This window comes from Hibiscus syriacus, unplaced genomic scaffold (assembly GCF_006381635.1).
Source record: "Hibiscus syriacus cultivar Baekdansim isolate YM2019G1 unplaced genomic scaffold, ASM638163v2 tig00111070_pilon, whole genome shotgun sequence".
Lineage (NCBI taxonomy): Eukaryota > Viridiplantae > Streptophyta > Magnoliopsida > Malvales > Malvaceae > Hibiscus > Hibiscus syriacus.
The window spans coordinates 663,626-735,714 of NW_024062971.1; the positions used below are offsets into that span (position 1 = coordinate 663,626).

Genomic DNA, 72,089 nt, shown 5'->3' on the forward strand with positions numbered 1-72,089 from the left:
TCCCTGCTATATATGGGCTCTCAAATTGGATTTAGATACACGATTTTACGTTCATGAATAGTTCCTCATGACGCTCAACTCTAATTTACAGTTCTCGGTGGTCTTTGATTGAGTTTTTAACATTTTCTATGTATGGTACTTATATAATCTAGAGTGACTAGTTTCAATATTATAAAAAAAATCAAATTATATATTTAGTTTACGAGGATAGTTGTAAACTCTTATAAAATCAAGATGCAATCGAATATAATTCTAAACAAAAAATCTAATTTGGAACCTCATAATATGATTTTAATTTTTTATTAGATTTGAATTAAATAAAAATTATTTAAATACAAAAACAAATTAGCTCTTTAATTACAACATTTGCCTATCACCGTCCCTAAACAAAGCAGAATCGCGCGATTAATTGAGATATACGTCCACCTTTTTTTTCAATTTCCAACGTTTATCCTACGTGGACTTTCCAATCTGAAACAGACTTTACAGTTTACACACACCCTACACGTTATGCATACACATCAATTATTTTTTAGAAAAATATTTAATTTAATTTAATTTAATTAATTAATAAAAAAATAAATATAAAAAAATTATATACCTATTCTTTTTAAATAGCGTATTAAAATTTTAGATTTTAATTTTTAATTTCTAAATCCGTCACTATATAATATAATAGTATTTTTAGTAATCCCGCCGAAAACACTCGTGAGATATTGGCACAATGGTGCGACAATCGAACGATGCAACGTCCGGGAGATTTCCAAATATGAAAGTAATTAATCAGTGTCTAGAAAATAAAAATTTCTGTGTATTTACACAGGAATGAGTATCTGAATCTTCACATGCATATATTATTCACGACCACGCAGAATATGTGTTGAATTCTGAGCTTGCAACTCCACCAAGTTCCCAATGACAGCTTCGGTTGCAGAATTCAAGAACCCCGACCAATCCCTGCATAAATGGAAAAACAAATAAGAAATAGAGACAAAATCAACTTTTAAAAAATTATAATGTTAAAATTAGTCCCCAACATTTTCCCAAATCAACATTTTGGCCCATTTAGTAGTTTCCGACGTTTCGATTTTCAGTCGAAATAATTCATATTTTATGAAAATCGTTGGTTTACTAAAAGTCAACACATGTTAGTGTAACATTTTCACATGCATTTAATTATTTCACCGACGATGCCTAGTTTAAAATTTTATTTGTACTTATCCTATTTAAAAATTTTATGTTGTTAACATGTGTTGCTCATCTTAAAAATATTTTTGGATCCGTCACTAAAGATGATAACGTGGCATGTTACACATCAATCAAAATGACGATATGACATGTGTCGTATAAACAATTAAGCACGTGTTAAACCAACATGGGTTGACCGTCAGTCAACCAACACTTTTCATTTAACAGGTACTATTTTGATAAAAAAATTAAAACGTTAGAGGTTAAAATGCTAAAAAAAAAAAGAGTTAAAATGACATTCTAACAAAGGTTGGGATTAATTTTAGAATTATGCCTTAAAAAACATTGTATTTCAGTATTTGATAGTTCATAGTCGATACCCTTTGTCGGTGTCGAATGCAAGTCCGACCGTGTGTTTAGCCTCCTCGAGAGCCCGATTAAACCTTTCCAATTGCTCCGCCGAACAAATCCCATAATCCATAACCTGAAGCTGAGAAGGCTTCACGTCGCAAAATATTGGGATGACCCTCTTTTTGTTCTCCATCAAAAGGGCAAGCTCTTGCAGACAAAAGCGCGAATCGCAGTAGTTGGGCGAAAATATCGCTACTCCTAGTTTACAGTTCCGGATAGCCGGATTTATTTTCCCGGACAACCGATCACCGGGCTTCATGCTCCGACTATCCAAGAAAGGCCTTAAACCCAGCCTGAACAAATGATCGTGAAGCAAACCGGCAATGGTTCGTTTCGTGTCGATCCCACGGTGGTTGATGAAGACGTCGCAAACGGGTCGGGTCATTGCGGTCGCCTTGTTTGGGGTTGGTGGTGGTTGAACTCGGACGAGTTTACGGCTCAGGTTCTTGACGGCTGATGAGCAAGTCAGCAGCATTGTTATGGAAGAAGGCGAAAAGCAAAGAGGAGCTGATAGCGATGATAGTATATCTGTTTATGGTTTTGGCGAGAGATTTGTGAGCGGGAGATGAGGGATTTATAGGTGTGATCTAAAACAAAAAACTTGATTGTCAAGGCAAAGAATAGTATGAATTCAAGTTGTTCGTTTATTTTGACATCATGGACTGAAAATGAAAGAAAAAGTGAAAACAAAAGTTTTTTTTTTTTGAATGGCTTGACGATCTCTCGACCATTTTTGTACCTTCAAACACGCTTTATATATATATATATATATGTAACTAATAAATTATTAGGGTAAAATACACAATGATCACTTACTATAGGGCAATGCTTTATTGAGTTTCCCGACTATTAAAGTTATAAAATGGTTCTCCGACTATAGGGCATTACTTTATTGAGTCTATCAACTATTAAAAGTTATAAAATGATCATCGGGCTATTCATATGTTCCAAACTCGACATTTTTCCAATAATAAACTGATTATAGTATAAGCTAGACGTTAACATGTTGACTGAGATATGATAAAATCTGAACCCAGAATCTCAAAACATTATCGTATCCCAATCAGAATGTTAACGTTCAGCTCAGACAGCCATTAACTTTTATAGCCGAAAAGGACGAGTTTGAAACATATGAATAGTCAGGTGGTCATTTTGTAACTTTTAATAGGCGAGGGACTCAACAAAGCAACGTCCTATAGTCGAGGGATCATTTTATAATTTGTAATATTCGAAAGACTCAACAAAACAACATCCTATAGCGGGACCATTTGTGAATTTTGCCCAAATTATTAATATTATACTATATAATATTATATTTAATAATATTTAATCCTTTAATTTATCTATCCACGTGTGATTTCTTTTTTAAAAAAAGAAAACTAGTTAAATCTTAATCCAACATTTAATTATGTCACACACCTGAATTTAGAAAACAATAAAAAATATTAACGGTTTAACATTAAGAGATTGATCGAGATCCCTTAAAACTTTTAAAAAATTTATATTTTACTTTTTTATATTTTTATAATTATTTTAGAATTTTTAAAATTTTTATTTCGTTATATTCTAAAAATTTATAAATTTATCTCTTAACATAAAATCTTAGGAGTGTTTGGTTCAAGTCATATTACATTACCGGGGGAATGGAATGTCATTCCCCCATTTGGTTGGCAAACATTCTCAATCCCCGTAATCCTTTATTCTTAATAGTGATATTTTTGAGGTATATTATCGGGAATGTAATTACCCTCATTCCCTTAGGTATTATTAGATTACCGACGTTTTAGACTAAAATGCCCTTAATTTTTTTTCAAAAATATCATTCTTTCTGTCGTTGAATAAAAAAAATTATACGAAAGTTAAATTACAAATTTATCCTTAAACTATTTTAGATTCACACAAAAAAGTCCATAATTAGAATTTTATATGAAGTTCATGAGTTAATATAAAATTTACCCTTTCATTAACCTATTTATCTTTTCAATTTTGTAAAAAAAAATTATATAAATTTTATGAATTTAAAATTTTTAAAGAAAATATTTAATTAATTAGTGAAATTATAATAGAATTCAACTTGTTAAAAAAACAAATATAAGGACAATTTGGTAAAATATACATTCTAATAATCTTTTATTCCTTTAACCAAACAATGTAATCTTACATTCCTACTAAACGAATTAAACACAAAAAACAACATTCTCATTAATCTTATTCCTGCCGATAATCATATTCTCACTAATAATCTTATATTTCGTGAACCAAACGCACCCTTAGTACCATCCATAATAACAACCATCCCAATGAAATTTTTGTTGTAAAAATGCAGTGTGAATTGGAAATTAATATTTACTTTAAAAATAATGAAATTAATATTCTTCAAATAAAATTAACTATTAATATTTGCTTTAATTTTTTTAAAATCAATTAATTTTATTTAAAATATTTATATTATAAAAATAATGTAAATATCACATATCAGGAAATTAATATTTTCAATAATACTAATTTATTAATACAAAAAAAATTGAATTAGATAACTCCTGGCTTAAATTATTGTTTTGATAATTAAACTTTTAAAAAAAATATGAAATGATCACTAAAAATTAGAATAAGGTGATCATAATTTATTTATTAAAGTAACATATGTTTGATTCAGTCATGGTTAATGGCAGGAACATAAAGTAAATTGTAGTGGTTTCGCTAACTTTTCTCTGGTCAGATGAACCGGGACATGTGGAAATCAAACCTAGACTCGGTTTCATATCAGCTTTTTTTTCCCGACTGGTCTGGCTTGGCTTCTGTAGGGTCCTCCACTACAAGCACTTAGAATTTGTCTTTAAGATGGAAATCGTATTTAAAGACATTGGATTTTACCGCCTTTTCATGTCTGAACGTGATTAATGTGGTTTTCTATTGTTTTTTTAAAAGTTTGATTATGAACCTAGACCACGAGTTTCTGAATCTTCACCACCCAAACCGCAATACTTTCAGACTGATGAAGTCATTGTTTATTATTATTATTATTAGGCAAAAAGGTTATAGATTCATGTATTTTTGAAAAAAAAATTAATACGATTCTCGTATTGTTTTCTTCAGTGTAACCTTCTAACTCAGAAAATAAATCTAATGTGGTCATTGACCAATGTTTTTTTGTCGTTAACTACTACGGTGCTGATGTGACAGTTCACGGTATTGACGTGACAATCTATGGTGACATATTAACATGACGGGTGACATATTAACATGACAGATGACATGACAGATTGATTAAATTTGTAACTCAAACATGGCATATAGACTATCATGTCAACACTGTGAACTGGCAAGCGATACTGTAACGGTCAACGACGAAAAATATTGATCAAAGGGACACATTAAATTTATTTTTTGAGTTAGAGAGCCACATTAAGAGAAAATAATACGAGGATCACATTAATTTTTTTTAAAAGTAAAGAGATTTTTAATATATTTTTATCTTATTAATGTATACTTTTCGAAAAAAAATTATTATTTTAATCAAATTTGACCCTTAAATTTTTTAAAAGAGTCGATTACTAAAATATTAAGACTTTGATTGGTTGAGTGGAAAATTGAAAGGATGGGAGGAATGAGTGAAACACCGGAAAGAAAACGAATTATGAGTGAGTTTGATAAGAAAAAGAAAAAGTGAGAGGACAGAAATTAGGAAGGATGATCGTTTTTCAGGATTCTGTATAAAAATTAGTGTCGAATTCAGAAATTTAAGAATAAGAGTTCAAAATTTTAATATTCATTTCTTAAAAATAACGGGTATGTAAATTTTTTTATTTTTTCTTATGATATTTAACTAAATGTCACAATTATTTTTCCTTAATTAATGGAATGCATTTTGCCTCCTAAGGGGTTTAGTGCATCCATCTCTACTAAAAATAAATAATTTCAACTCGAAAATAAAGGATCACAAATAGAGATGGGAATGAGACCCGAACTCGATGGGTTCTAACCTGACCCAATCGGGTCATTTTTTTTATAAAAAAATGGATTCGGATCGAGTTTATTTAAAGGTAATGTTCGAGTCAGGTTGGGTCTGGATTTAGGGTTAAAAATACCCGACCCGATCTGACCAAAAAAATATAATTTTGTTCTTATATATTTAGAGAAAATTACAATAATATTCCTCTATAAATAATTTTTTTCAATTAAATCTCTGTTTTTATTGAATAAACAATATTTTTATTATTATTTTGGATCGGGTCGGGTTTGGATCGAGCGGAGGGTGTATATTTTTTGGGTCGGGTCGAGTGGAGGGTATAAAATTTTCGAGTAGGGTCCGGTTAACCTAAACGCGATCCAAACCCGACTTATGCCCATCCTTATTCGTAAATGGGAGAGAGATATGAGTCAGTTTAAAATATGCATTTTTTTTGAATTAATCACTCCTATTCGATCTATTGATCGGTTAATCCAAATCGGGTATCCGGAATTGCAGAGGCGGGGTGACCCTCCAAATTCAGCTTGCTCCATTCGCAAACACCATGGTTCAAACTACTGACCTTACTTAAGGGATCTAATATCTCATCCTATTAGACCAACTGGTTGTTGGTAAAATATGCATGTTTTTAATTTTATTTTCTCTATTTTTTTTAACTCTATCAAGCAATGAATGAAAAATTAAGAGGATTGTTTTTTTCTTCGAATTGAAACCAGCCTGTCAATTAGACAAGATTACAGTTAGAATGTGTTTGGTTAGGGGAATGTGAGATTCCTATGGGAATGGAATCCACATTCTCCCGTTTGGTTGGTTGGGAGTGTCATTCCCGGTAATCTTACATTACCAATAGTGAATTTTTTGGGGTATATTACCGGGAATGTCATTACCTCCCATTCCTTAGGTATTGTTGGATTACCGACGTTTTGGACTAAAATGCCCTTAAATTTTTTTTCTTTCAAAAATATCCTTATTCTGTCATTGAATAATAAAAATTCTACAAACGTTAAATTATAAATTTATCCTTAAACTATTTTAGATTTATATAAAAAAATCTATAATTAAAATTTTATATGAAGTTCAGGGGTTAAAATAAAATTTTACCCTTTCATTAAACCTTTTTATTTTTCAATTTTGTAAAAAAAATTATATAAATTTTATGAATTTAAATTTTTTTAAAGAAAATATATAAATATTTTCAAACTTGTTAAAAAAACAAATATATAATAAGGACAATTTGGTCAAATATATATTCTAATAATCTTTTATTCCTTTAACCAAACACGGTAATCTTACATTCCTGCTAAACCAACAAAACACAAAATACAACATTCTCAGTAATCCTATTCTCTGGTAATCTTTTATTTCCACTTGTAATCTTATATTTCGTGAACCAAACGTACCCTTAAGTTAGGGAGACCCTGCAACATCCACAAGCTCCTGGATAGGGATGTAACATAACTCTCTACCTGAGACTATAATCTTGCCTAACTGTCACGATTTCAATTTGAAAAAAATATAAATTTTCCGATATTTTCATCATTCCTACTAAGCATATCAACGGAGATAAAATTTTAATTTTTAATATTTTCACTTTTCTACCCTTTCTAATTTTTCATTCTTGAAATTTTCTTTCTAAACTATCGAATAAAGTTTAAAATTCCAAGGCTTAAAGTAAAATAGGCCCTTAAATTATGGCCCTCTTTCATTTTCGGTCTCTAAATTATTTTTTATTCAAAATAAATGATAAACATAAATGATTTTGATATAAAATAATATATATTATTTTTTGTAAAATTAATTGTAAGTCCCTAAAAAATTTCAAATCTTTAAAATGAGTATTTTAAGTTTAAATTATGTCAAAAATATCATTCAAATACTTTAGAACAATTTTCAAAGTCTATATCTCAAAATGTCAACAACTATGTTTTTAAACAAGCTTTGACTAGGAGTTTCGAAACTTCCGAAGGAATTTCGAAACTTTCCAAAACAGTAGGCTTTAGAGTTTCAAAATTTTACAAAAGCTTCGAAACTTTGACAAGAGTTTCGAAACTTACCTTGCAGTTTTGATACTTTGGAGTCAAACGTAGGGCTGTAAATGAGACGAGACAGATCGCGAGCTACTCGAGATCGATTCGGTCAAGGCTCGATAAATACTCGGATCGAATGAACTTGACTCGAGTTCTTAACGAGCCGAAACGAACTACTCGATATTCGACTCGAAAAGCTCGTGAGCAGCTCGAAAAAATGTTATATTATAATTTTAGATTTTTTAAAATTACATTATTAAAAATATATTAAAAATACACTATTGATAATTATAAAATTTTAAAAATATATTAAAAATTCTATAATACAACTACCCTCAAAATTTAATTAATGTCCTTGCAATAAACTCTAAACCCTAAACAAAACTAAATCCTAAACTCTAAATCATAAACCCTAAATCATACTTATCTCATAAATCTGTACCAAGTCGATTAATTAATGTCTAAACCTTAAACTCTAAATCATAAACCCTAAAGACTTTGACAGGAACCCAAAGAACAGATCATTTGCCTTGATAGGAACACCAAAGATGTCCAATAATGGTCCCTTCAGGGAATTACCAAATAATATATAAGATTCACTAAAAGGCTTTAGAATTACATTGGATAAAGTATGAAAGTATAGAATTGGAACCAAATACAATTCATTACTCCTTCAACGAACCTTAGGCTCCACATTTCCCACTTCTATAGCTTCTCTGCACCCTTCAACAAGGGCACTGAAAAGCTCAATATGTGCATCAAGTGGAGCTGCTACAACAGCACCACCAACTTCCTCTGCTATCGAAGTGATTTGGTTCTCATTCCCAAATTTCAAAACCTGAATTTTGAAGCAATAAAGAAATTGTCAAAAATAAATACAGTATAAAGAAAGATGTAGGTGAGAACACATCTAAGAATTAATTTAACTTTCGAGAACTTCAATGCTGCATGGATTGAGAAAACGTGCTGCAGATTCTATTTAAGTACCAATATCCATTTACGGAAAGAAATGTGGAGGAATATACTCTTATATGCATATGACAAATTCCAGAAGACAAGAAACTATACCGCTCGAGAAAATCGCACTGCATCTCTCTTAGGAAGATTCCCATAAGACCATCCTCTCACTTGAGCAGTTGCTCCCTCAATCATTGGTGCCACAGGGGCAGAGTATTCTGCTTTACGACGCTTTTGACCTCTCTCCTGAAGCTCTTGAAGATCAGAACCCTTCTTCTTTCTTTTGCTACTCCTCTCAGGTTGACTTATTTCGACATAACTCTTGGTATTTCTTGCAGCACGAGGAGCTAGAGCATCCTAATGCAAAAAGAATAACTTAGGCAAATGGATCCAACTAATTGCCTAATAGAAACATAGACCCTAAAATGTACAAGCAACATTCAAGAAACTTTTGGTAGGAATGAGATTGACAGAAGACAGCAGTATCATACTTCAGCTTGACCAATGGCATCTGGTTTTATCCAGCGACTCCAGAATGTCCCATCATCTTCAGCACTACAGAAATTCGCAACCTGACCACAATGAATGTAACAGAAACCAATTTCATAAGACTTGAAAGAATATGTAAACCTAATAACAATACTTCATCACTATAACAACATATTAGCAGCTTGCCTTAAAAGCACTCAACAATTAATTCCCTAGTAGGAGTGTTTGGGTGGTGGGAAAATGTGTGAAATAGAAGGCTTTTTGACGGGAAAAAAACAGGGGAAGAAGGTGAGGAGAAAGTTCTAGAGTTGTGAATTGAAAATAATCCCACATCGGTAGTGAATAGAGAGAGAATCTTTGAGTCTATTATAAAAGGCAAGGGATACGCACGGTCAAAACAATCCTCGAGCTTGAATTGAGCTTGAATTGAGTTTGTATCGAGCTTCAATTCAGTTTTAATTGAGTTTGAAATTTGAGCTTTAATTGAGTTTTTGAATTTTTTTTGAGTCGAATTCAAAATCGAGTTCAAAATTGAGTTTTAATTGAGTTTGAGACTCGAGTTTTAGTTGAGCTCTTGAATTTATTTTTGAGTTTGAGTCTTTTTGAGTTGAGTTTCAATATTATTTTTGAGTTTGAGTTGAGATTAAAAATTTTAAGCTTGCAAGTTTTTGAGTCGAGTCGAGTTTACATATAAAGTTTTTAAGTTAAGTTGAGCTTGGCAATATTGCTTGATTCGCGTCGTTCACACCCCTAGTCAAACAGTCATATTTTTTAATTCCTCTTTCGAAGAGTTTTGAAACTTTCCCCAGGTTTCGAAACTTTGTGTGCAGGTAGCCTTAAATGTGCGAATTTAATGTTTCAAATGGCTCCAAAATTCTTCCAACAACGACAAACGACTAGAAATCATAAAGGGCATATAAAAAGGGTCTTCAAACAACCCAAGTGAGGACAAGAAAGCTATTCCAACAATCAAAGAGCAATTAGAGCCAAATTTCTATTCCATTGTGTCTTTTTTACATAGAATACTATTCCATTCATTGTATTTTCATTCTAGCGTTCTTGAGTGTGTGTGAGAGTTTCAATTTGCAAATAAATTATCTTTGTGATGATATTAAAAACTTTGCTCATTTGTAATTACTTCTTGGGAAGGGTTGAACACTTAAGACTTTGGGGTATAAGTCTTAGTGTTGTGTATGGTACACCTTGTCCTAAAGGGTTAGAACAAATTAGAGAATTTATTGAAATCCTTAATTGAGAAGCTAAGATAGTGGATGTAGACTTCATTAAGGAAGTTGAACCACTATAAATCTCTTGTGTCAATTTCTTAATTATTGGTTATGCTTCCAACAAATTTTTATTACCAATGTACCCCCCTCTTGTTCACTTTCCTTGATCATTTGACTCAATAATAAATCATTAAACTATTATATATAATCATTCTAAGTCCTATGATTTGTTCAATTAGAAATTTTTTTCAACCAATGAGATATTGACATATCACACAGAATTAGGTACTTGTTTTGACCAAAAAAAATTAGAGACTTAAAGTAAAATGGAACATAGTTTAAGGATTTATTTTGACCATAAAATACTTTTGGTGCTTAAAGTGGTTACATATAATAATTTAAAATTTTAATCAAAAAATATTTTAAGGACTTAAAGCAAAGAAAAATCTAATTCAAGGGCTTATTTTTTTGTTTAAGCCAAATTTTAACAATGATGGTATGGAAAACAAAACAAGTATCTAAACCCTTAAAATTTCTAAAGCAATCAATTAAGTTCCTTTGTAATTATGTACTATAGACCATCATATTAATATTGTGGGTTGTCATGTCATTATCATAAATTGTCATATCAACTATCAACTTTGTGGACCTTCATGTCAACAACATGAACGGCTATATTAGCATCATAAATATTGCATCAACACTATAAATTATCACACTAACATTGTAATGGTCAATATTAATTTTAGTATGATTATGATTTTTTTTTTTGAAATTTTTGGCACTAAAATGGACCAAAACAAAACTTTAGGTATAATTTGGAAAAAAAACTACAATGGACCATCATATACAATTTACCCATAAAAATGCAGCGTCGTTAAATTTTTAATAGCAAGGTACTAAAATGAAACAAAAACTAAACTTTAGGTATGATTTTGAAAAAAATGAAAAGTTTAGGTACTAAAATGGACCCAAAATAGATATTTAGATATTAAACTCGTAATTTACACAAATTCCTAAACTTTAGTTTTTGCTTCATTTTAGTATCCCACCGTTAAAAACTTAAGTTTTTGTTTCATTTTAGTACCGTATTCAAAATTTAATATTAAGTTTTGAAAAAAATCAAAAAGGTACTAAAACAGACAAAAAACTAATAGTAAGTGAAGATACTAATTTTTTACCCATATTATAAATATTATTATTATTATTATAATTATTATTATTATTACTATAATTATTATTATTATTATTATTATTATTATTATTATCATTATTATTATTATTATTAAATAGATTAAATACATATATAAATAATATTAAATTACAAGCCCAGTTAACCGGCCCAAAACCCAAACCGAAACCCTAAACATTTAGGGTTTCAGTTAGCGTTTCCTAACCCTAATCCCTAGCCGCCTCTGCCTCCACCGCTGCCACGTCCCAACCGAAGGCACCAGAAGGTCGGCCGTAGCCGCACACGTATTTCCCAAATGGTGAGTCACCACTGGAAGTCCGGTGACTCACCGAAACTCACTCTTCGGACCGGTCCGATGACCACACCAGTGGTGGCTATAAAAGCCACCACCCGAACCTGCAAGAAAAAAAAGGAGGGAGGACACAGAAACAACAGAGCCAGAGACAAAGAGAGACAGAAAATACACAGAAAGAAGAAAAACACAGAGAAATCAAATACTACCAACGATCTCAACAACAAACGCAGCAAAGAAACAGAAAAGAAAGAAAAAGGAAGAAGAGAAACTTACCGAGGAAGCCGACCATCGGATCTCACCAAAACCTTCGAAAAACCGAAGGTATATTTTTTAGATTTGCTCCGATCGGGAGCCGTTTAAAGGAAAAGATCATCGGAACCGTCATTAGGACGGTCCGATCTACGTTTCAATGTAAAAAAAAATTATTCCGGCCACCGAAGACGGTGGCCGGCGGCGGTGGTTGGCGGCGGACGAACACCGGCAGACGGAGGCCGGCCGTCTGGCTTCTCTCTATTTTAGAGAGAAGCGAGAGAAATTTTTTTTCTCTCAGAGAAGAGAGAGAAAGGAGAAGGAGAAATGAAGGCTGGCCCTTCGGGCCAGCCGTTTTGGACCTTATATAGTCCTTCCCGAACGACGTCGTTTCGGGAAGGACTATGCGTGTAATTAAAAAATAGTTAAATCCTTTCCGCAGTCCTCCGAACTTGTAAACTTTACATTTTAGTCATTAAATCGAATTCATAATACTTTTAATTTGATCTCGAAATTTTAATTTTATTTATTTTAGTCCTTTTTATTAAAATAATATATTTAGGATAAATAACAGAATTAATCCCTTAATTTTAATAAATAATATTTTAATCCCTAGTTTATATTTTTAATTTATTTTATTATAATATTCGAATTTTAGATAATTTTATTTTAGTCACTAAATAAATAAAATAAAGAAATAGCATGTTTAATCCCTAATATTTTGATTAATTATGAATTAGGTTTTTAATTTTATTTTTACTATAATTTAGTCATTTATTTTAAATGTTTTCATTTATTTTACTGATTTTAAATATATCGTTCTAGTTGTATTTTTATTGTTTTAATTTTATTTGTTTTATTTTTAAATATTTTTTATGTATTCATAAATATATATATAATAGTAATTAAAAATTTTTAATATTTATTTTTAATATCGAAGAAAAGGACAGTCTTAATACAACTGGATGTCCTATTCTGGTATGTTAAAATTAAACAATATTATTTAAATTAATATTTATCAATATCAAAGAAAAGAGCTGTCTTAAGGCACCTAGAAGTTCTTTTCCGATATTTTTAAATAAATAAATATTTTTTATATAATTTTGAAATAATAGGATTATAAATTAAATATATTTTTGAATTTTTAAAATTTTTAATAATAGAGACAATTTATAATTAAAAAGTACCAATTTTGGGCGTTGTAGGGGTGCTAATCCTTCCCTAAACGTAACCGACCACGAATCCCTTTTTATTATTAAAAAGAACGAATTTTTGGTTATAAACGCAGATCAGTTCATTTTTTAATTGATGTTTTCTTAAAACTCTTTTAAAAAAATAATTTTTAGGTATTCGACCTACCTGATCCAAAAGGCCGATGGCGACTCCCAAATTATTTTCAAAACTATTTATTCACATCAATTTTCCCGCCAAGTATAATATTTCGTGCCCGGACGAAAACCAGTTACGACAGTAAGTTTTTAAAGATGGGTACTAAAATGAAATGAAAACTAAACGTTAGGTATGATTTTGAAAAAATTGAAAGTTTAGATACTAAAACGGATTAAAACAGATAATTTAGATATTAAATACGAATTTTAACCCAAAATGTAACGAATAGAAAATAAATCACAGGTTTCCATTCCATGATTTATTGGATTACAAACCTCTCCAACTTCATCATTTCTAACTTCATCATACCTCAAACGATATCTGTTCATTTATTTAACCATAAAACTTCAAAACGATATTTGTTCATATGCTTAAACATAAATTTTTTTATAACATTAATTTTTATTTTTTCCAAAAATTAATTAAAAAATATCCGATCTATTAACCGAAATATATTAACCTACATTTTATAATATCAAGAAATTTGAAAAGTGGATATCCAAAAATAGAAAGGAATTCAAAGGTCAAAACCCAAGAATTGCAGGAGGTTGAGCAACTAACTTGTAAAAGCACACACAACAAAGCAGGAGTGTTAGGGATACCTTCAACAAAGAGAAGATGAGAGTACAGTCCATAATAAGCAAATTTATGTTATTGACGTGAAACGTTTTACAGGAAGTTGCTAACAATGTTCAAACAACATTTCGTCTTCGTCGTTTAGGGTTTTTTTTCTGTATTTCTTTTTCTTTTTGGGTTTGAGTTTCAGGCTACAAATCCAGGGATCGAATGCGCTGCACGAAATCAATCTTTATTTTGGCACCTGGGTTTCTTCTTCTTGATTGTTCTCGTTTGGATATTCTTATATTTCGTTTATTAAGATTATCCAACGTCGATCTATCATTGTTCCATTGACGCTTTTCTTTTTCTTTCTTCTTTATATTGAATTCTGATCGTCGTTTTAGGTGATCATGCGTGCGATATGCTGTGGTTTCACGCCAATGTTCTTTGGTTCCAAAACAGTCGAACTTGTCCCGGTAAATGTTTTCAGACTCTCTTGGATTTGTTTCTTTCTTTATCTTGTAGGAAACGTATATATATATATATATATATATATATATATATATACATACATATATTGTTGTCCACTCTGCAGAAATATAAAATCTGGCTTTAACCCACCATTGTTGGAAACGTGAAGAACATGTTTATTTGTTTAAAATGCCATTTTTTATGATTATTGTATGGTTAAATTTCTACAAAATTCGCATTTCAACACAAATTTTCTTTTTGTTGAATGATTGCGTGAGTCATGTTTGATAAAAGTCCTGATGTTGTATGTTGCTTTACAAGTCATGCAATGATGTTTCTCAGCAATCCTGATCAAAAGAAAATTTTGGTCTTACATGAATATATGCATACATATGCACAGAGAAGTACCTCTCTATCAAAGGTATGCAAGAGTCAGAAGAGAAGGAAGGGCTCCAATCGGGACAATTCACCCCCATTGCAATGCAGCTTCATTCTGATGAAGGAGCTTAGGAAGAAAATTATAACATTTAGAGACGTCATTGATCTACCACCTTGTAATACAGCTTTAGCAATAGATCAGGTATCATTTATTGCCTTCTTCTTCTCAGGCAACTCTCCATGATCAGCCTGAAATATATTACTCGGACTCGTCCCTGACGAGTTATTCGTTTTATTTGAGAATCTTCATGCATTTGAAGTGTCATTTAGTTAATCTTCCAGTATGTCTTAATCCTGCAGATGATAATAGGAACAATGAAAGATCTACATAAGTACTACCCTGAAAGCATACCTCAGTTCCATAGATCTAAACTAAAAAATTACCCCTTGATACGGTTTGCAACCTTTTCATAAAACTCTGTTATTCTGTTTAGATTCTAGCATAAGTTCAAGATTGATCTCATGCTAACAATCTACATGGATTTTCCTGTAAACAGCTACTGATCTACTTTTACAAGACATTGCAAGATCTAGCAGACGTATCGAATTTGAGCGGTGAAGGGATAGACAAATGCAAGCTTGTTATAAACAATGAAGAGCACAAAAGTGTTGAGAAACTTGGTATGAAGTAAATTTTCTCAGAGAATGTTACCTGTTGTTTTATGTATCTCTGTTTGAATCTGATAAACTGCAAAGAAAAATGAGATTGAAGGTTTTTGAAGAAAGGAAGCACTTGCAAGAAATTTTGGGTGCATTTTCGTTTGTGGTTTCCAGTATCCCTAACGAGTCTAGTTGCCTTGTGAATTAGCTTGTTCTTGATTGAAATTTATAATGGTTTTCACTTTCTTTTTCATCGTTTGGCAGTTGAAATTACTGTGGCAACACTGAACGGGTTGATTAAGATAGCAAGAGAGAAATCTGATATGGTTAATGAAGATGAAGAAGAGAATGAAGGGTTTATGTCAAAAGGTTAATCCTTGTAAAGAAAGCGACTATTGCTTCCCTTCACCGACTTTGGTGCTGCCTGAGTTGATGAACGGTCCATTAAAACCTCCTTATCCCTCGCCTGTTGCGTTGTCTTTCATTGTTCAAGCAGTGGGGAAACTGAGCCCCATGGATGTTAAGCAACTGAAATATATGCTTCCTGATTATGGAGATGAAGTTCCCAGTTTTTGAAGCAAAACAAGGTTATGATTGAGGAACAAGGTAAAGAAGGAAATGGTGAATCTGTTGATGAAACGAAGCAATCCAAGATTTTGACTGAGGAACAAGAAAAAGAATAAAATGGTGAATTTGTTGATGAAACCGGAGATCTGAACTCTCAGAACGAGACACTAGAGGATCCAGTTTCTGATTCAGACGCTGCATATGGTGATACAACGATAAATGGAAGCAATGCTCCACCTATAACACCACTGTTAACGCCGCGGCGGAGGTAACACCGCCTCCTGAGTTGTCGGGAGATGTATAAGCTGCTGAAGACAGATCAGCATCACCACCACCACCAGCAACGTCAGCAGAAGTTTTATTGAAGATTCCACCACCGCCACCCCAACCAATTTCAGAAGCAAAAGAACCAGAGTCGCCCTCACAGGGTTCAGCGTTGGAAGAAACAGCAGAAACTGGAGTACCATCGCCGCCAACTCCACCACCGCCGCCGCCAGCTCCATCAAAGCCAAGTATAGAGGGTAATAGCAGCAGCACCATCAGCGCCAACGGAGCCAAATATAGAGGGTTACGTCAGACAGAATAGTGATTATCCTGCAAGCGCTCCAACATATGATTCACAAGAGAAAATTCGCCCAAAAAAGTCCACAAGCCGGACTGTTATAGTCAAAAATCGTCTTTATTCGAATTTTGCCAAAAATAGCAAAATCCCGAAAATCACTTTATATTGAAATTCGAAATAAAATAAGCAATCTCCAAAAAATCGGACTTAAATCGGATTTAAATTGACTTCCTAATTGACAATCGAAATATTACCATAAATAGTAAAAAATATCTAAATCTAGTGATTAGGAGGGGAAAACGGTAGAATTTGAGGTTAAAAAAAAGGCCACATGGAGCATAGCTCATGTGGAGAGCGTGCGCGTCGAAAAGAGCTTTCCGGATTGGGGTCTTATGCGCGATTATGACACCTGTAGCCAAAGTTATGGCCAAAAGACTGAAATATATTCAAAACGACCCCAAAGAGGAACATGTCACAATCAATTCCCGCCTTTGCGCTGATCTGCTAATTCATGGTATCTCAGCGCCATCAAGATGCAATCTGATAGCTCAGTATCATCTGTCTCGGATTCCCTGCATCAGAGGGACAGCAGCCGCACCACCAACATCAACGCCAACAGAGCCAGATATAGAGGTAACAGCAGCACTCCCTCCACCAGCACTTCCAGTTACACCAATACCTCCTCCTCTTCCTAGATGTATATCAGCGCCAACGGAGTCAAATATAGAGGTAACAGCAGCACAATCACAACCACAACCACTACCAGCGCCAGCTATAGAAGTAACAGCAGCACTTCCTCCTCCAGCACCTCCTGTAGTGGCAAAAGAAGCATCAGTTAGACCAGCACCACCTCCTCTTCACAGAAGTATATCAGCACCAATTACAGAACCACTGCCACCTCCTCCTACTAGAACTGCATCAATACGACCCTCACCACCAGCACCATCCATGATGACTTCAAAAGGATCAGGACCAATGCCATCACCACAACCAGGAGCGTCACGGGAAAATGGAGGGCAAATGGAGCATCACCACCACCAATAAGCAGCTCTTCATATTTTTTTTTCTCACTTTGCTTTGGTCTCAGATCAACTTACTTCATACAAATCGAAGAAGATGCTAAGAAATATGAAAAATCAAAGAAATCAAAACTTCCATCAGTACATTCAAAACCAGTGACATGTCTGAGCTAATTAAGTTCCACAAATCTGTGGAATCCATTATCGAGAACTTAACAGATGAAAGTCAGGTTAATTTTCTCTTGTTTCTATATCTATCGTTCTATGTACGGATGAACCTATTGTCGCATGAATCGTTGGCCGACCTCCAAATGTTTGCAATTTGCAGGTTCTCGCAAGGTTTGAAGGCTTCCCTGGAAAAAAGCTGGAAGCAATAAGGAAAACAACGGCTCTTTATTTGAAGTTAGAATCAATGTTGACTGAGCTACAAAACATGAATATTGAGCTTCCTTTAACCCAGCTTTACGAGAAGGATGAACGTTACTTCGACAAGGTATCACTTGGTTCTTGAATTGACTTAACAGTTTGTAATGCAGTTCTCATCAATAGACATTAATACCGATTAATTCTTGAACAGATAAAAAAGGAAATAGACTCCCTGGAGCGAACCAAGGATGAAGAAGCCAAGAAATTGAAGACACAACATCGATTTCGATTTCCAAATCATTGTACGAATCAAAGAAGCAATGGTCGATGTTTCCTCCAACTGCATGGAGTTGATACTCAAGGTATCTCGAACCCACACTACAATGTCATTTATGTAACTCTGTGTCTCCATTCTCAACCAAATGTAAAGCCTGTTTTTTTCCTTAATTCAGGAGAGAAGAGAAGCAAACTTGGCAGGAAATGAAGTGTCCAAAGGTAAAGGTGAAGCAACAAAGAAAGTGTGCACTAAAATGCTGTGGAGGGCTTTCCAATTCACTTTCCGGGTCTATACATTCGCCGGCGGACACGATGATCGTTCCGATAGGCTGACCAGAGAACTGGCTCATGAAATCGAGACTGATCCTGAAAATCAGTGATTGTTACACCGATATATGTAAGGTATAGCATATAGTATTTATATAGCATGAGCAACTTGCGGAATCGAATTTCTTTGTAAATTAAATCTACTTTTGTTCCAGTTGTGGATTTGATTGACTGTGAAATCGAAAGTTGCTTCAGGAGTCTTATAAAAACAACAAAACTCCCCTGCTTGAGATTGTATAAAACTTGATTTTCCCCCCTAAATCGCTCTTATATTAGTATATGGTTAGACTAGAACTTGGCATGGTAATATATTTTAGGGTAAGGTACACAAATGGTCTTCAACTCTAGGGCATTGCTTTAATGAGTTCCCGAATATTAAAAGTTACAAAATGGTTTCTCGATTATAGGATATTATTTTGTTGAGTCCTTTGACTATTAAAAGTTACAAAATGGTTACCCAGCTATTCATTTGTTCCAAACTCGTCCTTTTCCGTTAAAAAATTATGGTCATTTAAGCTAGACGTTAACATGATTGGGATATGATAAAATCATATTTTATTGATGTCTACCTGAACGGTTCTAGGATTAGATTTTATCATATCTCAATCAACAGATTAATGACTGGCTCAAACGATTGTCAATTTTTAAATGAAAATGATGAGTTTGAAACATATTAATAGTCGGATGATAATTTGTAACTCTTAATAGTCAAGAGACTTAACAAAACAACACCCAATAGTTGATGGATCATTTTGTAACTTTTTTAATAGTTGATAGATTCAATAAAATAGTGCCCCAATAGTGGGGATAAGTAGTTCTATTTGAAAAAGGCTTGTACCATTTTGCTTTTAACTCCAAAGATAATTCAGTTAGTTTGGCCTGTTTGTCTCCAATCAAGGACTTTGTTGTACACTTTTACCTTCCTCTTAATCTTCTCTTTCAACCTAGTAACAAAACTAGAGAAAAACAGACTTCCTTTATATTTGGATTATGTTGGAGCATATAGTGCTTTAATTTTCAAATTTATCTTTCTTTTACTAAAGATTTTTTAACCAATTTATGAATTCCTTATAATGTGAGTGTAATTTTTATCACAAAATATATGGTATAGGTCTGCAGCAAATTCATGCCAAATTATCTTATGTATGACACCTTCAGCTCAATCTAGTCAAGAATCATATTGGCGATGTTACATTAACTGATCAGACCCCAATTTGATTATCAAATGATTATTTAGGCTAATTATGACTTTAAGGGACTAAAGTGTAAGAATCACATCAATTGAGCTCAAAACATAAACAATACAAAATGCATGGATTAAATGTCTAATTATAACCTTTTAAACAATCAATATCGATACTCTTCAACAGGTATCAAATTATATTCATACAATATCGGTACTAATAATTAAGGAGGGACTTTGAATCTCGTTATGGTACCGATACTTTATTTAAAGTATCGATACCCTTTATTAAGCATAAACATTCACATTCATCACTTGCTAAAACTTCATACAACATGTATTTAAATTCATACTTAACATTTAGCATATCAAACACATTTAGTACATAATATAACAAAATAATTACAGGTTTACATAGTTAAAATCAAAGATAACTTGTAACAGTCGAATGTAATGTCAAATTCAACTACAACGGTTTATATTTTGAAAATCATTAAATAAATAAACTAAGTTTATATAGCTTAATGAGATAGATTTAACTATAAACTCGATTGGAAAATTCATCTAGAATTATGGTCTTTGCTAACAATGAAAATGGAGTTAACAATAACATCAATAAGATCATTAGCAATAACTATGACATTTATAACAATGATCATAAATATATTAATGTGTCACCGAATTCTATTTGATGATACCAAGCAAATTGAGCCTTCATCGCCCTTAACATCCTTTGACTACAAAATCGTAAAGTTTATTAGGATTAAACAACAAGTTTTCTAAGATATTAACGTGAACCACTCCCTTATCTTCTCCACCAAACACTCTTCCTCACCTCTCTATTTTCTCTCTTCATTTTCCTTTCCTCCAAGTAAGGCTTAAAGGATTTCATCATTTCGTTGGGATAGCTAAGGTAAGAAAATTAGTTTTCCTTTTCAAGAGCTTCATTTTAAGACCCATATGTCAAGTTTTATGTTTTAAACCAAAAATAGGTTTTATTAGGGGTTTATGAAATATAAGAATTTCTATTTGTGTTTGGGGTAGGATGAACTCTAAGAAATGTTTTTGGACTCCCAATGATCTCACAAATAAGCTAGTAACATTATTTCTTTATGCATTAGTGAAAGAAGTTGGAGAAGGGTCTAAGACAATGGGAAAAGAGAAGTTGACCCTTGGGTGAATTTGGGAAGTTTTCTTCAGCCAAGCCATCAAGGTAACACCCTTATAACCTTCCTAGACCACTTGTAAGCCTTACCATGCATACATGTAGCTTACATTAGCTTTGAAGCATTTAAGAGCATGTTCATGGTAGATCTCAAGTTTATGTATTTTTATGCTATATGATGACTTTTTATAAGCCCTATAAGTTTGGGGCATTTAGGATGGTTTTAAATGGTTGAAGATACTCAAACAGGGCATTTTCGGGTGCCAATATCAATATTGTTCTTATTAAAGGCAAAAATACATAAGTTCTGGGTAGCAGTATCGATACTCGTGCATAGAGTATCGATACCATAAGCCCGGTCTCGATACCTGAATGAAGGGTCTCGATACTGAAATTCCAAAATAACATTTTGGTACTGATACTCATGGTAGTATCGATACCAAGGGTTGAGTATCGATACTCCCTATAGGGGTATCGATACTACCCCTTTTCTCAAGGTTGTCTTTAAGATGTTGGTATCAATACTTCAATGGGGGTATCAATACTCATGTGTCAGTATCGATACTGATAAGCCAGTATCTATATTATCTCTTTTTCAAAGAAATTATGGGGAAATTATAAACATGGTTGAAGGACCCAAACCACTTTAATCCTTCAATAATACATCAAGTGAAAGCAATATTAACAAGTTAATAATTCACTTAAAACCCTAAAATGTAAAAAAAAAACATAAGATTTACCTTGTGTGATGTTTGGGAAACAAAACAGACACCCGAATCACTCTAAAAAGGGGAATGTTTGTATGTTAAGATATGGTCAAACCTAAGATTGTGCATTAGGCACTTCTTTGCTAACTGGGCGTAGATGCCCCAAGGCTCGACGAAGCAAGTTAGCAGGTGACGCAATCTGATGTAGAATTTTGGATTTCCACCCTAGGTAGGATAAAGGAGTGCGTGAGCTCCGATATGCCCCTCAGCCGTACCATGATGTCTACCTTTGTATGTATTATTTATCTTAGCATACTCGTATGCTAGCAAGAATGATTTAAGTATGTTTAAATATGTTCATCAAAGGATTCATGTAGTGTAGTTGGTTATTAGTGTGACACTAAGCTTGTGAGCTCAACGTTCGAAATTTGTTTCCGTACGCAGGTTAGGAGCAAAAGCTTTTGGAGGTGCCTTTATCTAGACTGCCTAGCACCAGTCGCCAGCTTTGAGTATGTCTCGACTTCTGTACTAGTGGCATGTATTGTAAATGAACTTGTATAAGTCAAGTTAGAATTTTATATTCAAATATTTGCAAAACTAAATTTTAAGTTATTTTTAGGCTCCCAAATTTGCAAAACGAATATTATGATTTATGAATTTGCATATGTCAAATTATAGATTTATGCAAACGAATACGATATTTTTAAAGGAAAAATTTTGGTTAGCCACTCTAGTGGTCCATGTGACGTCATAATCCGTCGATCTTTGGGTCGTAGTGGATTAGAATGATACATGAATGTTACTTTAGGATAAAACTACCCTTGATTTTTTTATTAAATCATTTTGACTCTTATTTTTTTTTCTTGGACATTAGACATAAAACTTTTCAGTTTAAGGAGGAAAAAATTCATATTTTCAAGCATCAACGATTGTTAAGTAACAATTTTTACCTACAAAAGAACTTTTTTACTCCAAAATAAAATGTTAAAGATCAAAATATTTTAAAAGAATATAAAATAAAATGACTATTTAATCGAAACGCAAAGATTTTTTATTTATTGTAATGCCAAAATTTAAAAGTCTTGATATTGAGTTCCAAATAACACGGAGTAGAAACAGCACTGGAGTTGGGTTTGTTTCTGTGACAAAACTATCTTACATAGTACAAGTGTAGTACACTTTGTACTGATATTGTAATACCCATCAAGAATCCTTTAATTTATATAAATCTGAAAGTCATCACAATTCACAAGTTCAGATTTCATCATTCAATTCATTCTTTTGTTATTTGCATTCTCATCCTTGCACTTTTGTTAGTTGCATTTTAGTATATTATACTATATTATTGGTTCACTTTTACCACTTTTTTACGTGCAAAATCATAATATATTTTCGGTGATTTCCTTTTCAGATGAAGAGCTTTTAAAGGATGGAGCTGTGGGAAGCAAAGTCATGGGATTCTGTGGCTTTGCATGACACTACTTTGGATTAACATTGTTATGGACGATGATAATTAAAGTAGTGGTATGCAAATCCACAAACCCAACCATCCATGACCAAAACGAGTTTTTATGACTGAATTATTGAGTCGTTTCGGTGATTAAAGTAGTGGTATCCATGACCAAACCCATTTACATTAACCCATTCGACCCATATACAATTAAACCCACATGGTCCTTTACCAAACCCAACATTTGAGTTTTGTTACCTGGTAAGGGTTCTCTAGTAACTGCCGTCTCCTGGTCACAAGTCCACAACAGCAAGCAAGAAGCTCCCAACCGATGGTCCCAACGTTCCGGTGCTCCCACGTCAACACCCCAGCGGCCAAAAGGCTTTGTTTCAGATCGAGACTAGGCCTAATTTAGGGGTCGAACGGTGGTTGGAGTGAGCGATGGCCGATGGGGAGTTTGGGACTCCATGGTTTCGGCCAGTTCAAGAAAATAAGAGAGTGGAGTGTGTTTTTCTAAAAGGGAGTTTGCTTAAATCGGCTAGGGTTTCATTTAGCTAGAGAAGATTGGCTTTATAGGTGGAGTTTTGGGGTTATTGTGTTTAGGTCACCCAATTTTAACCGTATTTTTCCATTTCCGTCACTATGGGTTTCGTTTTTTATTTACTTCAATTTGGATACACTTCTTTGACTGTTTACATTTTAGTCACTTTTTTTACTGCTTTTATTTAATTCGAATTGCTTGCTGTTATTTTATTTTATTCTTCATTCCAGCCTCTAAATTACTAACATACTAATTACTAACTCCTAACTTACTAATTTTTTGTTTTCTCATTTGAATCGTGCTACGACCTTGTGGTGAGTTGCTCTGGGATAAGATCTGCATTATTTATGATCCGGAATAAATTATAAAAAATAACCTCTAACTTCTAACTCACTAACCACTAACTTTTTTTATTCAATTTACATTTCTGTTATTTACATTTATGCTCTTTATTTTTTCCATTATTTACATTTATGCCTTATTTATTTATTTCTATTCTTTAATTTTTGTCATTTATATTTATGCACTTTATTTTTCTGTTGTTTACATTTATGCACTCTTTTTCTGTTATTTATACTTCTGTCCTTTAATATCTGTCCTTTAAATTTCAGTATTTATATTTCAGTTTTTTTTTTTTAAATTCCAACATCTATTATTCTGCTTGTTTTAATTTGAGCTTCATTTTTTTCATTTTAGCCCTTCATGTTCTTTACAAGCTTTATTCCAATTCTAGTACATGTAGTTTTTCATTTGTATTTTGGTCCCTATACTTTATATTATTGTATCTTTTAATATGTAGTTTATTTAATGTACATTATTTATTAAAAATTAAGGTATTCTTTTTAAATGTATCATAATTTAAATATCACTTGAATTTACAATTTTCAAATATAAAGATGATGTTTAATCGTACCGATTTCGAGTGTTTTGGGGTGCTCATCCCATCCTTTCCTATGCGTAATCGACTGTCGAACCCTTTTCAAAATGAAGTTATGGTTAAACACAAGCTGGTTTTTGTCTTTTAATTTAATTTTTTTCTTAAAATTATTTTAAAATACATTTTTAGGTATTCCACCTACCTAACTCAAAAAATCGATGGCGACTCAAAATCATTTCTTTCTCAAACCTGATCTTTTCAAACTAAGTTGGTTCGGTCCCCATTATAGCTTCCACAAAATGTTTAAGGACTATTCCGACATACTGCAACCTATGTGACACCTCTAATATAAATCAAATGATTTTAATAGTACAAAATGCTATTTAAAAAAATGGATTCGAAGAGTTACATCAATAGAATATGTATATAATGTCAGATTAATAAAAATTCTAAACATCTTACATAATAGCTACCATTTATAACAATTCCTATAGGAGAGGAGAAAGAAAATTTCTCACTTCATAAGGGATTAGAATTTTGTATAGTCGCAAGCCATGAACGATCTTATTGTCTGCCATTTTATTAAAAATGTATGTCAGCAATGTTAATAAAGATGTAAACGAAGATGATCTCAAACTTTTCTCGACTCTGTCAAGAGCTAGAAATTTGAAAGCATTGTAAATTAAATATAAAATTATTACTTTGTCTGATGTTTCAACTATAATTTAAAAGTAGAGTTAAATATTACACTTTTTTTTAAACATTACCACATCATCGATTTAACACGATAATAATGAGGTACCCTTTTGTTATAAATCGAAAACGTTAGTGACCGTACTATGACTTCAACTTTAGTGGTAAAAAACAAACTTATCCAAACATCAGTGACCATTAAAGTATGTTACCCAAAACAAAATTCTGATTAACTCCCTCCGATTTATGGACTTCAGTCGATTCAACGATTTCCTCGAAAGGAAAATTAAAGATAAGAGTTTCCAACAAATTCATAGACAAGAATAGGCTTCATATGTATTTATCTCAAATTGTAAAAACAAAACCAAAACCCTTTTCTTTTCTTCTTTCTTTCTGCAGTTGCTCTCCCTCTTGGACTATAACCTTTGCCATTGACCTTGAGTACTCGTGTTATTAAGGTTTGAAAGGATTTTGGCTATTAGAAATAAGATCAGTCCGGATGATAGTGAAGATTTTCACCTCTGACTAGCAAGTATTTCAAATAAGGAAAAGAACAGCAGGCATTCCACACTCTGCTCTACTGATGCCCTTCAACAAGTTACAGGATCGGTTTCATTTCTGCCCGGAAAAGCTATACCTCGCCGAAACACGGTCGGGGCAAGTGGGGATTATGGTTGTCATCATGATTGGCTGTCAATCTTCATATATATTCATGTTATTACAAGCATATATGTTCACATGGGGAAACGAATTCAGCACATCATCTAACTAAGCACAAATGTTAAAAGGGCCTCGTTCTCTCAATTGACAAAAGCAAATCGGCTTCTCCTTCGCGGTCGGAATCTTTGGTCTACTTAGAATTTGAAATCCTTTTTCTTTGATTTCCCTTCTTTCTCATGCATCTTACGCTTCCTTTTCTTCTCATTCTGCATCAAAATACATGGAGTTAACAATCATACACATCCAACCACATAATCCATTAAAAAAATCAAGGTTTGACCCAAATCAACTCCAAATTATTAAACCATCTTTAAGAAATATAGGTATCTTCCATTTCATATAGTTTGTATGAAATACTGTTGAATACATTCCGCTAAATGCCTAATTTCGGTATCAAGCACATCAGCAGACCTAACTTCAGTTTAGGACTAACTAATCCAACATAGTCAAACATAAAGGCTGAACTTTTATTGTTCAGACTTGGTCGATAATCAGGAGGATAGTGAGTTTTTGCCAAAATCATGTGAAACAATGACATATTTGAAGCATTATTATTATTATTATTATTATTACTACTACGACATTTTTGGATAAATTTGGAAACACCCAAAATTTCATCCAAAAGACTCCAGTAAGCCTTACCTCAGCCACCATATCGCTGAAGTCCTCACGCTGACTTCGTTGCTTCTCCTCCTCTCTAGCTTCTTCATACCTGTGAAATCAGCCGAAGTGAGTAAACTAGATTAAACTTTGGGGAGTAGATATACTTAGATGGTAAAAGTCACAAGAGTCCAACTCACTTTGCAGGCAACACATTGTCCATTAGTTCCAACTCCTCTGGCTGTAGACTGACTTCCACCCTGTCAGATTTTTGGCCCTTAAGAAGATCAACCTGCAACAGGAGAAAATTTATTATCAAACGTCAAATTATGGCAACATAACCAATTTAGTCACAAAGATTTCAACTTCAGGCTAAAAAACATGTGATTTAGGCATTTAAAAACATTAGTTTGACCCAAGGGCTTGTGAGTTGAAACCCCCCTTATAACAGCTAGTTTATCAGAGTCGGTGGGTAAAGGAACTGCAAGATCAAAAAACGACTACTCTCTCTTACCCTTTTGGCAGTTGACTTGTCTTGGGTGCCAGTGTTAACCACATATCTGTATGTAAAAAACAAGTTTCGTGATGTCAGTCAAAGATTGAACTATAGAAACATAAATAAATAAATAAAAATCAGATTCCTACGTGTGAGTTGTGCCAAGTAAAGTCCCAGGAGCAATCCTCTCTTCTTTTTCTTCAAGCACCTTTAAAGAAACAAGACAAATGTGAGGCAGTCAGAAGGAATCTCAAGAATAACATATGGGAGATATAAATGACAACAATTGGAGACGGCATAGTTTCAAATATAATACTCACTTGGTAAAGAGGCCTCTCCGGCTCCTTTCTCTGCTGTTTACGAAGGTCAATGACATCAGGCGTCTCAACTCCAGTAGGAGTACTGTAGTGAAAAGGGGGAGGTCATCAATAAAATAGTTAATACTCCACATACAACATAGAAAAATCATGGCTATTAATCAGTAAAAATCAAACTGAAAGCATCTGCCCAGATAATTTTGGGCAGTAAAAAGATTAACACCCTAAACAGAAAGAAAATTGTAGAATATTATTACCTTGAAAGGCTATCGACAGATTGGATTCCATCCTCTAACTCCTCCTCCTCAATCTCCTCTTCTTCTTCCTCCTCCTCCTCTTCCTCCTCCTCCTCTTCTTCCTCCAAATCACCCCAATGCTTTGACTTATCAACAGGCTCGTCCTGGATTTTATCATTAGATACAAGGAAATAACATATTGCAAAATTGAAGCAGACTCAAAAAGTAAAAGTTTAACTCAAAATGTTGAAGCTATCAATGCTACTTTTCATTTTCAATATAAATGGCACCTGTAGCCAAGTACACAACCCACACCAAGAAAGGTTTTGCAGAATGTTTCTAATGGGATACTGCCAATAAAGTCGATTGCCTCGAAAAATTTGACAAAAGTTAAAAAAATTGCCATGGAGAACATAATACAATCTATTGAGGCTAGTATACATCTAGAGGGAGAAAATAATGTTGACGTACTTGTGTGGGTCAAGCATAATGTTAAGATGCTACTTCACCCTCACTAGTTCTTTTCTTATTTATTTAGTTGTATTTCCACGTTACTAATTTTGTTTCACGGGAAGACCAATACCAATAAAGGATCAAAACACCAGCTAAAAACCCAAGTGTCAGCATATTACTCCAGCTCTAAACTAGAATTATCCAAAATCAAAACTTCATTGGAAACTTGGAAGTTGGGACTTGGAAGTACCTCATAGTTTGGCTGATCTTGCTGCTGGACTCCAAATACATCTCCATACAGAGGCCGTCCATACTATTGAAAGTTGGAAAAAGCAAGAAAGTTAAGGAGTTGTATTAAAAAGATCACCTCGTCTATATATAGCTTTCAAACTTACTAGAACACACAGAATGCGGAAATTTTCTGAGAGGCTTACCTCATCTACCGGAGGTTTGCCCCAACCACCAGGGTGATAACCAAAGCTCGCTCCATGAGGAATGGGTGCATTTAGGCCAGGTATTTTCAAATGTGGGTATGATGGTGGAGGACCATACCTCTGCAAAAAAAAATACCAGTTAATAACACCAACAATACCGAGACATCAGATGCTGAGAACATTAACCAAATTAACCTGCATATTGATAAGCCATGGGGGTGGAGCACCCTCTGGCATACCAAGAGCTTCTTTTAACTCATGTGATAGAGAGCCTGGCTTCATCTCCCTCAACTTAAACTGTATTCCAAAGAAACAATATTAATTTAAGACAATGGGAAAAATATGAAAAGATATCTATAACCAGACATTAGTCATTCAAGATTAACTACAAAAGTGCCAATATCATTTCATTCGGGTATATCACAGTAGCCAGTAGCAGCTCAAATTTATCCAAAGGTTGAAAGTTTCCGCAAAACAACAAGCCAGCCTATCAACTAGATGGCCATTGAATTCACACACCAAAACGAAAATAGCAACAGAAGACTGCATACATGCAAAACTTATTCCACAAAATGTTCACTGCGAAAACCAGTTTCTGTAACCCAAAAGATTTTAAAGAACAAAATTTCTTAAATCACAGGTTTAACTTAAGCTAAACTTATATAAAAGTACTTGAAATTTTACAGGAACCAAAAAATCATCCTGTGCTTAGGGTCCACTGTATGATACTATCATTAGAAAAATTTAAGTATATGGTATTCGACAATGCCCCTAACTCCCTATAATCTTCAGAATTCCATGTACAGCCTTATGTTGTACAACTGCACATCAATTTTAAATTAATTGAAACATTCATTACATTGAAAAAGCATAGGAGGCAACCTATTATCCATGTAGAAATAGCAGAAGTGTACCTCAAATTCCTTCCCTTCATAATAGAGATCCCCGTGAGTTGTCAGCTTTGGCTTTGTCTGATATTTAAAGAATGCATCATGAAGAACCTAAAAACAGAAGCCAGAACATCATTAGCTATAACAGTATGACAATATAATTTCACAAAGGAAAAGATGATTAACCTTCCACGACAGTTAAAAATGGGTTGAATCAAAAATTCAAATCTCCAAAAATAAAAGAGAGAATCAATGAAGCAAGAAACTAAGGAACCTGATAGTCGATATCCATTTTCCCCATTTTTGGCTGCATACGCTCCCGTTGCTTTTGCTTCAGCTTCTTACTGTCCTCTTTTTCAATGTAAGCCTAAATGAGAAAAGGACAGGTAGAAAACATTTATTCGGTTAAAATAATGTCATTGTCCAATCAAAATCAATTTATCAGATTAAAGCACCATATAGATTTCCACAACATAAACCACAGGACACCACAAAACTGCTATTATAATGAACTAAATTTACCTGTCTAATTTTCTCTATTCCTGTTGCAGCAATGAAATCAGGAAGCTGAAAGGGTTGCTTCTCAATACCGCGCTTCCCCTACAGAGAATATCCACAAGGTGATGAGAAACAGAAGTTCAAATAATAATAATTATATCTAGGAAACTTTTGCATCAAAGTAGGGTCACTTAAAAAATTAAATTTTAGATGGATCTATCCCGGGCATTTAGCACAATGGAAAGGCATCTGAAAATCCAAAACAGATTAATTAGAGCCTTATCAATTAACAAATTATCCCCCAAAATCTAGCATGCAAGTTATGCTACTCTATAAATATATATATCCCAACCCAAAAGGCAGGCATATTAAAGAGAAATCATTCATGAGTCCTTTCAGCAAAACACCTATAAGTCCAGGCTCCAATGCTTTAACAGCTGTTCCCCTGCAAGAAGTACATATATACATATAAGAGATGCCTTATCGACTTGATCTTCCCTCACCGACTTCCCTAAATCACTCACAGAAGATTACAACTAACAACCATAATTGCATATCTGACCCATATTAATAGTGAGGGATGTAAGAATTTCTAACCTGCAAATATTTCCTTTTCTGCGACCAGTGCCTTGGCACAGGAACAGTATTTCGATATGCCTTCAAAAACACCAGCAACTTAGGATCTGCAGAAGTGGCATCCCAAACCTGACAACAAAATAATATTAACAACTGAATTATAAACGCAGGAGTAAACACTGTTCTCCATACGAGTTGCATCATCCCAACAGCATTGCATGAGATAATCCAAAGGAAACAATTGGAAAAAAGCATCCCTTAATAGCCGCAAAAAGGAAAAACCTTCATTTAAGGATAAATAAATAAAAATTTCATAGCAAATGTGCTCTGATTTGACATTGGGAGATAAAAAAAATTAACACTGGTTTAAAAAGTAATATAAACAAGACAGGTTATCAACTAACCATTAAAAGAAGAAAAATCAAATAAACAGCAAGAGGAAAATATACCTCTACAACATCAGGCCTTGAGCAAACTTGTTTCAGTTCAGCAATTTTCATCCGCCTTTGTAGCTGTCAGCAATACCAAAACAAGTATTTTCACTTTTCAGTATGATTCCATGAACTAATTAATATTATAATATAATCAATATAAGAACCACAACGAACGAGAAACCAAAAACCTTCTTCTTCTTATTTGATAGGCCGCCTTTCTCTTTCTGTTGATTATCCTGCTCCTCCTCGTCTGAATCAGAATCGGTCTTCTTCTTAGCATCTGCATCTTGAGCAGACTCATCCTTCTTATCCGTCTCCTGTATAAATAGAATTACAAGGGTTTTAGAGAACTAACAAGGAAATTCAAAAATTAACCATCATATATGAGTTTCATTTTACCTCAGAACTAGCAGCTTCCCAGAAGCTGAATTTTTCAAAAACCTTCCTAAGTTCATCATCAATACCATCATCTAACTCAGCTTTTTCAGGAACGTACTCAATTACAACTTGTTCCATCACCTACAGTTTGAAACAAAAGAAACGCTAAATCAAATATTAAACAAATGTAAGTTAATTTAAAGTGCACTACGAGGAACAATGAACTTCTATTTAAAAATTGCCAAATTACAACCTACAGTTAGGCGAAATTTTTTTTATCAATTCCATTATAACTAAAGAAAATCGAAAACCCTTACATCACAACCAAAAGATATATTACATATAAATACCGGCGAATACCAACGAAAAAAATCGATATTAACTAAAAGCACAGAAATCTCAAAGAAGAAAACGATTAGATACCTGCTGGTGATTGGAACTGTTCTTCGTTTCATCTTCGCCAGAATCGCTGTCACCGGCTTCGGAAGCTCCACCGTCCACCGCGTCATTTTCTTTCTGGGAGATTTTCCTGTTCTTGTTTTTCTTCTGCTTGCGCCTCCTACGACGTCTTTCGGTCTCGCGGGCCTTCTTGGAGGCTGCGGAGGGGTTAGGGTTAGAGTTTCCCTTACTCAGATCTCCGTCGTAAGCAACGGTACCGTTTTGGTTCGAGAGTATTTCGGCAGCCATTCTCTGTGTTCAATCCGACGAATAGAACCGGGAGAAGGTTTTCGAGAAAGAGGGAAAATGGGGAAGAAGAAGGGAGGGAGGCCCTAAATAGCTAAATATGGAGAAAGATACGCTCGTGTGGTTTCGGTGGCACGTGAGATATTGTTGGGCTTTATGGACAAATTGGGCTAGTTTAAAGTTCGAATTATATCTGTCTAGTTAGGGATAGGCATGCTATATGAACCCGACGGGTTTTGACCCGGCTCGATTGGGTTGGGTTTAAAAAAAATTGAGTTCGAGTTTAGGGTGAAAATTATCCGAATCAGCCCGAAAAAATATATAATTTTACCTTATAAATTTAAGAATAATTACAATAATACCCCTCTATATATATTATTTTTTTCAATTAAGTCACTATTTTTTATTTTTATTGAATAAAAATAATATTTTATTATTATTTCGGGTCGGTCGGGTTTTTAATTTATATATCAGGTCGGGTTCAGGTCGGTTGAAATCTTGTTTTGGTCGGCTTGGATTGGATCTCGGGGTAGGGTGGACTAAAAATCTGACCCAACCGGACCTATGCTCATCTCTATGTGTATGTGTAGTGGGTGGCTAGTTTATTTTATTTTATTTAATAATATTTTTATCATTTTATACAACTCGTATTAAAAATAATATTATTCAAATATTTAAAATTATAATTTGGACATATAAATTATGTTTAATGAATTAGACCAATCTGATGAGTGGATAATTTCATTATTTAAAAAACTTATTTCTGTATTAATATTTATCATCATATAATCAAATTAAAAATATAATATTTTTATCGTTTATACTCGTACTAAAAGAATGAGTCAAAATTATTTTAACTCTTTGAATAAATCTAATTTACGTAAATAAATTGTTTTTAATAAATAATTATTAAAAATAACTCATTCTTTATTTACTAAGAATTTCAAACTTTTTATGTATGTAAAGTAATTTTCCATATAAATTTAAGATGTAGTATTACAACTTGATTGGATGCTAACTCAATTAAAAAAAACATCACACCATTCAAATTATATATTAAAATACAATTATAAAATTGGATATTTTAGTAAATTCACAAAAATATATCTATTAAAATTTACTCAATAAACAATTTTAAATGGAATAATAAATTATTTATATTTTATTTTATCAAATCATGCATTTTTAATTTTTTTAGGGTAAACTATACGAATAATCTCATTTATTTTTGATCTGATCGACTTTGATTACCGGTTCAATTACGATATTGGTTGGTTCTCCCTCAAGCAAAAGGTTGATAGCTTGGAGAAGAAAGAAAACGTCAAAACGTCGTCGTCAACTCAATAAGACTCCTGATGATGCTGATAGCTTGGAGAAGAAAGAATCTGTAGGTAAACCTATACACGACAAGGAACTACGCTTGGAGTTGTCTTGTTCTGCAAAACCTTCATCGGGCATTGGATATTTATGTCCATCGAAACCCCACCAAGAAAAGATTACCATTCTCGAAGAAGAAAGACAAAAGCAGACCCTCAAGCTGTTTCCACTTAGAACCAACATTAATATCAGCAACAAAGACACCAATCAAGAAGTACCCATCACAACCATAACTACAACAACAACACAGTATTTTGAGTTTTTTCCTTTGAAGAACTAAACAAAGAACACGGGGTGGGTAAGGGTGTTGATGAATGATGAGAATGGACACTGGGAATTGAAGAAGAGATGGGTTGACGTTGAACATTTTTTGGAAGGAAAAAACTTGCAGAAAGATGAGTTGATTTTGTTAAGTGAAGAGTGGAGGCGATGACACGTCGTCGTCATCTAACACGTCGGATGTGGCGGGGTTGTACTGCTAGTGGAGAGGCGAAACTGTGGAAGGACCGTAGGGGAAGCCTCATCGGCCACGTGTCGGGATAGCAACTCGACGGGATTCTTCAAGCTTTAGAGATTTGAAGCGCCCATGTAGTAGCAGTGAAAAAGTCGTGTTCGTCTTCTTAAACCATCATCCACCTTTCTTCTTTATCTTCAGTAAAAATTGAGAAGAAAAACGAAAAAGTAATAAGGGGCTAGCTGATATTGATTTTCACCCAAAAACCCACAGAACTAGCCGACTGACGTGGTTTTCTTGGAATTTTTAATTGCCACATCACACATCTGTTAATGGGTTAACAGATGTTGAATTCTGTTGGAACATTGTATATTAAATCAATAAGGGACTAAGCGTGTTTTATTTTTAAATCGGTGATCAAAATCAGTCAAATCAAAAATAAAGAGGACTATTTGCATAATTTATTTTTTATTTTATATAAAGATTATATAAAATATAAAAAATACAAATACAAATATACTAATAAAATTTGTCTTTAACCAACATATATCGCTGACCACTTCTGAATATTATTTTGTTCTAGCAATAATAACCACTGATATCGAATCCAAACGGATCAGTTGTCATGTATATGATAATCAATGATATAATATCTAAATCGGTCGGGAGTTAATATATATGATAATCAATAATATCAAATCCAAACCGGTCGATGGTTTATGTACATGATAAATTGTGATATCGGATTTGAACCGGTTAGTGGTTAATGTACATGATAATCAGTAGTATCAGATAAGAATCGGTAAATGGTTAATGTACATGATAATTAGTGAACCGGTCGAGAGTTAATGTACATGATAATCAATAATATCAAATCCAAACCGATCAATGGTTAATGAACATGATAATTAGTGATATCGTATCTAAACTAATATGTGGTTAATATCCATGATAATCAATGATATCCGATCTAAACCGGTCGGTGGTTAATGTACATGATAATTAGTGATATCAAATCTAAACCGGTCAGTAATTAATGTACATGATAATCAGATATATCGAATCTGAACCTATCGATGGTTAATGTACATGATAATTAGTAATATCGGATCCAAACTGCCAGGTCCTCCAAACCGAAGATCCTATTTAAACTCAAGCTCTCTTTGATTGAGGGCAAAGGGCCTTAACACATTGATAATTACAAGGCAATGAAAAACTTCTTCATTATACCTACTTTCATGTACACCGAGTCTTCGCCTGCATCAAGACGATGCACATACTGCTATAAAGAATAATACTGTCAATCAAAACAAAAACATAAAAGGGGCAGAAAATTGTGTGGTGGGGGTAAAAATCAAACAAACGTATCAATGGACAATAATCAAGGTCTGCGGGTCAGATCGATACACAGTGTGTGCCAACTCTAATCCTTGTCGGCACCAGCATTCTGTTATAACAAAACAGCTAATCTAAAACCGAAGACAGGCTGTACAGAATATTTGATTACTTCTCATGGTATCGGTATCCTACACGATTCGATCACTTCACTCACTGCTTTATGAGTCTCCGAAGAAATCATGTTTAATATAAAATCAAATGCTTGCATCAGAAGAAAAATAGAGTTTTAAAGATCATAGAACCAATGTTAACCTATGACTTTGTAACTCTTAAGGGCCCATACGTAGTAAATTGTTTTGCAGTAACAGATTTGGTACTTGACCATCCAGCTCAGTTGGTAGACCACAAGGTTCTTAACCTTGAGGTTCTGGGATCGAGTCCCATAAAGGGTATTTCATAATTTGGAGGTCTCCTACGGAAGTTGCTCTCAACCTAGTATTGGGGACAGCCTACTATCTTACCTCCCCCTTATCCCATTACATATGGGAACAAGGGACAACCATTTATAACCAGATTTGGTACTTGAATTACACATACCACAAATCTCTCCAACACAGGTACCAGAGCCGACAGGCTGTGCTTTGGGAGACAATTGACTATGATGATGAATTCTTCAACCTCACTAGTGCCAATAAAGTGCTCTGAGCCATGAAAAAAATAGAGCAAAATAAGACATTCACGAAAAAAAGAGGGGGGGAGGTTCCTCACTGAAGAAATAATTCCTCCAGTACCATCATCTTCTCCTTGGTTTGCAACGAAGATAGCACATAGCAGTGGAATGACAGCCATGGGACTCCCCTCTCTTAATCCTTTTGAATTTGGTAAGGAAACAGAAGCTGCTGCAAGCCGTGATCTGCATAGAAGATTGACACATAACTGTTTATGAATATAGAAAAGGCGTAAAATGCCCCCAACCCTGATTTGGAAACCACTGCACTGAATGCAAAGAAGGTACGTGAACCTCTTATGTTCATCCTTCTCCACTAGGTTCACAAGCAAACCCAGTATTGCTACAAGGAAATCTAATTCAGGATCGGTAAGAGGTCTGTCTTTCTGGTTGTGGTGTTCTACACTAAGAGAAATCACTTCCATTTCACTGCTGTGGGGCAAATATGAGCAGAATGTAGGGTAGTGGCAGGCAATTAACGTAGACAAGATTTCTAGGGCCCCCGAAGCCGCAATTTGCCGACAGCCGAGTGGCTTGTCATTTGTTAAATTCATCAAAACCTGCCAAGATAACATCGTTGCTGATCAAATAAACCACTAGTCTAAGAGAAAACATACAGAAGATCAAAATGTCATACGCAGCAAAGCCTGTTTATGCAGTCCATTAAAAAGAGATCCATCAATACAATTGAAGGATTCACGAAGCAAACCAACGAAAATAGGTAACTTTCTGCCTCACTGTAATATGCATATTATAACATTTTGAAGCCAAAAACAAGCACTGCAAAGTGTCTTGAGTTGTTCATACGATTCAAGTCATGAACCTAAAGGTTACTCACAAATCAAAATAAAAGATGTTTAGGTCTTTAATTTATTTTACATATTAAAAAACACTATCAACTCCTTAAAAACTACCTATTTTAGGTTTTTTTTTGGTGTGTGTGAAAAGAGAGAGAGAAAAGAAACTGACCAAGTATATCAGATTATGCTGAGGTAAACAAATATAACAGAATGCAACAGACCTTAATGCTACAGGAAACACAAACTAACCATCAAAGGAGATTTTAAAATTGATAACAAAATCAAATGCCGTCAGTTCTGAGAAGGGAATTCAATTTTCTGAACTCTTCCTGTAATTAGTAATCCATATAGCCAAAAACAAAAGTTCAAAAGAAGCAAAATACACCTTTAACTTAATTTGAATTCAATTTCAAAAAACCATCCAAAATTAACACTACCCACATGCCCATATAAAGAGATTTCAACAAAAGGAACCTTAAAACTAGAAACCCAACAAGAATTTAGCATACCCATGAGTTCACAACAGTCTCCTCTGTGGGGCGGTGGCGCAAATCGAAAGCAAAGACAAGAGACTCGCTCTCCTGACCCTCACCGGGTGACCTTTCTTCAACCCATCGAAAGCGAAATTAACCTCGTCCACGTGCTCCATCATTTCCCCGAACTCTTGAGCCTCCATCAGACTCGAAGTCGACGAAATCCATGGCATAGAAGAATACCCCACCTCTTTCTTGCTCTTGACTTGTTTCTGTTTCTTGGATCTTTAACGACGTCATTTCTCGAATCGTCGAATTCAAAAACCCTTTGGGTTGTTATTGTTTTAACGGACGTCATTTATTTAGTATTGGATGTGAATCTGTGGGGAATCTTCGAAGGACTGAAGTTAGCGTGGGACTTGAAGCTTGCAACAATTGTAGTTGAAACGGATTGTAGCGATGTGTTATCTGTGTTGGATGGAGAGGCAAACACAGGGGGGGTAGTCGGTGGTGCCACATATCATGGATATGTTAAAGCAGAACTAGATGATAGTTCTTACTTATGCGTCTCGTAAGTGAAATATCGCCGTAGATGGATTGACTAGTTTAACCCAAAATGCTAACTTAGGCGAAAGACACTTCCAGCAGCCACCGTTAAAGGTTGAGGAGGCTTACTACAGAGAAGCAGGAGGACACAGCCATACTAAAGATTATACTGGTATAGTTCACTGTTTTGTTTATTTTTATAACATTCAATATATATATATTAACATCAAATAGTCTACACTCATTTTCGTCTATTTATTTTTTATTTTATATATATTTATATATTATATAGTTTGTAAATAATTTTTGAAAGTATATATATAATATATGAATTTGAAAATATATTTGAAAATATTTATATATTATATAATTTTTAAAACATTTTGAAAATAAATATAATATATAGTTTTTAAAATATTTTTGAATATATATATATTATATAGTTTTTAAAACATTTTGAAGATAAATATAATATATAGTTTTAAAAATATTTTTTAAAAATTATATAATATATAGTTTTGAAAACATTTTTGAAAAAATATATAATATATAATTTTGAAAACATTTTTGAAAAATTATATAATATATAGTTTTAAAAACATTTTTTTTGAAAACTTATATAATATTTTCAAAACATTTTGAAAGCTATATATATAGTTTTGAAAACTTTTTTGAATATAATATATAGTTTAAATTTTTTTGAAATATATATTATATAATTTATATCATATAATTTTTTTATTTCGTGTTATTCATTTCATTTTATTTTGTTTTGGTTAAGGTCCATCGTTTTGGGTTCAATATTGGTTAAACAGGCCTCAACCAGTCCATGTCTATTAGGGTTGCAAAACCCTAACTTATCAAGATAAAAACTCCAGCGTCGCTTGTGATCTTGGACTGTTGGATCTGACTCAATCCAACAGTCGAGATCAAGGGTTCCAGAAGATCTAAAGTCATCGGTCAGCCGAGGATTCTGGCAACGTGCAGCACCAAAATCGAAGCTACTCGGACTGAACCATCCGAGATCACCGAGAACAACCCCGAAATATCCGGGATCAACTCCAACCACAACTGGAAATAGCCCTAACGGGAGCCTATAAATATCAAGGTATCAACGACGGCCGGAGGGGGAACAGAAAACCAAATTGATGAAAATCACCGAAGCATAAACATAGTAAACCGAGGGAAAACCATCAAGCAAAACAACAAAACCCATATACATCAGCCAACATCGAAAAACAGAAAGCCAAACACAACGACCAACCAATTATCGAAACAAGAAACACGCAAGCAAATATATCAACAAAGCCATTCGAGACCCAAAAGCAGTAAATAAACCAGCACACATCGGAACCGAGAGGAACTTGCCAGGAAATTAAGCGTCACCAACAAAAAGGGTAAATATCGAAACTTTGTAGATCTACGGCGTTTGGGGGGTTTTTAGCGGATTTGGGGTTTAATTTTGGCTTTATGGGCTCAAGGTGGGTGTTTTGGGGTGTTTTGAGTTTTTTCGGCCGTCGTCGGCGGCGTTTGACGGAGGTCGGGCTCCCTTCAGTGGAATATTTTAGAGAGAGGCGAGAGGAGTTTGGTTTCTCTCATTTTAGAGAGAAGATGAGAATGAAGAAATGAGAAAGAATGAGAGGATTTGGTCCTAATGGGGGTATTTATACCCTCCCCAAAATGACGTAGTTTTGGGGAGGGATCTGGCTATAATTTCACATATGGGTGAATTCTGTAAATGGTCCCTGTAATTTTCGTTCTTCACATTTTGGTCACTAAATTCAATTTTTAGTATCTTAATTTGGACTTTGAATTTATTATTTTTGCATTATGGTCCCTAATTCATGTTTTATTCAAAATGGCCTAGGTATTTTTTGCATGTTTCAATTTAGCCACTATTCTTTTTTCCTTTTTTTTGATTCAGCCACAGTTTATTAAAATTTTACGTTTTGATCCTTTTTACTTATTTTTCGATTTCTTTGTTAATATTTATTTTTTTTCTTAACGTTTTTTCATTTTGATTTCTTTCCAATATTTAACTTATTTTTTTTATTATTCTTTTCATTAAATTATATTTTGTTTTTTTCTTCTCTTTAATTTTTTTACTTTTTTTTTCCTTTTTTTACTTTTTTTCCTTTTGATTTATTATTTCTTTTTTCTTTTTTTCCTCTTTGATTTATTTAATATTTATTATTATTATTTTGTATCTAACATTTTAGATTTTTTTAGAAAAATTTCAGCCAATCAAATGTAAGTAATTTGAATCAGATCTTTGAATTTTAATTTAATTTTTTAATCTTCGCGACTAAGACAACCGACAAATTAATTGGTACCGAAAGGACGGTTCAAGGGTGCTAATCCTTCCTTGACCGTAACCGACTCCTGAACCCGACACGTTTCTGGTACAACGCAGATCAGGTAAGATGGTGTCTGACCCACCTAAATTCGTTTTAAAGTGGTCGGTGGCGACTCTAACCCAATTATTCACGTCGAAGCCCAATTCAGGGCCCACCCGAAAGATGGTTCCGACAATGAGAATTTAATTATTACAAACACATTTTTAAGTAAGATTTTATTTAGTTTGCATTAATTTTAATAATAATCATTAACAAAATATAACAAGAAAATTTGCAAAACTAATAACTAAAACTAACGGGATATACTGCGCCAACATCAGTCTTTCAGCCTCATTTTCCTATATAAAAAAACGAGCTCTACAACTCCATGCCCTATTGCTACGCTTTCAAGGCTGCATAGCCAGTAAAAAGAAAATGAAAATGAACTCTAGGATGTTCACCTGGAGGTAACATCAGTGATAGTGACAGGAACAGAACTCATCTGATTGCTGGTTGATGTGGCAGACGATTCGATCGACTTCTTACTCGAAGATGCCACTCCATCTTGAAAGAATCCTGGTGCCATAAGTTCTTTATCGTTCAGCCGAACATTCCGTCCCAGCATTTTAATAACCTGGCTCATTAAAGGCCTTCGATTGGCTGCTGCTTGCGTGCAGAAAAAGGCTACTTTCATGTACCTAAGGACTTCTTCCTCCGGGAATTCTCCAAGCTCAGGATCCACGAGCTCGAGGAGCTTGCCTTCTTCATGGAGCTGCCATGCCTATCAAAGCAAACAATAATAATATGTTGAATACGTTGAAGAATGATACATAGGTAAAACTACAGAAATATTGTAAACAAAAATAAATGCGTACCCATTCCAAGAGTAGCATCCCCGTGCCTCCCCAGTCGGTCTTTGAGCTGCTTCGGCCACTAATGATTTCGAGTACAAGGACACCAAAGCTATAAACATCAGCCTTCATGGTTAACTGACCACCCAAAGCATATTCCGGGGCCAGATAACCACTGCACAGAATGATGTAAAAGCATAAGTCATTATCATTCCCTTTTCATCGTTATACAAATTTTATTTTAGAGATTTAGGTTTCATTCAGAAAAAAAAAAAACCCGAGAGATCCGGCCATTTTTTTCACAGATTCAGAGGCTGAAATGCTGATTATCCATACTATGGAAACTTAGTCCAAACCCATAAGGGAAATAGGATAATGGATAAGCTTTGGATAAAGCATGTACTAAGTTCTTTCCCTACTACTTGCTATGCCATTTATCTTGTTTGATATCTGGTTCGAGTTCAGCTATGATATGCTCATTAAAGAAGGTATAGAATAGAAAGCAAATACAAATGCTACCCAAATCCATTTTTTGTTCCAACATTAAGCAAGGATTTGTTCCCATGTAGGTAATGCTGATTATACAGATTACATTTCCTTCTTGGGCAGTCAAAGTGTGAAAATTAAACGTGAATCTATGAAAGCATCTTCGATTTCAAAGGCAATGCTAAGGTGGTTGGGATCTTTATATTCTATGTAGAGAATGACTTCTCGAAGAAGTCAAATACTGGATAACAATACAAAAAGCCTAAAAGGAAAACAGAGCAGAAAAATAATCTAACGTAGAAGAAGAGCAGATAAAGAAGCAGTGACTTACGTTGTTCCCGCTATTCTGGTACTAATATGAGTGATATTATCTGGAAAAAGTTTCGCCAACCCAAAATCTCCAATTTTAGGGTTAAAGTCTTTGTCGAGAAGTATGTTACTAGATTTGATGTCTCTATGAACAATATGGGGAACAAGTTCTTCATGAAGGAAAGCAAGACCCCTAGCAATACCTATACAAATAGCTGATCTCTTCCTCCAATCCAATTTGATATTTGTACTCCTTTGATCTGAAAAACCAAGGAATTCAAAAATGATAATTAAGTCTTCCTCAATGTTATTGGCCACCATTGAAACACAAGCTTCAGACCATCTTACCTAATAAAACTTTATCAAGACTCTTATTTTCAACATATTCATAGACCAATATCCGGTTCGCTCCTTGAATACAACATCCGATCAGCTCTACAAGGTTTGGATGCTTGACATTTGATATAATATTGATCTCTGTCAAAAATTCACGAGCTCCCTGTTTTGATTGGGCAGCAAGTGTCTTCACGGCAATTTCAGTTCCATCTTTTCGTATTCCCTAGCAACATATATATAATTAGTCACACACCAAGTTTGACTTACAAGTGAATGCTAGAATGTCCTATCGAAGGAATCAATTTTAGGAAGTTGCATTCGAGCTTATATAGATTCCTGACCCTCTAGGTCTAGATAGCCTCTAGTTTAAGTCTGCCACCATTGAAGGTTGCAACAGAAAGTATTTATCAAAAAAAAAAGGTTTCAACAGAAAGCTAAATTTCTGTAAACAAGTCCTTGTTTTTGGTTCTCTAATGTTCTCAATCTTTTATGAAATCAGTTCTAAGCCAAAACATAGCATTGATGAACTTGGATTCAAATCAATAGAAATTAGAAGCAGTACTAATATTATCAAATCAACTTTAAGCAGTACTAATGGATTTGCTGATATCCCTCAGATTGTGCACAGCAGTCAACTTGATAAAAAGGTCCTCCAATAACATAAGAAAAAATAAAACTGTAAGGAAAAATATGCATAGTTAAAACCTATATTCCTCAAACTCGGTGTGAGTTTCAGGTACCGGTATGTATCCAATTCAGGTATATTCATTGCATTTCTTTTTGAGTTTTCTATGCATTTGAAAGGTAATTGGAGGATTATATCTCATACCCTCGTCATGATATACATCTAACATAAATACTTAGAGTGCGTTTAGTTCACAGAATGTAAGATTACTAGTGAAAATATGATTATCGGCAGGAATAAGATTACTAAGAATGTTGTATTTTGTGTTTGGTTCGTTTAGTAGGAATGTAAGATTACAGTGTTTGGTTAAAGGAATAAAAGATTATTGGAATATATATTTTACCAAATTGTCCTTATTATATATTTGTTTTTTAACAAATTGGATTCTAATATAATATTACTATAATTAATTTATATATTTTCTTTAAAAATTTTAAATTCATAAAATTTATATAATTTTTTTACATAATTGAAAAGATAAATAGGTTTAATGAAAAGGTAAAAAAAATTTAACTCTGAACTTCATATAAAATTCTAATTATGGATTTTTTTTGTAAATCTAAAACAGTTTAAGGATAAATTTATAATTTCACATTTGTAGAATTCTTTTTATTCAACGACAGAATAAGAATATTTTTGAAGAAAAAAATTTAAGGGTATTTTAGTCCAAAACGCTGGTAATCCAACAATACCTAAGAGAATAGGGTATTCACATTCTCGGTAATATACCCCAAAATACCACTGTTGGAAATAAAAGATTACCGAGGAATATGATTACTGGTCAACCAAACGAGAGAATGACATTCCATTCCCCGGTAATCTAATATGACGTGAACCAAACACTGCCTTAAAGAAAAATAAGAACTCGGAATGGCAAAGATAAAATAGTTTCTCCGAAACATCCCAGCATCGAAGTTCTCAACTTTTCACTGATCAATTAACGAGTTAATTTAGATTTAAGTCTGCATAATTTGATTAGAAAAACTAATAAACATAAGTAAATTTAAAGCACCTTGTAAACGGTTCCGAAACCTCCACGTCCTATTTTATTGCTTGAGTGAAAATCATCTGTGGCTGATCTTAATTGATTGTATGAGAAATGATCGACTCTCCGAAGCAATTGCTCTGCAATTTTTATTAAACATTTTAAAAACAATAATAACGTTTTAAAAAATACAGAACAAACCGAAATACAATTCTTGAACAAGCAGTAAATCAAAATCTAATAACTCTAAAATTCTAAAATTCAAAAAAAGAAAAATTCTAAACGAAAATACTTTAAGAAGTCTAAAGAGAATCCTCACCGTCTATACCGCCGGTGGCCGGAGCGGTGCTCCGTGTACGCTGGACAACTGATCTACCGAAACAACAGTAACTCATGTCTTTCTCTGCAATATCTCAACTCTAACCAACCTCTCCCAGTTCACATAATTTACACCTATACTTGGAAAAAAATCATAAAAATACAATGAATTCAGTAATTACGAATCTCACACTGCCTCAATGTTCAAGACCAAATCATAAAAAAAGCAGTTAACATTAAAAGAGGTTTAACTGATTAATCAAACTAAATCCAAAATAAATATCTCAACAAACAGCTCATCGTCACCTTATCGCTGAAGTCAAACATCCAAAAAAATAAAGAACAAGAATTACCTAAGTTTGAGACTGGAGAAGGTTGCAGAGCTTGAAATAGAGAAAATGAGAATCTGAATCCGCAAAATTTAAGTCAGAAATGGGGATAGTTTGATTAGGTATAAGGAGAATTGAGAAATGGCAATACATTTTGGTTTATGCAAAATTCTTATGTTCCCACTCGGTCGTTTCCATCTCTAATCTCTTCAACACGTACTTTTCTTCCTATTTAGCGGTTAAACTTCTATTATGTAATTTTCATAATTATATTTTTCCCCATAGGATCAGAATACACTTGATTTCAAAGAAGTATAATAATGGATTAAGACATTAATATTTAAATAATTATTTGATACATAAATAATGCAAATATTTTTTACAAACATAATTGAAATATGATAAATATCTTTATGATAAAATTTAAAAGTAAATTAATATAATATTTATTATTATTTTAATACCGCTTGTAAAAGTTAATTAATATTTTTATCACATCCGCCCGTAGTTAGGATAAACTACGTATTTAATATCTAAACTATCAGTTTTATTAGTTTTAACATCTAAACTTTTAATCTTTTAAAAGTATATCTAACGTTTAACTTTTGTATTATTTTAGTATCCGCTGTTAAAAACTTGATATGTTTAGTACATAAACATCAATTTTAGTTTGTTTTAGTACGTTAACTTTTAGTTTTTTTTTTCAAAACTTAACGTGAGTATTAAAATGAAACAATAACTAAATTTTAGGTATGATTTTGAAAAATTGAAAATTTAAGTTTAATGGACCAAAATTGATAGTTTAGATACTAAACATATAATTTACCCTATTATTTAATAATCATCATTTGTTGTTGTATTAACATCTCCACGCGTTTTAAGAGTACTTCTAATGTTTCATAAATAAATATTAAAAAATCATTAAATTATTATCAGGTAAAGTAAAGCGAAATATGTACATACAAACACAAAAGGACAAATTAGGGTATATGATAAAAGAGTTAGTTGGTCATGCACCTACTGAGACAACGTTGATGCACCCTTCAAATGTGTTGATTTCATGATCCCTAATTCTTCAAAGTGGGATGTGAATAAGATTCAACATATTCTCACCCATGAAGACGCCAACAAAGTCCTCTCAACTCTTATCGCTCCAACCCATGAGGACAAGATGATTTGGAGTCATCATAACACCGGTTGCTATTCAGCAAAGTCTGGGTATAACTGACTTCTCTTGAAGAAGGGTACCCCTGTTGAACAAGGAAAATTTTGGAAACTCTCAGCAAGCTACCTACCTGACTAAAAATTCAAATATTTGGGTGGAGAGTGAGCCGTGAGGCACTCCCGACGGGGGGGAAATGAAGAACGCAAAAATTTCAGAGGGGACATGCCCAATGTGTGGTATTGAGACTGAAACTCTGATGCATGCTCTTAAAGATTGCCCAAAAATAAAGATGTTCGTAATGCGTAAAAACACTATCTCACATTGAGTGGGAAATTCCACTGGCTTGCTTGGGTATTTACAGTGTTCGTTATTCTCTCCCGTTTTTAGTGTTGGAGAACAAGGAATCATCTCGTGCGCCGCAGTTACCATCGGTCTCGTCACATGCTCGTGCTCGAGGTCAAGGTCGAGGTCATGGCTCGTAGCTCGAGGATGTGAAATAATTTTTCTATGATATTTATAGGTTGCACAATGGTATGTTCAATTTAAAACTTTAGAGGGTAACAACTAATTAATTAGCTACCGTTTGATTTTTGATTAATTAAAATCATAACAGATGATTTTTGGAATTTAAATCTGTAAACGTTTGGATGAATGGATGATTTTTCAGCTATGTTCAAAGCAAATAATGAGTTGTTTATTATGTTAATTACAAGAGTTACAAAAGTAATTACAACCGTTACAAACTCCTGAAAATTAAACCACAAATCTATATTGCTTTGGGGCCTAGTTCATTTGTTTAATTACTACATTTACAACATATATTAAATTCAGAACTTTAAATAAGATTTATTTCTAATTTATGCTTGGACGTTTTTATCCCTTACTTTAGCCTATAAGTAAAGAGGCTCCCTAAGCTTCTTAACTCAATCTTAACAATCACAATTCCTCTCATTTAAAAGCTTTTAAGCTTCTTTTCTCTGCTGCCATCATAAGAGTAGTACCACCGACAGTCTACTCTGGTTCTACTCTGGTTTTGGGTGTACAAATCTTGGAGCGACCGTGTTAACCTCGGGGGGACGATCCGCCTATTGTAACGATTACACACATCGGGGCAAATTTGTTTCTAAGGCAGTGGTTTTCACCATGGCACAGTTTCAGTTGTTTATTTGATGATTATATTTTTATTTGTCTTGTTAGTGTTAACAGTGTGATTTTACAATATTCATTTCCAAGAATTAAAAAATCATTACTACAAAATGTTGACAGCTTTGAGTAAGTTGATTCCTGATCTATCCAAGCTTGATGTACTAGATGGGTCGAATTATAGAAGGTGGTCTCAGCGGATCCTAATTTTCTTTGAGCAACTTGACTTAGACTACGTGCTGCTGAAGACACAACTTACTGCCCGGGCGACCAATACAGTTACGGGTGTTGCTATTGCTACTGGTGATGAGGTCTAGACTGACTCTGTCGTAGCTTTTGCTCTACTGCTATTGATGTCATTGTTACTGAAAAATATAACAAGACGGTGTGAGGCCATCTCCTAAGCCACATGTCTAACAAGATGCTTGACATGTTCCTCAAAGAAAAAAGTGCCAACATAATATAAGACAAGCTCAAGAAGAATTATACGATGATGATGCAGACATCAAGAAATACGTCATTAACGAGTGGCTGAGATTCCTGATGATCAATGATAAGGGATTATGGATCAAGTCCATGATTACGAAAATCTGGTCTCCGACATTCTTACTGAATAAATGCAAATGTGTGAAGTGTTGTAAGCCAACGTCCTAATAGAAATATTGCCCAAGTCTTGGTCTGACTATCGCAATTCTCTCAAACACAAGAAGAGAGATATTTCACTTGAGGAGCTGTGAGCCACATGAAAATAGAGGAGGCTAACCTTTTGAAAGATAACGTTACTAACTCTATTGGTTAATTATCCTTTAAAGCTAACTTAGTTGAGTCTAGTGATGCCTTGGGGTCTAAATCCAAAAAAACCACAAAAGAGTGAATCAGAATAAGAAGACAGAACCTCAAAAGGGTATTAACTTCAAAAAAACCAAGAAAGCCCAAAGCTGAAGAAAAATCCATCAAGTGTTACGTGTGCGGTCAAGTTATCCATAAAGCTTACCAGTGTCAACATCGTTCCGATCACTAGAATAAGAACAAACCACATCTGAATGTTGCGAAGAACAATGTTGATAATGTTATCACAACAGTAGTTTCAGAGGTAAATCTGGTAAAGAACAATATTGAGTAAATCATAGACACCGGCGCTTCTAAACATTTATGCACAACAAGGGAGTTTTTCATCGAGTTTGATGATGGAGACGAAGGTGAACGTGTGTATATAGGGAACTGTAGCATCTCTGAAAGTGCTAGGAAAAGGTAAGGTTTTACTCAAGTTGGCTTCCAGTAAAATTTTAGCCTTAAATAATGTTCTGTATGTACCTGCCCTGAGTAGAAATTTGATAAGTGTCATATTTTTTAATAAGGCGGGCATTAAGTTAGTTTTGAGGCAGATAAACTTGTACTTTCCAAAATTATGATTATGTTGGGAAAGGTTTTTTAAATGGGGGTTTATTTGTCTTGAAACTCAACTTAATGAGAATAAAGCTACCACTTCTGCTTACACTGTTGAAACTCTTGATATGTGGCATGCTAGATTAGGACATGATAATAGTCACTCTTTAAAGAAACTAATAAAAATGAATATTCTGCCTAAGCTAGACATAACTAGCTTTAACAAATGTTAAATTTGTGTAGAAGCCAAGCATGTTAAACCTCACTTTAAGATTGTTTCTAAAAGAAATATTGAATCGTTAGAACTTATATATATATTAATCTAGTACACTTTAGAAACACCAAGAATAAATGAGAAAAATATTATTTCGTCACTTTTGTGGATGATTATCCGAGATACACAAAAGTATATCTCCTAAGAACTAAAGATGAAGCTGAGAACTTCTTTCTTATTTATAAGGTATAAATTGAGAATCAATTAGATAGGAGAATTAAATAGTTAGATATGATAGAGGTGGTGAATATGAATCAAATTTCTTATAAGAAACTTTCACTCACTATTTTTCTCAATATAATGATATAGCTGAAAGGAAAAATAGAACTTTAAAATAGATGATGAATTCATTGTTGATAAGTTCTGGGTTATCTGATAACGTGTGGAGGAAGACATTCTATCGACCAATCATATTTTGAATTGGGTACCTCACAAGAAATTAGATTCTAGACCATAGAAATTTTGGAAATGATACCATCCGAATCTATAATACCTGAAAATGTGGGGGAGTCTGGCTAAAGTGGGATTGCCAGACTTTAAAAAGTTCATCATCGGTCTCAAAATTGTTGATGCAATGTTTATAGGGTATGCTATAAATAAGGTCGCATACAGGTTAATGTTTCTACAAGATTACTCTATTTGTGAATCTAAGGATGTTTTTTTTAAAGATATTTTTTCTCTAAAGAAACCTAGATTAAGTGAAGAAACAAAATTAGAAAAACTATCATCCATTTATTCTAGTGTACATGCTAGGACTTCTCAAGAAATTGAATTTGAGCCTAGTAGAAGTAAAAGACAAAGAGTTGAAACTTTTTTTGGACCAGACTTCATAACTTTCTTTATTTCTGATATAAATGCTTTAGACTCCATATACAATCCAATAGATCAAGTTTTTTTGTTAGATGAGGATCCTAAGACTTATAAGGAAGCTATAAGATATATTGATGCTAGTTTCTGGAAAAAAACGCTATTAATGATGAACTAGAATCAATAATGTCTAATCATACTTGGGAATTGGTTGACTTGCCAAGAGGATTTTAAACTATCAGCAGTAAATGGGTTTTCTGGAAGAAACTCAGACCAGATGGTTCTATCTAGAGGTGTAAATCAAGATTGTTGTTAAAGGGTTCAATCCAAAATTTTGTTTAGACTTCTTCGATAATTACTATCCCGTAACAAAAACCTCAATGATCTGTACATTATTTGTACTAGCCTCTATTCACAAGTTGTAAGTACATCAAATGGATGTAAAGACTGCATTTATAAATAGAGATCTATATAGAGCAACCTTTTGGTTTTGAGGTGCCTGGTATAGAAGACAAGGTGTGTAGACTTAAAAGTCGCTTTACAACCTCAAACCAACTCCTAAACAGTGGTATGAAAAATTTCACAAAACTATCTTTAGTTTTGGTTTTTTTGTGAATGGTTCGGATGCATGCATGTATTTGAGGATATTTAGTGCTGATTGCATCATCATAAGTTTATATGTTGATGACATATTGATTTTCAGTACTAACATTGAGTCTATTAACAAAACAAAAAATTTATTGTCTACTAAATTTGAGATGACTGATTTGGAAGAAGTCGATGTAATCTTAGGAGTCAAAGTATTAAAGAAATTTGACAGTTTTGATGTTATCCTTGTTTGAACTCCTTATGAACATAACATACATCTCTTTAAAATAAAGGAAATAGTGTTTCCCAAACTGAATATGCTAAAATAATTGGGAGTGTAATGTTCTTAATGAACTGTACTCGGCTTGATATTGCCTACGTTGTGAGCAAACTTTAAGTGGTGAACATTAGATTGCTCTTCAACACTTACTCAAGTATCTTAAGGGTACGATAGATTGGAAAGTTGAGTTTGTTAGTTATCCTACATTTTTAGAAGGATATCGTGACACCAATTGGGTTTCTGATAATGATGAAGTAAACTCTATAAGTAGGTATGTTTTTACTTTAGGTGGTGCAACGATCTCGTGGAAATCTATAAAGTAAACCTATATTGCTCATTCCACTGTGGAGTAAAAGTTTATAGCTCTTGACTTAGTTGGGCATGAAGCTGAGTGGCTTAGAAATTTATTAGCATAAATTTCATTGTGAGGAAAACCGACTCCTCTAGTTTCCTTTTTGTGTGATTCACAAGCTGCGATTTGTGTAGCTGAGAACCAAACTTATAATGGTAAGAAAAAACACACACATTCGCATAAGACATGAATCTGTTAGACGCTTAATAAGGAATGTAGTACTCTTTTTAGAGTATGTGAAGTCGGAAAAAACCTAGCAGATTCGCTTACCAAAGGGTTAAGTAGGAAACTAGTCCTAGATTCATCGAGGGGGATGGATTTAAAGCTCATTGGTTGAGGAATTCATGGTGGATACCCAACTTAGTTATCTAAGTTCAATATGGTCAAACGAAACTATGGAAAGACTCATAATGTACATTTTTATCTACCTATACATATGATGAACAATGTACATACACACGATGAACGTGATTGCTCTTAATAAATTCATAGCTCAGGTTTTGGGTGGTCTTAGTTAGAAAGAATTGATGAATTTACCGATTTTGGCTGAATATATATTCTTAATAAGTTCATAACCCGGAGTTGCGTGGGTAGTCCTAGTTGAGAATGACAAAATGAGTTTACCACTAGAAATGTTGAGTTTTTATGAAAACTCTTAATGAATTCAAATCCAAAATTTTGGATGGTCCTAGTGAGAATGACATATCGAATTCACCGATTAATGATGTTGAATATTTATTCTTAATGATTTCTTATCCAGAGTTTGGGTGGTTCGTTTATAATGAACTTGAAGAAAATCATCATAACCTTTGAGAGGTTGAGCCATTGTAAAAGGCTCTTAATTATTTCATAGCCCAGTTTTAAGGTGGTTTATATTGAGATAAACCTGATGAAATAACATATATAAGTGAGAAGGATTAGCCACATTCTATGGAAAACGTTGGATCATTTTTCTAGTACACTTACTAAAATCCTGAGGTAAGATGACCAAATATATACTTGTGCATATATATCTTACACATCGAAGACTTCGGTAGATGAAGGGGTTAATTGTGTGTAATGAGTTTACCCTTATCTTAGAGAGTTTAAGACTAGTTTTACTTATCTAAGAGAAAGATTTCTCATCATTACTATGTACTAGTTCAAGAGACATTTACTAGTGCTTAAGCAACTAATTCCGCTATTGCTCTTCTAAAAAGGTTATATTTCGAGTTTTAGAAGAATTCTTTCGTATTATTGGAGGAATGTTGGTAATGCGTAAAAACACTATCCCACATTGAGTGGGAAATACAATTGGCTTGGGTATTTATAGTGTTAATTCTTCCATCCCTTGTTGAGTGATAGAGAACAAGGGACCATCTCGTATGTCACCGCTGCCACCATCCATCTATCTCATCTAGGCTCATGCTCGTGGTCGAGGTTGAGGTTTAGACTCATGGCAATACATGTCTTAGACACGTCCGCGTGGATACTATCATTTTGGAGAAAGTTCATAGAGAATTTTCTGATTAAATAAAGGATGTGAAAGAATTTTTCTTTGATATTTATAAGTTGCACAGTGACCTGTTCAATTTAACTTTTGATATGGTGACTACTGATTAATTAGTTGTCGTTTGATTTTTGATTAATTAAAATCAAAACAAACGATTTTGGAATTTAAATCTGTGAACTTTTAGATTTATCTGGATGATTTTTCTGCTTTGTTCAAAGCAAATAATGATATTTTTATTATGCCAATTACGAAAGTTACAAGAGTAATTACAACAGTTACCACGGCTAAAAATTAAACCACGAATCTAAATTACTTTGGGGTCATGTTCATTTGTTTAATTACTATAGTTACAATAGAGATTAAATTCAAAATTTTAAATCATATTTATTTCTAATTTATGCTTAGATGTTTTTGTCCCTTACTTCAGCCTATAAATATAGATGCTCTCTAAGTTTCTCTTTAACACCCATAGCCCGTAAACATCTAAGAATACAATCTATAAATGTCACATCAAACTGGCTAACAATCACTATTCATAGATACTAAAAATTTTATATCTTTTAAAACATTCCTAATTTCTACTTTTAAAACTATTTTTTCTACTTAAAATTATGTACCATTTAAAAACATAATATTTTGACTAATATATATATTCAAGCATACCAAAATACTGGTAAACTAAACTAGTCAAATTAAACAGTCCTAATTTACTATTATAGACCATTTAGTCATAACTGATAAAACATGTTGATATAATAAATATACATGCCACTACTAGATAAAAGAAACATCGATGGTGTCTTACTGATACAGATATTACAGATGATCTGCACACGATGCTTGGGAGACTCCTCACAAAACGTTTGTGTCTCAATCAGAACCTACGCATGAAGATCATCACGCGCTAAGTATAACTTAGTGAGGCAGTAATACTAAAGGTGAGAACAATTAAATAAAGTATCAAAATATATAAAATCGTTTAAAATAAAACAGACAAAACTTTCAGAACGTTCAAACCATATATCTCATGTTGTTTCTTTAATAGGAAACCTGAAAAAAAATTATCTGATAATTTTCATAAGATTATAATAAATCAAATCAAACAGAATAATAAGTCAATATTCCTTTATAGTCAGATACTTTTCAGAACTTTCATATTTTATTTTATAGCCCAAAGTATATTTAAGAGAATATAAGGTATGTGAGTCAGACGAGTGTGCACAATACAAATCTCAGTGTTATCATCAGAATCGGAACAGATAAGCACACACAGTGCTATCACATCAGAAATAACAATATGCACACAAAGCGCATTCAGATCAAAATAGATATACTAGTGTACACTCCGGTACACCACAATATATCATAATCAGAACATATAATCACTACACCTCATGGCATGACAATTGTACATTTGACTCTCAATATAACATATATTAGGCTTTCAGTTCATTTTAAAATCATTTAATAAAAATCATATCAGAATCAAAATTATATTTAATTCACATTCGTAAAACATGACATGGGCAATTCATACCCAAAATCATTCATTAAACTTATTAAAAGTGTTACGTATATATTTTCCAAAATCAAAACATAATTCATATCTTTGAAAATAAACAATGTGATGTTGACTTATCACAAGTCGTCCTCAATCATAATAATTAAATAAATAAATTATACTCACATTTACCTCACTACAGAACTTGTATACAAGAGTCTTAATCACAAGTTTTTTCTTTCCTTTCGGATCGTTCGGATTGCTATATTTATCGTAGTCTAACAATACTAAATTATAACACAAAATGTTCGAATTACGTATTAATATCGTACTAACATAAATTGATTTTAACATTAAAAAAACTATAAAATAAAAATCAAGATTAAATCAATATCAACTAAATTATGTTTCCATTATAATTTCCAACTTCTCAAAATACCCATCCAAGTCTATGAATATTTATTTTCATCTTTTGCTAATTTACACAATTAAGCCACATGTTATGAATTCTTTTTAGAATTCACCTCCACCTTTCCCTTTAATTCATAATGATCATTTACCATTATGATCATTGCACATAAATTACTAAAATTCCAGCACTTAAATAAAATACCAAATCAATACTTCAACATTCAAAACATTATAAATTTCAACCCATACTTTCCTAAACTTTTTTTTTCATCACCTAACTTTATAAATTTGAAATTCAACCCAACTCAATATTTAATTCAAATTAAGCATACTAATAAATTTTCCAGCATTCAATAAGTTACCCAAATAATACCTCTACATTTAATAACTTGAAAACAAGTCCCCATAGTTTTGGGATCTTTCGAATTCCACTACCAATTTTACCAAATTTGCAAATTTGGTTCCAAACAACTTTCCAACTTAATTTATAGCATAAAAATATCAAAAATCAACATTGAATCCCTCAAATATTGCATTCTTACAATAATATACCACAATTCCAAGAACTTGTAAACTAGCCCTTTTTACACTTTCAAGGTTCCAAATTGATCCAAACCAACCTCCAAATCACATAGAATACTAATATCATTTCTAATCCATAGAAAATTTTTCAACATTTTCCCCAATTTTCTTCCCTATGGTCGAATGCTTTATAACATCTAGGGAAACTTTTAGTTCAATTTTCAAGCATGAATTCAACCTCCTATGATTAAATTCATGCATTCCCAATCATCACAACCTCAAATTAAATCAAAATACCATGATTCTCCATAAAACCTAACATGATCAAACCTTATATATGCATGTACAATCAATTTTAATCATCTTACATGCTTTAGAAATAATCACCAACATCATAAACATAAAAATACTTCATCAATTCTTCAAAATACTAAACTCTTCATAACCCTAATCATCAATTCTCATCACACAATCATCTTCACCATGAAATTTTGGTACCAAATGATAGAGAATTTCATGTAGATTAATTCTAGGAACTTGAACTTTCCGCCAAATGAATGAAGAAGAAGCTGAAATTGTACTAATTCTCTTGAGTATTATATTATTTAATATTTAATACATTTGGAAAAAGTTAATTTAATTGAATTTAATATTCAGTTAATGAAAAATCTCAAAAATACCCTTAATAAATCTTAAAATTTACCAAATGAAATTGTATTATCTTCCATTAAAATATTCTTTGGTCAAAGATGAATCAACTTGACTTTGACTATCAAATTTGACCATGCAATTTTCAAAAATTACATTTTAGTCACTAAAATTTCATTGTTCGATCAAATCTGAAAATTATATTGTTCTAAGCCAAATTTCTCTGATCTAAAATATGAAAATAATATTTACAACCATTTTCTAACATCCTTTAAATTTTCGTAAAATTTTGGTTTTATCCGATTATCTAATTTCAATACTAAACTTTACCGCTTTATAGCTTTTAACACAAATCTTGTACCAAAAATCTGATTCCCAATAAAATCTCAGTTTTAATCCAAACTCTTCATTTACATGCTAAAATATATAACTTTTAAAATTATAATTTTGGTCCCTAAACTTTTCAAAGTTTATACTTTAGCCATCAAACTTTCAAAACTTATATTTTAATCACTTACATTTTAGTCACTAGACAAAATTTGGGTATTAAATTCTCAATTCAATCACAAATCCTCTCATTCAAAAGCTTCTAAGTTTCTTTTCTATGATGTTATCAGAAGAGCAGTACCACTGGCAGTCCATTCTGATTTCGGGTGTATGAATCTCGAAACGACCGTGTTAACCTCGGAGGACGATCCGCCTATTGCAGCAATTACACACATCGGGGCAAATTTGTTTCTAAGGCAGTGGTTTTCACCATGACACGATTTTCAGTTGTCCACTTGTTGATTATATTTTTATTTGTCATGTTAGTGCTAATCGTGTGATTTTGTAGTATTCATTTTTTTACAAAAAACTAGTCCTTCAAACCTCTGGACTTGACTCAGCTATCATTGACTAGCAAGGAAACTCTTGCAAAGAGTGGTTGGACTAAGTTGCTTCGAGAATGAATTTAGAGGGATTTTCCATACTTATAGTGCTCATGTGGAATTTATGGAATCGAAGAAACAAATGGTGCACGATAAGGAAATGCAAGACGATAGAGACGTAGTCATGGCAACTTGAAGCTTATGTGTCGAGTTCACGGAGGCTAACTACGATCAAAGGTTCTACCCCTCCCATCAAATGCCCCACAAATGTCGCAAATGGAGTAGGCCCAATGAAAATGTTGTCAAAATTAATGTGGATGGGGCATGTAAACCGTCAGAGAATTCTACGACAATAAGTGTGGTTACTAGGGATCACAGTGGTTTGGTCATTGGATGTATATGTCTCTAGATTGAACCCCCTTCATTGTGGAATCAATTGAAGTAGAGGCGTTCATTCAAGGGAATAGATTCACCATTGAAAACGGGTGGTCAAATGCTATAATCGAAGGAGATGCGATTTCCATATTCAACAGGCTTTCTAATCAAAGAGAATATGTTTCAACCATCGGATTGCTGCTCAAGAAGCTCGTACCTTACTGGAAAGAAACAATTTTGGTTTTACTATGATATTTGATTGTATTAAGCCTGTAATCATCCTTGACACTATAAAAATATAATGAATATTCTCTTTTCTAAAAAAATAATTGAGTTTAGATTAAAACTAACTTTGGAGTAAAAATATACGATCCAACATAAAATAATTTACTATAAAAGATATATTTTTTAATTTTAGTTATTATTTTTTCCTCCCCAAACTCACTAGTTTCTCTCTATTTTAAAATATCTAAATTTTTCACCGACAACTGCATCGACCGTCATAGTTGATTAATGTTAAACTCCAAAATTTTTAAGCAACTCCTTTCAAGTCTCTTAATTTCAAATACAGTGTCTGATTCATTGAAATATACCTCGATGCATACGAAATTAGGCTAAAATTGTTCTTGTCGTTTATTTTTTGTCTTTCGTCTCCCACCAGGTTATACTGAGATATTATTATATCGTTTTCTCACAAATAGTAGTATTGTTGAATTAAGATTTTGATATAACAATCAATTGAAAATTTGATTTTGGACTTGATCGAACTTATCAAAAAAAGTGAAAATATTTCAAAGTGCAAATTAACTTGAAAAATATGTTTTAAATGTTTTCTGACTTAGTCAAACATTTTTTAAAAACATACTCGATCGTTTTTGTGCTTTAAAGTTAAGCTTCCAAGCATTTTTTGCTCAAATGGTCAATCCCTTAAAAAAAGATCGATCCCTTTGACCAAAAGATCGATCCCTTGGATTTCAGTGTGTTTAGGATAGATACATTTACAAAAATGATCGATCCCTCAATGGAAATGATCGATCATTTCTTGCAACGGTTGAATTATTTGAAAAATGATAGATCTCTTTAATAAAATGATCAATCCATTGTGCATTAAATGTTGTTTTTTTAGGTAATGGCTATAATGATTCCCAACGGCTCCAAACGGCTATAATTGATAGGGAATATATAAATTGAATGTCAAAACTTCCCAAAGTAAAAAAGAATCATTTTGAATCAACCAACCAACATCAAAATTTTGTTTTGTGCTTAATTTGTCAAATTCTTTGTTGTAGCACACTTGTGAGGTACATTGTTTTTTTTTGCTCAAGTGTGTATTGGGTGAGTGCTTAATTAGTGCAAATATATTTTCCTTGTGAGGTTTTCTCTTTTGTTTGCTAAATTTATATTTACTCTTTGAGAGAGTGTTTACTCAAGGTTTTGGGTATAAATCTTAAAGTGTTTGTAAGGTTACACTTTCTCCTTAAAGGTAAGTAAATCTAGAAGATTTGAGAAATCCTTAGTGTAGATGCTAAGGTAGTTGATGTATACTTAGTTTAGAAGTCAAACCACTCTAAATCGTTGTGCAAAAAAAAATATTTTTCGATTGCTTCCACCAAACTTTTTAAAAGGTCAATTCACCCTTGTTAGTAAGAGCTAACAAGTTTATTCAATATTAGGATGAAAAATAATTCTCAATCGTTAGACAACATCATACTAAAAAAAACTAAGTATTTTTCTCTTTTTATGCTACTTGTTCTTTTTTATTTCACTTTTGGTTAAGATTTTGAATGTTGATGTCCGGTTATATAGGGTCAGGTCAAATTTTTGGTAGGTGACTCTTCTAAAATTGAATCGAGTAATGAGTAAAGGTATTAAGGATGTCAATAGATTCGGTTAGATCAAATTTTTGGTCAATTCGACCTAACTCAACCCGAGAAGCATAACTCTCCATTCAAACTCGATCCGAGTTTAGAAAGGTGTCATCCGATCTGAAATTCGACCTATTTTCTGAGATAAAACATGTATCCAACCTAACCTGATATAAATATAAAAAAAAGTTATTTTTATTCGATAAAATAAAAACATAATTAAACAAAAATTACAAAATTTATATAAAAATAATAGTATAAAATTATATTTAAATATATAAAAGAAAATATTACTATTATTTTCTTAACATAATAAAATTAAAATTTCCAAACTTACACTGTAATAATTATAAGTTCCCTATGTACAGCGATTCTGATGTGAGCATTTTCCTCTTATTGCATCATATGATATAATGCAAAACCACGTAGCCTAGCCCCCACTCCCGGTTCTCTAAATTTCGTGGTGAATATTAAAAGCCGTGGGTCCATTAATTCCAATAACGCTTCAAAACAATTATGGTATGTTAAAATTGCGGACCATTGATTATTTCAATTAAGGAAGTGACGGTCTTCATGGGTTTTCGTTTTTCACAAATCTTTGATTCAAAAATATCAATAATTAATCTAGTAGAACGAAATATTAATTTCTGTAAGTAAGATAAAAAAATGTAAATATTTTTTATCTAAAAAATTCATTGTTCTTTATTATTTGCAGGGTGTTCATTTTTCGGTTTTAACCGAATTAATTCGGTTAATTCAGTCGGCCACCGAATTAATTCGGTCGGAGAACTGTGAATGTTTTTTTTTTATATTCAGTTAACGGTTAATTCGGTTCGAAATCGATTAATTAACCGAATTAACCAAAATTATTAAATATTAAATATATTTTAATCTCAAATCCATTAAGAATTAAGATCTAATTACTTTTTAATCACACTAGACTCATTAAATTATTAATACCTAATTAATTTTAACTCAAATTAAAAAAATACTTCTATTATATTCAAATTAATTTAATTAGAAATATTATAAAAAAATCGGTTAACCGGTTGAAATAACCGAACTTTATTCGATTCAATTAACGGTTAAAAAAATTGATTAATTCGGTTAATGGTTGATGTTAACAGATATTTTTAATAAATAAAATGTAAAATCTATTAGTTATATTCTTGGGTGGAAATGGGGATTTCATGACTGACTTGGAAAATGTTACTATCATTTATCCAAATTGACATTCCTTCTCAATAAAATATTTTTTTGAATTGACCCTATGAGGATCTGGTCAAAGTTGGTTGAACTCATGGAGGAGATATCAAGGAGAAGGTGGGGGGGGGGGAGAAAAGCAATCTGGGGCCATTTACGAAGGTCTCCTCCTCGCCAAGACCATCAGGTGCATTTAGAGATGGGCATGAAATCCGAATTTGACAATTTTTTTAAAAAAATTGAGTTTGGGTTAGAATTTTTTAAATGTGATATTTGGTTCAGGTCAGATTTGAATTTAGGGTAAAAAATATCCGAACCAATCCAAAAAAATATATAATTTTACCTTATATATTTAGGAATAATTACAATAACACCCCTCTATATATTTTTTTCAATTAAGTCACTGTTTTTAAGGAATAAAAATAATATTTTTTATTATTTCAGGTCAGGTCGGATAGATTTTTAAGTTATATATCGGTTTGGATTGGGTAAAAACTTATTTTGGTCGGATCGAATCGGGTTTCAGGTGGATGATTCATTATTCTCGAGTCGGGTGAACTAAAAATCCGGCCAACCAGACCCATGCACATCCCTAGGTGCACCAGGCTCATTGTCCAGTCAGATAACTATATAAAGTGTGTTATATATAGTTATATGGGGCATTTACGAATTTCAAGCAACTCCTTTCAAGTCTCTTAATTTCAAATATAGTGTCTGATTCATTGAAATATACCTCGATGCATACGAAATTAGGCTAAAATTGTTCTTGTCGTTTATTTTTTGTCTTTTGTCTCCCACCAGGTTATACTGAGATATTATTATATCGTTTTCTCACAAATAGTAGTATTGTTGAATTAAGATTTTGATATAACAATCAATTGAAAATTTGATTTTGGACTTGATCGAATTTATCAAAAAAAGTGAAAATATTTCAAAGTGCAAATTAACTTGAAAAATATGTTTTAAATGTTTTCTGACTTAGTCAAACATTTTTAAAAACATACTCGATCGTTTTTGTGCTTTAAAGTTAAGCTTCCAAGCATTTTTTGCTCAAATGGTCAATCCCTTAAAAAAAAGGATCGATCCCTTTGACCAAAAGATCGATCCCTTGGATTTCAGTGTGTTTAGGATAGATACATTTACAAAAATGATCGATCCCTCAATGGAAATGATCGATCATTTCTTGCAACGGTTGAATTATTTTGAAAAATGATAGATCTCTTTAATAAAATGATCAATCCATTGTGCATTAAATGTTGTTTTTTTAAGTAATGGCTATAATGATTCCCAACGGCTCCAAACGGCTATAATTGATAGGGAATATATAAATTGAATGTCAAAACTTCTCAAAGTAAAAAAGAATCATTTTGAATCAACCAACCAACATCAAAATTTTGTTTTGTGCTTAATTTGTCAAATTCTTTGTTGTAGCACACTTGTGAGGTACATTGTTTATTTTGCTCAAGTGTGTATTGGGTGAGTGCTTAATTATTGCAAATATATTTGCCTTGTGAGGTTTTCTCTTTTGTTTGCTAAATTTATATTTACTCTTTGAGAGAGTGTGTACTCAAGGTTTTGGGTATAAATCTTAAAGTGTTTGTAAGGTTACTGTAAACACCTGTTTTTGTCTGGGGTTCTCGTTCGAGCTTTACTCCAGTTTATATATTATTAATTAGTTATTATTACCATGTGTTGCATGTGTTTATCTATTTAGGTTATTTTTAATTTATTATCATGTGTGTTTAATTATGTAGGGTGTTTAATATATATATTATGTTTAATGCACTAAATAAATGTTTTATTACAGGCCCAAGTTGAAACAAGTTACAACAGGCTGGATTAAACAGCCCAAACAACAGAACCCTAAACCCGTTAGGGTTTTCCTATCCCAGCTTCCAGCGCCGCAACATGAAGGCCGTTGGATCTGTCATCAGGATCCAACGGCTCACGACGTCCCAAGCATCCCCAGCCATCGTGCGCAGATGCTCCCAGAACTCCAAGACAGTGCGCGAACCAGCCAGCTGCAGTCTCACGTGAAGCCAACCCTGCTGCCATGCCCAGCGCCGCCTCCCACGTCCAGATCGAGCCTCTGTCGACCGTTCGTCTCCACCAGTCAGCACCCACCATGCATTCCCTCGGGACAGCACGAACCAACCGGGTGCTACCCACGTGAAGTCCCTCGGGACTGTTCCCCATCGCCCGTGCCCAGGCTGTTGAAGCCCCGTGACTTGCTCGCTCCAGGGTCCTGCACACAAAACAACAGAACACGAGGAAGCAAAAAACGAGGAGATCGACTAGAAAAACAAACAAAACTAAAGGGGGGGGGGGAGATCAACTAGAAATAACAAAAAGGGGGGGTAACCATTAGAGGGGAGAGAACGACCAGCCATCAACAACAACAAGAAAAACAGGGTCCAACCATCAACAAAAAAAGGGAAAATCGTCCAAGAAAAAACGCTCAACCCATCAGCCATCATCGAAGGAAAAAAAAGGTACAGAACCAAAAAGAAAACTTCCAGTAACCAAAAAATCAACAAGAACCCAAAAATCCACCATCAAACGAAAAAAGAAGGAAAAAACAAAAACCCACCTCATTAATCCAGAAAGCTTCCGTCGCCCTTGCTAGGAACCGAGAAGAAGGTAGACCCTTCGTCTTTCGTTGTTTTCTAAGTCGTGCATGTCGGTTTTGAGCAATGGGTTGTAGGTTTTTGTTGGGTTTGAGTTAAGATTCAGTCGGGGTTGCCCTTGGGTCCTTTGAGTATCTTGTTGGAGTCTTAGGAGAAGGGAAATCTGGGTTTCGAGGGGTTTTGGCCTTAGATTCAGGTTGGTAACTACCGGGGTTACCGTCGGGGGGGGGGGGTTATGTGATGTATGGGCTCCCCATCGGAGCCCCACGGTGGTGGCCATGGTGGCCACAGGTTTGGGCTTTATCGAGGGTTGCGAGCGGAGATGGTGGTCTCGATCTGCTGGGGAAGAGGAAGATGAGTAGAGAAGAAGAGTGGCGCTGCGAGGTTTGAGAGAAAACGGCTGGGGCGAGGGTTTTCTGGTTTAGGCTGAGTGAAATAATGAGCTAGGGTTTCAAGTTTACCCTGATATGCCATATAACCGCACGCCAAAACGGCGTCGTCGCGCTTAGGTCCCAAACGGCGTCGTGTTGACGTCTAGGAGGGTATTCCGTGTTTTGATGTGGGGGTAATTGTGTGTAGGCCATTGTAGTTTCAACCTGTTCTGATTGGTCCCTAATTGAACTTCATTTGTTTATGATTTCGCCTTGAAATTTTCAGCGTGTTTCCTTTTGGTCCTGTATCACGTTTTGGCTATTTTCATGATAATTTGACATTGGATGTGTAATTTTGGAAAATTTCAATTTGGTCTTATGTAATATTTTGTTCATATTATGTTTACAGTACTTGGGAATGACAATGTTTATGAAAAGAGTCTGTGGTTTATTTTCTTTATATTTTAGTCATAATTCGAATGTTTTCTTTTTTTTAATTTAGTTTCTTTATTTTGTGTTCATTTAATTTTAGCCTTCGTTTACTTTAATTAGTATGTTTAATTTTAGTTTTATTCCTATTTAGTCACTTTTGAAATATTTATATTTTTAAATATAATAATTTTGCTGTCATGTTTTTTATTATATTTAAGTCATATTTGTACATTATGTTATATGTGAGGTTTGTATTTTTTTAATTAAAATATATGTATATAATGTTTTATTTATTCTTTTTACTTATTTCAAATTACATGATGTTTTAATCATAATATTCACTACTCTTTGCATGACATTCAATCAGCATAATTTGCATGATAGCCTCACGTGAATAACTTGATCTAATCACATAATCGGAATAAGGGTAATGCCCTTTTAATCTAAAATTATCAGAAGGGCTTTTCTTAACTTACAGGAAAGTTGTTTCGACGATTTAGATTAAAATGGTATCCCGTCAGTAACGCCTAATTAAATTTGGATATATCATTGTAAAATTTGGGAGCGAAAGAAAAGGAAATATTCGACTATTTAAACTTTTCGAGAAAAGGTCGTTAGAACTGAACTAAAGATCTGGTCTCGATATTTTTAAATAATCGAATATTCTTTATCTTTCTAATGACTTGGTAATTTTAAATTAAATCTATTTTGTTGCTTTGAATGTTGCAAATTTGCATGTTTGTTGTTTAAAGGGATCATTAATCAAATTAAATTTGAACTTGCGGAATTCGTTGCTAAGACATTAATTAATCGACTAGGTACCGATTTAGGGCGTTGTGGGGGTGCTAATCCTTCCCCACACGTAACCGACTCCCGAACTTGGATTTGGTAACGTAGGCCGTAATTTGTCGTTTTAATTAAAATTAATTTTTATTTAAAATGACAACGTTTTGGGTGCCCAATCACACCCTAATCAAAGATTGGTGGCGACTCCTCGAACCTAATTTTTATTTATTTAAAGGAATCCCAAATTTTTCGAAACGAGAGGTTTTCTAAAGTTGCATTGTTTTTAATTAAAATTCAATCGTTAAAGAGAACAATTAAAAATGACGCGGTTTTCCAAATCTCGCCCCCGGTTAAAAATCGTTTCGACAGCTTGGCGACTCGCTGGGGACTTTTAGAGAGTCAGGCCTATAGTCGATTAATTAATTGTCTTTGCAAACGAAAGTTGTAAGTTCACTTTAATTTGATTTTTGATCCCTGATTTGTTTTAAATTGTTGTTTGCATTTTAATTTGCGTTTAATAACAAATAAATAGTTGTACTAATGTGTGATCTACATGTTTCAGTTTTCTGACTTTCACTTTAGTCTATTGTTTCTCTTGGATCGAGGCAAAGGATTATGAGTTTCCCCACTGTTGCTGTAAACCTTTAATATTTAGAGCATTCTAACTGTGCTCTGTCCGTTAGGTAGGGGTGAAAGCTACGCTTACGTGAGAAAAATTACTTTTCTCCGCATGGGCTTTAGCTAGTAACCTCTGGGGTACATGCCTTATGTTTACGAGTGAAACATTGAGTTTCCTCGCATGGACATAGGGAAATGTATCCTCTCGAAATTGAACTTGATCCGTTTTAAGCCTATAATGGGCGAGGATCGAGGGTCTGGCAAGCCCAAGGGGGCACCAGCAAAGGACAATTCGAGGACCCTTTTAGAAATACTGAAACTCTGCCCATCTTATGTTGAATCTCTGTCCGCAGACACAAAGGGGAAACTCATTCTAACTTTCCCTCGAATTTATTATTATTTTTTTTGGCAAAAAGTATGCGAACTAGAGATCATGTGGTTAGGTTATTTTTCAAACATGCATGTGAATTAGATACCATGCGTTAGGATTTTTTGAGTAACAAAACATGTGGGTAAATATCATGTTGGGTAGGATCTACTAAAGCATGATTCAGTAGATGCCATGTTGGGTGGATACCATGTGAAATAGGTTTAGGATATATATTTTCTATCTTCATGTTGTTTGACTATTCATTGTATATACTAACGCAGTTTTGTTTTGTCTGTGTCTTATGTTTATTTATTACCGCTGCATTGCATCATCATTCATGAAAAAAGGTGTTGATTCACAGGTGGTCATAAAAGTAGAAGGCGGTCATAAAATGGACAAGAGCTTTCATAACAAGGAAGTGGATAACGCAGAAGTGAGGTCGTGGTCCGAGGAAACTCAGAGGAAGAAAGGCGACAGTTTGACTGAAGATTACATATCAGTACTACCAGAGGTTGCTCCGGTCAGTCTAAAGCAAAACGATTTGCAAGAGTTACGCGAAATTTGGGAAAGTTGTAATTCTGATGTGAAATACTCTTTCTGGCAAAGTATGGTGACATCGCCCTTCTGTTGTACGTGAAAGTAAACGAACCCCTAATCAAAGCTCTCGTCCAGTTTTGGAATCCCGCATATAGCTTCACTTTCAACAAGGAAGACATGGACTCCCCACGTTAGAAGAATACACCTCTTGTTTCATTTTGAGACGATACACTTGGACCGTATCTACTCAAAAGCCTCAAGGACACAATCCTTTAAGGGCAAGCTCGCAAGGATTACTGGGATGGGAGAGAAGTGGGTTGCTGATCGAATCCAAAAGAAGGGAGAGTCCGATTGCTTCCCTGGTCATGCCTCAAGGAGCTTATCGTCAAGCATAGCGATATCGAGAAGAGCATGGAGATGTTCGCCTTGGGAATTATGGTTTGATGATTTCCCAAAGTTCTTTATCACGTGGAAGCCGCAGTGGTCGATTTATTCGAGCGTTTGGAAAGGAAGGTAAACCCTGTTCCTGCGGTTTTGGCTGAAACATTCAGAGCACTTAGCAGTTGCAGAAGAGCTGAGAGTAGCCGCTTCACGGGTGTGTCCAGCTGCTTACTGTTTGGATACGCAGTCACTTCTGGAAAATTGACCGAGAGTATAGTCGACGATTTTCTACGGCCTATTCGCCCTTAAAAGATTTCCTCACTAAAGAGTGGCCAGAGCATCTCACCAGGAAAGATTGGGTTTCACTCTTCAGAAATTTACAGGAGCATGATATAGTGTGGCGTGTCCCCTGGTTAGCTTTTGTGGATGTGTGTACAAATGCGGGGATTCCGATTGGGTAACCTATTAGGGTTATGGGGTGGAGTAGGTTATGCGCCACTGATGGTACTAAGGCAATTTGGGGCACGCCAATTCGTCCCAGCTACATCCGGTCTGAAGGCATCTGAATTTGTGTACTGTGGAGATCATTACAAGAAGACTGCTCGTGCAATGTCAGAGGCGTGGAAGTCAACCTTTAGAACTGATTTCATAGCAGCTGAGGTCATGCTGACACCAGATTACGTGGCATGGAGGGCGGTGCGAAAGAATGATATCATTCCGTTGGCGGATCGTGACCAAACAATTCCTTTGGAGTACAGTTAAATACGTACCGTCTAAGTTGGAGATACTAAAGAGTGAATTCGAAGCGAAAATCGCCAGGAAGGAAGCAGAGTGTGAGGCCCTTAGACAAAAGAATTTCATGTTGGACATCGATAGGGGGTTCTATAATACACAGTTTGAGCTTATGCGCAAGAGAAAGGATGAAGTGGAGGCCAATCTCACTAGTTTACAGAGCGATTACCAAAAAATGAGTCGAGCACGGGCAATTGCTGGCCTCGGGAGAACTTCAGAGCAGTGGCGGTTAGAGCTCGGGCTGAGAGGGATCGAGTTAGAGACGTCAGAGCCGAGAGAGAGCACCGAGTCAGAGAAGTAGAGACAGAGAAGAAGAAAAGAAATCAAGAACTTGAGTCCGAGAGAAGGTCCTGGGTTAGGGCATTGAAGAGCGAAAGGACAGAGGCTAAAGAGTTAAGACAAAGGTACACCTTGAGCAAGAAGCGAGAAGAAGAATTGCATGCTAATATTGAGAACTCAGAATGAAGGCAAATAACATGCAACTTGAACTTGAGGTTCGAAAGCAAAGAATCGACGAGCTCGAAACTGAGAAGAGGCAAAGCAAAGAAGAGCTAAAATTAGAAAGGCAACATCGGGAGAATGTGCTTCAAGGCAAACAGGATGAAGTATTCCTCTGGATACAGAGGTGCGGAGCAAAGAACGAACGGATAGAGGTACTCAATCAAGAGATGCACGAAATGGAATCAAGGCATGAGGAAGAGTTAGCTCGAGCCAAGGCAAAGAATGAAGAGTACAGTGCCTACGTTATGCAGCTTGAAAGTTCCTTATCTGCAGAAAACAGTCAGCGTTGCCCAGTGGATCAAAGGGTTAGCCTCGAGGAGAACGCTGCTTTGCAAAAGAAGATTCATGATTTAGAGGCTGCCTACGAAGCTGCCAGACACAAATCGCTGGTCTCGAGCGCACCGTCCAAGGCACCAGACTGCAATGGCAAAACTCAAACGATCACTTAGAGACTGGAAGACAAACGTGAATCACGTGATCCGAGAAACCATGAATCAGTTAAGCGGCGTTGCGAGGCAGTTGGGAGAGATGGACCTCCAAGCAAAAGTCATCCAGAGCTATACCAATCCAGCATCAGTAGGAGAGAGGGTCGATTGGCTTGTCAGTCAGATAGTAGAGCTGAACATGAGAGCTAGGCCATTTCTGTAATGGACTTTTCTTGTAAAGATGATGCTTTTGTCCTAAATGAAAGTTGTTCTAAGACTGATCGCGTCTTATGAATCAATGCCTTTCTGCATACATTTGCATTTTATGTGTAATTTAAGTTTTGTGTTGCATTTTTTATCACACTTTACATAATTTGCATTCATCCTCAAAGCATTAAAATTAACAATAAGGGATACATTACAGAATACTGGGAAATTTCAAGCATCACTATAACACAAGGAAAGCCATGGATGACAAGATTGCTCAAATAAAGAACTCAATTGCAGTTGCAAGATGATCTGAGAAAAATGCAAGAAGAAATGCTTAAGGCTCAAGAGGATATGTTGTCTAAGTTGGCAAATATGCTGGGAGGGAGAAATCCAGAGCACGGAAAGGCCCATGAGCAAAACAAGTGAAGAACCACTTTACCCTCCAGGGTTCACCCGGTACAGTCTCCGAATATCCAAGGAACATCTGTCCATACCAAACACATAAATCCTGACGGCATTGCAGTGAATCCGCAACCTGGATCTTGTTCGCATCCCGAAGAAAGCCATATCACAGGTCCCGGACCTTGATGAAGAAGCAAAGAAGAGCGAAAACAAGTTGTTGCAGGAGCAATATAAGCAGCTAGCAAATGAAGTACAAGCTATGAAAGAAGATACCAGCTTGTATGGTCTCGACGCTAAGGAACTGAGTTTAGTTCCTGATCTGGTCCTACCTCCCAAGTTCAAAACTCCTGACTTCGAGAAATATGACGGTACCCAATGCCCTTCTGCCCATATCACAATGTTCTGCAGGAAAATGACTGGTTACGTAGGGGACGACCAGCTGTTGATCCACTGTTCCAGGAAAGCTTAGTAGGCTCAGCATTGCGATGGTATAATCAACTAAGGAGAGTTGATGTCAGGACGTGGAAAGACCTGGCCAAATCTTTTCTCGACCAGTATAAGCATGTGAAGGACGTCAGGCCTAACAGAATGGTGCTGCAAGCAATGGAGAAGAAGCATAGTGAAAGTTTCAGACAATATGCTCAGAGGTGGAGAGAGGTAGCAGTACAAGTCCACCCACCGTTGGTAGAGGAAGAAACGAACCTACTTTTTGTTAATACCTTGAAGGCTCCATTTTCTCACATTTTGTTGGTAATCCTTCTCGAAGTTTTGCTGATATAGTTACGGCGGGAGAAATGATTGAAATGGCGATCAAAAGCGGGAAGCTTGAGGGAGGAGATTCCAGCAAGAAACACGATGAGGAAGAAGGAAAACGAAGTCAACAACATAAGGCAGTATGATTCCCATAATATCACAGTGTCCCGACCACAGGGAACGGTAGCATCACCCCAAATTGACAATAGGCAAGGGGCAAGAGATCCAAGGAGAGAGAGCCTCAATTTGATCCGATTCCATGACTTATAAGGAGTTATTCCACGAATTATATGATCGACATGTAGCTACCTTATCATGTGGACCCTATACAACCCCCGTATCCCAAGTGGTATGATGCTAGTGCTAAGTGCGAATACCATGCAGGGGTTTCCGGACATTCTATCGAAAATTGTCCCGCTTTCAAAAAGGTTGTCCAAGCTCTGAGAAGAAAAACGTCATCAACTTTGGTGACAGTGAACAGCCAAACATAGCCCAGAATCCATTGCCAAACCATGCAGGAGCCGGGATTAATGCAGTCGCTGAAGAGAAAGGAAAAACTGTAAAAAATGTTAGGGAGGTGATGTCACCCATGTCTTGGGTGTGGCGCAAATGGTCAAGGTAGGACTATTAAAGACTAATCTGCCACGTGACATTTCAATAACGAAGAGATGTGCCACTACCATAACTGCACAAAACACAGTATACAACAGTGTTCTGATTCTTAGGGCTGGTACAAGAGATGATGGATAATAAGGAAATCGAGTTCTTTAAAGAAGGGGCTGAGAAAGAAGAAGCGGAAGTTTACGCCTCTGAGGATCATCCAAAGAGGTCTATAGTGCTAGTTGTCCCCTCGTCATTACTCCCAAGAATCGAGTGGCTGAGAAGGTAGCTCCAAAGGTGATTATTACACCTCCCTCTCCGTTCCTGTACAAAGACAATAAACAGGTACCCTGGAGATATACTTGACAAATAGGAGAGGTGACAAAGCAACAGGAAGAGGTAGATGAAGTGGGACACATGACCAGGAGTGGTAGATGTTATCACAAAGAACCTGGAAAAAGATTGCTGTCGAGAAAGGAAAAAGTATCGATGTGCAGATAAGAAGATGAACCCATCGTCAATGAGCCAGTAACAGAGAATGAAGCGATGGAATTTTTAAAATTTCTGAAACATAGTGAATACAGTATTGTTGAGCAATTGCACAGCTGCCTGCCCGTATTTCTGTCCTATCACTTCTTCTGAGTTCAGAGGCTCATCGCAACGCCCTGTTAAAAGTTTAAACCAAACATTTGTCCCGAAGGAGATACCCACAGAAAAGCTGGACCGACTAGTTGCCAACATCCAGGCCGATAATTTTTATCTTTTGAGGACGAGATCCCTTCTGGGATGATTGGCAATCATAAGGCCCTACACATCACGTTAGGTGCAAAGGGCATGTTCTATCCAGAGTACTGATAGATAACGGTTCGGCGTTAAATGTGATGCCCTTGGTGACCCTGAAAAAATTGCCAGTGGACAGCACCCTGATGAGAAGCTTCAAGTGTGGTTGAGCTTTTGATGGAACGAAGAGAGAAGTTCTAGGCAAGATTGATATCCCTTTGACTATTGGCCCGGCGATATACGAAGTGGAGTTTCTTGTGATGGACATCATGCCTATACAACTGTTTATTGGGAAGGCCCTGGATTCATCAGGCCGGTGCGGTTCCATCAACGTTGCACCAAAGGATAAAATTTGCAATGGATGGGAGGCTTATATGCATCATGCTGAGGAAGACATTATTGCTTCGGTTTCTACTACTGCTCCATACGTTGAAGTGGAAGAGCAAGCTGTTGAATGTTCTTTCAGATCGTTGGAATACGTCAATGCCATGTTTGTGGCAGAAGGAAAGAAGATCCCGAAGCCTAGATTGTCAAACTGCACCAAAATGGGGCTTAAGCTGACTCTTGGAAGAGGAGCAAAACTGGCAAAGGGTTTGGACGTCGGTTGCAAGGACTGGTGGGCCCAATCTACCTGTAACTAAAAGAGACATGTTCGGTTTAGGGTATCAGCCAACTTTAAAAGAAAAAATGAGAAGCATCAAGAAGATTCAGGAATTGAGAAAGGCAGATTGACTGGTGAGGACCCAAGCTGGGAGCCCATGACATTCCCGCCATTGAGCAGCATTTTCGTATCAGAGGATATATGTTTCAAGGGACTTTGGAAAGCAGTAAGGGATAGTTGAGAATGCCTTGGAGGACTTGGGCATTAATGTCATAACCGATGAGGAGTTCAAAGAAATGAGAGCTATGGGCATCTACCCTGCGCCACTGGGCTTTGTGTTGAACAACTGGACTGCGGAGGAATTGCCTGTAGTTTACAAATCTTTTGCAGAGTAATACACTAGAACTCTTCCTATTGTTATACCCTGGGACAGTAGGTGATTTGATGTAAAGGTTAAGTTGTGTGTCTTTACTTGCTTTCAATAAAGATGTGTTTTGTTAATTCCCAAATGGCAAACATTCCTCATGCATTTGTTTGAATACACATATTATTTCTTTCTATTGTTTATATGGGAAAGGATTCTCCCATATGTATATATGTATATAGTATATATCTCTTTTTCGTTATCCTTTCAGGAACTCAGATATCATAATACGAATGCTAATGACTCTGACCCGGAGATTGATTCGAGATGCCCATATGTCAAGGGGAAATCGAAGGTTGCGATGAGATGAGGGATGTGAACCACCCTCAGAATTACTAAAGATGGTGGAACAGGAAGATGAGCAGATCCTGCCTCACGAAGAGCTTACAGAGATCTTGAACCTGGGTACAGATGAGGATAGAAAGGAAATAAAGATTGGTACCACCCTGTCTACTGAAGGGAGGCAAAGCTTGATAGAATTACTTCAAGAGTTCAGGATGTATTTGCTTGGTCATACGAGGACATGCCAGGGCTGGATACAGAATTGGTTGTCCATAAATTACCAAAAAGCCTGATTGCAAGCCCGTACAACAGAAACTGAGAAGAATGACCCGAGATGCTGCAAGATTAAAGAAGAAGTGAAGAAACAATTTGATGCTGGGTTTCTCACAGTGGCCAAATATCCTGAGTGGGTAGCAATATTGTCCCAGTACCAAAGAAGGATGGGAAAGTACGAATGTGTGTCGACTATAGAGATCTGAATAGAGCTAGTCCAAAGGATAATTTCCTTTGCCACATATAGATACGTAGTGGACAATACTGCTGGAAATTCCTTATTCTCATTTATGGATGGTTCTCCGGCTATAATCAAATTAAAATGTACCCTGAAGATGGAGAAAACAACGTTTATCACTATGTGGGGGACGTTTTGCTATAAAGTCATGCCGTTTGGATTAAAGAATGCAGGGGCAACCTATCAGAGGGCCATGGTGACGTTGTTTCATGACATGACGCATAAACAAATTGAAGTCTATGTCGATGATATGATATCAACGCCAAGACGGAGGAGGAACATGTTGAGAATTTGAGGAAGCTCTTTCAAAGATTAAAGAAGTGCCAACTAACTTAACCCAAATAAGTGTACTTTTGGGGTGACATCGGAAACTGTTGGGATTCGTAGTGAGCCGAAAGGGAATCGAAATAGATCCCGATAAAGTAAAAGCCATTCAAGATTTGCCAGCCCCAAGACACAGAAGAGGTTCGAGGATTTTTGGGGAGATTAAATTACATCGCTCGTTTTATCTCACAGCTGACGAAAGATGTGATCCCATATTCCGCC

The 72,089-nt window shown here is 34.4% G+C and overlaps 4 protein-coding genes and 1 pseudogene across 4 annotated transcripts; 1 reads left to right on the forward strand and 4 right to left on the reverse strand.

The window, feature by feature from the left end:
* Positions 1 to 854: 854 nt before the first annotated feature.
* LOC120151905 (TIR-only protein-like) lies at positions 855 to 2,082 on the reverse strand. The gene is made up of 2 exons (XM_039164208.1): positions 1,569 to 2,082; positions 855 to 957 (listed from the first exon to the last, which is right to left on the reverse strand). The coding sequence occupies exons 1-2, from the start codon at positions 2,072 to 2,074 to the stop codon at positions 855 to 857; spliced, it is 609 nt and encodes a 202-aa protein (XP_039020139.1). The 5' UTR covers positions 2,075 to 2,082.
* Positions 2,083 to 14,278: 12,196 nt separating this feature from the next.
* LOC120151906 lies at positions 14,279 to 18,793 on the forward strand (annotated as a pseudogene).
* Positions 18,794 to 25,699: 6,906 nt separating this feature from the next.
* On the reverse strand, positions 25,700 to 31,912 carry LOC120151880 (splicing factor 3B subunit 2-like). The gene is made up of 18 exons (XM_039164193.1): positions 31,649 to 31,912; positions 31,247 to 31,366; positions 31,036 to 31,164; positions 30,863 to 30,925; positions 30,435 to 30,542; positions 29,862 to 29,939; positions 29,614 to 29,706; positions 29,364 to 29,450; positions 28,645 to 28,746; positions 28,450 to 28,569; positions 28,266 to 28,328; positions 27,584 to 27,726; positions 27,330 to 27,411; positions 27,159 to 27,217; positions 27,028 to 27,073; positions 26,714 to 26,805; positions 26,556 to 26,625; positions 25,700 to 26,119 (listed from the first exon to the last, which is right to left on the reverse strand). Exons 1-18 carry the CDS (start codon positions 31,910 to 31,912, stop codon positions 26,048 to 26,050), a joined length of 1,791 nt encoding a protein of 596 aa, XP_039020124.1. The 3' UTR covers positions 25,700 to 26,047.
* Positions 31,913 to 35,575: 3,663 nt separating this feature from the next.
* On the reverse strand, positions 35,576 to 37,771 carry LOC120151907 (wings apart-like protein 1). The gene is made up of 2 exons (XM_039164209.1): positions 37,115 to 37,771; positions 35,576 to 36,365 (listed from the first exon to the last, which is right to left on the reverse strand). Exon 2 carries the CDS (start codon positions 36,357 to 36,359, stop codon positions 35,607 to 35,609), a length of 753 nt encoding a protein of 250 aa, XP_039020140.1. The 5' UTR covers positions 36,360 to 36,365; positions 37,115 to 37,771; the 3' UTR covers positions 35,576 to 35,606.
* Positions 37,772 to 40,279: 2,508 nt separating this feature from the next.
* Positions 40,280 to 44,035, reverse strand: LOC120151885 (cold-responsive protein kinase 1-like). The gene is made up of 6 exons (XM_039164196.1): positions 43,932 to 44,035; positions 43,640 to 43,752; positions 41,955 to 42,165; positions 41,629 to 41,866; positions 40,836 to 40,986; positions 40,280 to 40,741 (listed from the first exon to the last, which is right to left on the reverse strand). The coding sequence occupies exons 1-6, from the start codon at positions 44,005 to 44,007 to the stop codon at positions 40,418 to 40,420; spliced, it is 1,113 nt and encodes a 370-aa protein (XP_039020127.1). The 5' UTR covers positions 44,008 to 44,035; the 3' UTR covers positions 40,280 to 40,417.
* Between the last annotated feature and the right edge of the window lie 28,054 nt (positions 44,036 to 72,089).

Coding starts and splice junctions, on each gene's coding strand:
- LOC120151905 (XM_039164208.1), bottom strand. CDS start 2,074: ATGCTGCTGACTTGCTCATCAGCCGTCAAGAACCTGAGCCGTAAACTC. Junction 958..1,568: donor GCATTCGACACCGACAAAGG/GTATCGACTATG, acceptor CCATTTATGCAG/GGATTGGTCGGGGTTCTTGA.
- LOC120151880 (XM_039164193.1), bottom strand. CDS start 31,912: ATGGCTGCCGAAATACTCTCGAACCAAAACGGTACCGTTGCTTACGAC. Junction 29,707..29,861: donor GAATAGAGAAAATTAGACAG/GTAAATTTAGTT, acceptor TTTCTCATTTAG/GCTTACATTGAAAAAGAGGA. Junction 27,412..27,583: donor TCTGTCGATAGCCTTTCAAG/GTAATAATATTC, acceptor TTTTCACTACAG/TACTCCTACTGGAGTTGAGA.
- LOC120151907 (XM_039164209.1), bottom strand. CDS start 36,359: ATGAATTTAACAAATGACAAGCCACTCGGCTGTCGGCAAATTGCGGCT.
- LOC120151885 (XM_039164196.1), bottom strand. CDS start 44,007: ATGAGTTACTGTTGTTTCGGTAGATCAGTTGTCCAGCGTACACGGAGC. Junction 43,753..43,931: donor GGCCACCGGCGGTATAGACG/GTGAGGATTCTC, acceptor TAAAAATTGCAG/AGCAATTGCTTCGGAGAGTC. Junction 40,742..40,835: donor GGATGCTACTCTTGGAATGG/GTACGCATTTAT, acceptor TTGCTTTGATAG/GCATGGCAGCTCCATGAAGA.